The 72,089-nt window shown below is 40.8% G+C and overlaps 1 protein-coding gene and 3 long non-coding RNA genes across 5 annotated transcripts; 2 read left to right on the forward strand and 2 right to left on the reverse strand.

The window, feature by feature from the left end:
• The first annotated feature begins 14,835 nt into the window (after positions 1-14,835).
• Positions 14,836-21,108, forward strand: LOC149079107 (uncharacterized). The gene is made up of 3 exons (XR_016193634.1): positions 14,836-15,053; positions 20,444-20,552; positions 20,726-21,108. It is a non-coding gene; the product is annotated as an uncharacterized LOC149079107 (long non-coding RNA).
• Positions 21,109-34,074: 12,966 nt separating this feature from the next.
• LOC149079108 (uncharacterized) lies at positions 34,075-37,662 on the reverse strand. Its single transcript, XM_089240403.1, has one exon. The coding sequence runs from the start codon at positions 37,660-37,662 to the stop codon at positions 34,075-34,077; it is 3,588 nt and encodes a 1,195-aa protein (XP_089096529.1).
• Positions 37,663-48,663: 11,001 nt separating this feature from the next.
• LOC149079109 (uncharacterized) lies at positions 48,664-62,513 on the reverse strand. 2 transcript variants are annotated; one of them, XR_016193655.1, is made up of 4 exons: positions 62,151-62,267; positions 59,265-59,324; positions 49,240-49,350; positions 48,664-49,046 (listed from the first exon to the last, which is right to left on the reverse strand). It is a non-coding gene; the product is annotated as an uncharacterized LOC149079109 (long non-coding RNA). The 2 variants fall into 2 exon arrangements; XR_016193654.1 differs by lacking the exon at positions 59,265-59,324 and having other exon boundaries at positions 62,151-62,513.
• Positions 62,514-68,597: 6,084 nt separating this feature from the next.
• On the forward strand, positions 68,598-70,408 carry LOC149079110 (uncharacterized). The gene is made up of 2 exons (XR_016193635.1): positions 68,598-68,685; positions 68,799-70,408. It is a non-coding gene; the product is annotated as an uncharacterized LOC149079110 (long non-coding RNA).
• Positions 70,409-72,089: the final 1,681 nt, after the last annotated feature.

A 72,089-nucleotide genomic window follows, 5' to 3' on the forward strand; every position in this document is an offset into this window, starting at 1 on the left:
TTAATCGAATCGTATTATTTGCTTGATTTATTTTTTAATCTGGATTTTATGGAACATGCATTTATGGGTGTTCATAAAAGTGCACGTTCCACATTTTTGAGATGAAAAATTCAAAGTTGAAAAATTCAAAGTTGAATTTTCGAAATGAAATGGATCTCAAATTGTAGCCAATGACAATGTTTTTCACTTTTATTTCCGTAATAATATTTTATTTTTTGGGTTTTACGACCGAAAAATGATGGATTTCGTCCACTCTGTTTGCGAAAACAAATATCGCTGTAAAAAAATAAATATTATTTCTGCTGTTTTTACCCCTTAAAATAATCGGATTATTTCTTACACGTAGGCTTGGGGAAAAAAGTAGTTTAAACAAAAATTTCGACCTATTTTTCCGTGGTTTTGATCGTTTTTCATGATTTCTTCGAAACAGCACATAGAAAAGATTATTTTTTACATTTTTACACTACTTGAAATTAATTTTTTTTTATTTCTGGCAGACAATGGTTTGATAACTTATAATTCAACACCTTAGTTTGAAGTGCTTTTTAATTTTTTTGCCCGCGAACTGCAAAAATTCTTCCCGTAACAGAGTGGACAGCAATGTTTAACTTAGAGTAAGCAATCACAATTATTCTAAATATACTTATTTTTTTCAACAGTTATATAGACAATATGAACGGTATCCCAGAGACTCCTCTATGACATCTGAAAAACATCCACGCTACGGGAAATTCGAAACCCCTCCCCCCCCCCCCCCCCCGGTTTGAATTTTAAAATCTGGTCAAAGTGGATGTAAGAGATATCTTTGCCATCAGCTCTGAACAGCTTCCTAGATTCATTCGTAGTTCGCATAACTTTGCCCCTCCCCCATCATCTTCAATGTCATTTGGGCTACAACAACGTATCTGTATGCAGATTTATATACACCACCAGATTCAAATTTCACGAGCATATGAACACCTACCTGCTTTAATTAGACCAGTTTACATTTCTTCATTGCTGTTTCCTTTGGAGTCGATAGCATAGTTTTCACTATTTTCTCGAATGTCATTTTCCAGCGATTCAAACTCTGAAATCGGTTGTGTAACTTGGAGTTTTATACTTCTTTGGCAAGAGTAAGTTTTCTTTTCGTAGCATTCGCAGATATTAGCATTTCTTTCGCATAAGCAAGAGACATCTCTGTATTGCAGCAATCCATTGCCAGTTGCTACCATTTGGTGGACTGCCATAGTGCCTTTCAGCACAGGTATATCATTCGGGATAATTTTTTTATACCTTTTATTTCTTCATTTTTGATTTCGTACAATTTTACATTGGTGGCGTCTTTGAGAATTGTGAAAAACTGAGTGGCATCTGATATGTCATTCCCACACGCAACCAATCTAGCGGCTGTCCTTTTCAACGCAGCACCATCAACTGCTCCTTTGGCACGGTTTGCATAATAAGTAAAAATTTTTCTCTTGTTTGAACCGGGTACAAGATCGATCAGAAAAAAAAAAAGTGAACCACATTTATTTCATATTCGTCTTTCATCACTTTCGAAATCGGTTCCAAACGAGCCCAAATAGAAGGGCCACGCTCCAAATTCGGTGACACTGAGCAGAACGAAATTGGCTTCTCACATTCCGCAACACACAGCACGTAGGTATGAAGACGTACTCGATTTCTTGACCCACCGTAATGATGACCTTGCATTTCAAATAATTTGTCATTATAATTATACTGAAATCCACACGAAGAACAGCTTTTATGTTTTTGTATGTTTCTAACGCACATTTGGTAAGCTCTATATTGGTGTCGGATGTTAAAAATGTGTTTCTTAAAGATTTTCATTTTTTTTTAAAAAAACATTGATCGAGTCTGTTAGGTTCCACAGTCTCTGCTCTTTTGTTATTTTTGTAACTTGTATCATTTTGCCATTCTTTTCCACTTTTTCTTGTTTGCTCTGCCGTTCGTCACACTCTACAGATCTACTCTCATCCAGCGATTTAGAAATTTCATTGATAGATACCATACAGTATTTAGACTCTCTGCTACACGTGATATCATCAACTATGGTTTGAGGAGATGTTTGAGTTAATCTCAGTTTTTACATATAGCGCAATCAATTTATATTTCAAATTACTGTGCTGCCAACATAAGCACGTTTCCCTATTTCCAACTTTTCTCTGAATAATATGAAACGGGCGATAGATATCTAGCGAATGTCTGAAAGTTACAGGTTCCCTCCTCCTTTGGTATACTTTTTTAAGATAGAACGTCGTAGTACAGATTTAGATGTAGAATCACCAGTTGAATATTTTTTCCTTAAAGCAGATATTGATGATGCATGCTGTACAAATAACTTGCTTGCGATACTATTCTCAATGCTTTTCGATTTGCTCGCAAGACATTCTTTAAGCATTACTTTTGCCGAAGAGCTTGACGTAAGAGTTGTTTTACTAGGGGGTGGTATTGATTTTGTTTTCAAATCGATACAGTTTGTTTCTATAATTTTCATTCAACTTCTTCAAAGCATGACTTTCTCTTTTCAATCTCGGTACGATCCCGATTCCTTTTCTTCAGATTTTTTTTTTTGGGCCGACTAACAGAATGGGAAGATGTAGATCCTAGAGATATAATCTAAATTGGCTGTCATTTCTATCTTTTCCTTTCTAAGTTTAATTCTCTGCTGCTTCTTAACTTGTCATTTTTTTTTGTTTTCCTTCCTGCCCTTTTTCCTCTTCCGCTCAATATCTCTACACCCTTTTTTCTTGATGCGATACCCGCGAAAAGAAATTAGAGAGAAATGTTTACTTATATAACGCCACTGCCATTTTGTATTCCACACAACAGAAAGAGAAAAAAATAATTTCAAACTAAATAAATTGTCCAGTTCTTTAGTTAACAATACAGTCAAGAAGATTTGAAAAACTCAATTTTCATTAGAGATGAATTGAGCCGGGCGTTTACGAAATCGGGTAGGAATTTTTCTTTTAAACTGGAAAAAATAATTTTTAAAAAGATGCAGCTCGTTTCTTTATTTGAAATAATTTTTTTTACCTTTCAAGAACCTTTCTCTTGTTTTTCTGTTCTCTTGGAAGATCTTGTTTACGCTTCTCGCGTCGGTAGCGACACACATTGCCGTGTGTCGCTAGAAAACATACAATCGAGTGCTCTGAATTAAAAAAAATATAGTCTCGTACATGTTTTATACACTTTCTTCCGTGTAATGGAGTGGACAAATCAGCCTAAATTATTTTCTCATTATAAATTTGAACGATCGATGAAAACTTTTATTGTATTTTGAAGCATATCTCCATGATATGCTATCACTTGATGTTGAACTAGATGAAAAAAAAGTTCTTAATTATTTATGAAAATGACATAACAGAGTGGGCATCCGACAGACAAAAATCTCGTGCTTAAGACATAACGTGACCCTCTATAACCTTTGAAAAACGTCTATCCCATTACCAAATTGTAAAAACAACACACATTGAATTTCGGTCTGGTAAAATGTTTAAAATCTGGTCAGACGGTGTGGACAATGGTCTCGCTCAGTTGTAATCGGGACGATTTTTTGTTTTACTTCAGAATTTCCCGTTGAAATAGAATGGCAATTTGATGTTGGTATAAATCTCGCGTTTATGTCTCTGAAATTAGCGATCGAGAGTACATCCAGCGAGATTTGGGGAGGGGGGGGGGGAATAGAGCCAGAAAACAAAAATAACGCGGGGAAATAATTGTTCCTCCCCGTAAAATACGAATATAACGACCTTTATTTATACTAAAATGATCTCCCTGGCAATGATTTTGACGATGCGTACTTTTTAAGTTTCGTATTTCGCCGAAAAAAATAACACGAGGGGAGGAGAATGTGGTAAAGCAGCGGTTCTCAACCGGTGCTCCTTGTGCGCTTTTCAGGGGCCGCTCGAGGAAAATAAAATAAAAAAACAGTCGTTTGGAAAAAATAATTATAATTACTTTAGAATAATAAAAATTAATCGGTGATTTTTTTGCAGAGTAAGTAAAAAAAAGGTCTACGGGCTCCGCGAGTCGGAAAAAGGTTTGAACGGATAATCTTTTTTTTAAAATTAAATTCAAGTTAAAACCTCTCAACTAAGAAAACTTTGACTCGTAGTTTCCATTGTGTTGCGTCGGTTGAGTTTTCGGAAGACGTAACAACAGAGTGGACAAATTAGCCTAAATCATTTTTTTATTATTATAAATTTAAATGATTTGTGAAAACTTGTTATATTTTGAAGCATATCTCCCTGTGCTATCACTAGATACTGATATAGATTTTTAAAAAAAATCGTAACTATTTATGATAATGACGTAAGAGAGTGGACATCCGACAGAGAAAAATCTGCTACTAAAGACATGAAACGAATATCAAGTCAAATCCAAAATCGTCGATCACAAGCATTAAAAGTAAACCTTTCAACGAGTTCAAAAGTGTTATCAGATTTAATCTGGTATAAAAATATATTTCCCAAATGACCGTAACAGAGCGGACATTTTAAAATGGGGAAAATTCCGGGACACGAACAAAGAAATAATTTTTCGAGAGGGTGGGGGGAATGTTTTTTCTCTCAATTTCATTGTCAGTTTCATTCATCTGTGGCACATACAGAGACCTGCCAACTCTCCGGATTTGTTAAAATTTTTCCGCGAGCTTGCACGTTGTCGTGCCGTCAATGACTACCGTCACCGTTAGGGAAAACACCCATAGAGGGCAGCCATAAAAAAAAAAAGGTTATCGGCGGTCGCATTTAAGCAACTGGCAAAAACGCGACTCTGTTTACGTAGCGTTTATCGGCAATCATTTATCAGGGGCATGACCTCGGTTGCCGAAATTCCTGTATAATCATTATTGCATTCCATTAACAGGCATGCCGTAAAAAAAGGCAATGTTTTTTCGTCAGTAGCTTTGTATTTCGAGGTTTTTTAATTGTTTCCTCTGATTATAAATATGTCGTCGGAAAGAAAATATAAAACTGCTTTTAAGAGTTCGTATACCCAAGATTATCAATCACTGATAGCATCCACAAAAGGAAACATTTACGTAACGTATGTAGATGTGATTTTCCCTATTCTGCACGGAAAGATTGACATCGAGTTTATATTCTGCTCGGGGACAGTGCAGAACCTGCCTCGGGAGGGAGGGGGTTGAAAATTTTTCTTGGTAGATGAAAAACATTTTTTTGTGAAAAATTTTGATCGGGTCTATGAGCGGCGGGGGTACCCTCCCCCCGGGAGAATCTCAAAAGTTGGCACGTCTCCACATGTACAAAATGCGATTCCAAGTTTTCTGAAAAAAATTCCAGGTTTGCACCGAGTTTAACACTTTTCTGAAGCTGGGACGGACAGCCAGCCACATCTTGACGTTTCGCTACAAGCTACGATTTAAAAAGAAAAGAAGGATTAGATACCGTCCGAAACAAATTAGGAAATGCGCGATAGAGAATTACACGAAGAACTAGAAAAAATTAAAATTACCAAGTGTTGAAATTTTGTAAAAAAAATTGCATAGTCTCGGGAACAGTTTGTACACTTTTTTGGGGAATGACCTTCATTGTACGTGTCTCACACGAACTATTGCGTTTGCAATATTATATCTCTATTTACGTTTACATGTATGTTGTCTGGAATGCAGAACCCATTTCGGGCCCCATCAGTGTGGAGGGAGTTTTAGTTTTGGTTACACGGAGAGAAAAGAAGCTCTCTCTTTCTTCAGTAGTCGTAGTAGTAGTAGCGGCCTCGGAGGAGGAATTCTCGGCTGTTGTAAGTAGCAGTTTGTTGTCGCATATTGGGTGGGAGCTGTCTTTTTCTTTTGACTGAATTGCAGCAAAACTTTCGATGTTTTTCCGCCGTTACCCTGCCCCCCCCCCCACTTCTTGTCACTGTCCAACCCGGGTGTCTCAACGCCAGAGGAGGTATCGCGATGTCCCTGAAAAGACCGTTTTTCGTGAGCCATGCCGTGCTCCTTAAAAATTCGGCTGGCGGCTAAATATTTTGTCGATTTGCCCAGCCCCGCGGTATATATAGGCATATCTGTGTTTTGGTAGCGTACGCTCACGCTCTTCAGGCTAGAGTCGGGATAAGTTTCCTGATGCAGCATTTTCAACGATGTAAATAATACGGGAAACCTCTACCCAGATTTTTCACAGGCGCTGTCCGTAGGTAATTAGTTTATATCGTGGAAAAACAAAAACCGATAAGAATAGTCCCCCCACACTTTTGGGTACCGTGACAGTATAGGCTTCTCGTAATTTTGTAAACGAAAATTTACTCTGTCGCCCGTGGCCAGTTTACATTTTGGCGCCCCCCCCCCTTCCCCGTAATTTTTAACGGGAAAAGGAGAAAACCCCTCGGCGCAACTGGCGCCCGTGCATGTGGAATGGGTCTAGGATTTCGTTTTTTAGCCTGCCGGGGCTAAAAACGGGAAAGAAAAATTTTGTCTTCGTGGATCAACGGGCTTCGAACAGTTTCATTCGACGAGATGATGATGATGATAAAAAGACGATAATCGAGGCCGGACGAAGCAAAAAAAAATTAGGTGCCAGCCAAATTTCGTAGGGGGCCAAGCATGTTTTTCCCCCCTTTCCCATGTTGGAAGACACATCATTACGAAATCGAGAAATTTGCCCATTGTTGCACTTCAGTTAAGCAGCAATGCTTGTAAAAGTTTAGGCGCCAGTACCGATTTTCTAGTCGCCACGGTGGCCTGGCGCCTTTTTACTTGGAACGCGACGCGTACATCGACCGGACCGTCAAATTTGCTCAACATCTACAAACACTTTCAACGAAACACGGATCGTCTCGGAGGATTTTCTTGCAACGCCACAGGGCGAAAAACTCGTTTCGGCGTTGAATCGATTTGCATTTTCGGACTGCGAATCGCGTAAAACCTTTGATTCTGTCTCTCGTGCATTCAAACTGTAATTTTGAGAAAGGTATATAAGAAGCTGATAATTTTCCTCGCGTAACTTTAACTCTATGTACAAGAGCGAGACATCTCGGCTCAGAGCGGACGTTGGGGAAAAACGCATTCGGTAAAGAAAACGGATTGGTGATTGGGGAGGGCACGAAAAACCCGCTCTCGTCTTTTTCTTCTCGATTTGTTAAATGTCGGATAAAGGTACCGGTTTCGGAGATTCGTCGCCGCTACTCCAACTGCGAGTCGTTACGAAAAAGCCCTTACAGAAAGGGGCGGACGTATTCACAGATGAATAGCGACACGAGATATCCCCCTGATAGAAATTAGCCCATAACCCAGTTGGTTCTCTCCCACCGCGATCACGGCAAAACATTTCCATTTTGCGAACACGACAGCGCGTCGATTCGGCTCCTCGAAGACCGACCGAGAATCGTTACGACACGGTTCGCTAATTATTATTTACAAGACCCCGGAATCGGGACCGCCGTATTTTCGATGCGACGCCGATTTCCTCCCATTCTAGCCGAATTTTCCGGAGCGATCATTGCCCAAATTCGCCACCCCGAGCTATATAAAGATGGGTGCGTAAGCTAACAGCTGGCACCGCAATTTATTGGCGAATCGTCCAATCCTAGAAGCCCGCTTCCAATTGGGGGCCGTTCAAGTATTACGTCAGCAAATTTTTAGCCATTTTTGACGCCCCTACCTCCTAACGCATACTGGTGGGATCACAAACGTACGCGGGAAGGGGGGGGGCATAGGGGCTCGTGCGCCTTCCCCCACAGAGTGAAAAAAACATTAATTTCGAAAGAAAATACTTTTATGTTGTTGTAATCGATTTCTGGTCATTTCAACGCTATTTGAAGGGTAAGAACTCAAAATTTCTGTTTAAGAAATGCATTGCGACCCACCCACCCTTTAAGCCATATATGGTAAGTCCTCGACCCGCGGACCAAATGTGGCCCTGAATGTTATCTGATGTGGCTTGCCCCCCAAACCTAATTTTGTAAAAACGAACTAAGCGGCACATTTACAGATCTCTTAAATGACCCGTGGCGCAATTCCAGAACACTTGAACGATCCGTGGCGCATCCTTGAGTGACAGGTGGCACAGATTTAGAGCACCCAAGTGCCCCACTCCAATGCTGTTCTACATCGTGACCCTCGACACAGTTTACTTGAGCGATCCGTGGCATAATTACGGATCACATCATCCAAACGGTCCCCGCCCATCAAAAGTCAGCAAATCGGAAACGCCCTCCCCATCGATGCTGACGTAATACCTGAATGATCCCCTTAGAAGTATCCAAATAACGCGGAGACCTCGTACATATAGCTCAATTATTCAGGGGAACTTTTTATACGGACAACCGCGCGTCCAACCAAAAGCCCAGTTAGAAAGTTGTTGCCCGGACTCTCCCGAGTCCAACAAAAGAGGAGGTTCCACAAAACAACAACCACTTTAATGATAGAAGGGGGATTAATTCGCACAGTTTCCCAAACTTTTTGTTAAACCGCCCACTTGATCGGAATTTTTCTCTCTCGCCGCCCCCAACTCAATCGAACCCTTAGGATCCCGTGTTGTGCTCGTACCTTCTACCGCCCACTTTGGGAAACACTGTGTTCGTTCCCCAAACTTTGTCCATTTTTTGAATTTAAATGTCTCGGAGAATATTTCACTTGGAAATATTTTTTTTTTCTTGTCGGGGGGTGCTCGCCTGAAGTACCAGAGGATGACCGCAGTGCGACAAAAATGATCAAATTTTTCTTTTGCTGGCGTCGGGAGAGACAGGGCAACAACTTTCTTCCGGGCCGCTTGCGCGCCCGTATAAAAAATTAATTTTTTATTTCAGCCCTCGCTCGTCATTGACACGCTTGCGAACTCTCCAGGTCGCTCACACGCTTGCAAATTCTTTAGGTCATTCACCGCTGTTTATCACTCGCATGCTTGCAAACTCTCCAGGTCGGTTTCTGAACCGCCAGGCCCCCGACCACATTCATACCGGGCCGCGAGTGATTAGCATTTCATTTTCCCCTTTTCACATGTATTTGACCGGGCCTTCGACTTTAATGAAAGCTAGGGCCGCTGGCTCGAGAAGAGCACTCACCGACGTCGTTCCTTGTGCTATGCGCTGAGGATTTATGATCCGTGAGCTACACGAATTTTGCCGACCTGGGCTCGCTAAGGACCTCCCCACCCGCCAATACGATTCTTGCGCGGTGGTCCCTCTCACACATGGGATACCCAGCAGTGCGAGATGATGGAAAATTCACCGCAAAACGCTCGAAATGATCCGCAGCGACTCGAGGCACGAAACTTGGCTTTCAGGCTAGTCTGGGGGAGAACCGAAAAAATTGAAAACAAATTTCGGTCTCTCCAGTCGAGCTTGACGGCGCTTTGCGTTGCCCGAGTCACCTAACCTACGCATATGCGTGCCGCTCCGAGAGATACTTTGAGCAGCCCTACCGTTGCCGACAGCGCATGCGACACAGGGATTCAACTGCAATATAGAGGGCGCTGCACACCGTCGAGGTGCTTTTTGTGTAAATCGAGCGATGAGGTAATTAATGTCGACGACGTGTTCGCGTTATTGATTCGATGCTTTTGCGGCAGAGGGCGCCACCAGACGGCGCGGTCTACGCAGGTCGATCGATTATTCAGATAATTAATCGATGATTCGCTGGGCCATATCGATAGTGTGGCGAACCCATCGATACGTCACTCGAGTCATATCGATTCCCCATCGCGTCCATCGATTGCAGTTATTGCCGGCCGTGACGCTCTCGCGGGCTCGAAAAACACTAAAAACATCCACGCGGCGCACTTGAATTAAAAAAAAGAATTAAAAAAAAGAATTAAAAAAAAGAATTAAAAAAAAGAATTAAAAAAAAGAATTAAAAAAAAGAATTAAAAAAAAGAATTAAAAAAAAGAATTAAAAAAAAGAATTAAAAAAAAGAATTAAAAAAAAGAATTAAAAAAAAGAATTAAAAAAAAGAATTAAAAAAAAGAATTAAAAAAAAGAATTAAAAAAAAGAATTAAAAAAAAGAATTAAAAAAAAGAATTAAAAAAAAAAGTCCCGGCCCGAAAAAAAAACAAAAAAAAAATTCACGAATTTCCAACAGAAGGTGACGCAACTGACGTGACGTTGTTTCAAGTCACGTCAGTGTAATCTCCTTCAGACACGCGAGGATACTCCGTGCCAAAATGACGCGTCCCCGCTGCAATAGTAAAGTTCACGACCACCACCACCAAAGCGTCTTTATTCCTCCGCTGAAAAAAAAGAAAAAGGGGACGCGTCTCCTTGGCACGGAGTAAAATATCAAATCCCCCAAAAACAATCTCGGTAGGTGCAGTGAAACCTCGCGATGATAGCGAAACACGTCGCCGACAGAATCCAAAAAATTGTTGTCGGAGGTTCCACTGCACCGACGCAAAATACAAAACAAACGAGCCTGCACGAGGATAACCCCTTCAAACAACAAAATAAGCAAGTATCGTACGCATCATATAACACTTACCTCGCGTCATCCCTTCACAACAGCGCTTGCTCACACTTCGTCCAGAAAAAAACCGACCCGTCCTCAGACATTTCCTTCTCCCGTGACCAGCGACGCTGTATTTCGGATGAAAAACAAAAAACGTCCTCGGCACGGAATTCGGAATATAAACATAATTATTTACCTTCCGCAAGTAAATAAACGACAAATGTGAAACCTCGTTGCCCGTTGTGGGAGGTTGCATCGAGAAATTCAATAACAAATAATACTCTTTCCGAACAAAACATACGCAACTTTGACGATCTATCTGCTGACGTATCTCTGACGCGACTTGAAATCGCGTCACGTCAGTGTTATGCCCTTCAGACACGCGAGGATACTCCGTGCCAAAATGTCCCCGCTGTAATAAAGTAAAGTTCACGACCAAACATTAAACACGCCACAACCGTCAAATAACGCCTTTATTCCTCCGCTGAAAAGAAAGAAAGGGGACGCGTCCTTGGCACGGAGTTCGGTGTGTGTGTGTGTCCCCACCACCACAATTTACCGTCAAAAAGTTCCATCACAAATAACTAGTCATTCCGAATAAACATAAAACTTCATCTCTGCGAAACAAATGAAATGGTACTTACGTTTCTTCCGAACTGCTGCGATCCGACCACATTCTCGAGAAAATCCATCGTCCCACTGATTCCGTCAACATATTGCATTGCTCTTGGTTCCGCTGAAAAAAAATAAACACAAAAATGCCCCGAGGCCGGGCACAAATAAACTCTCGTCGCTCGCTGTAATTCCACGATGCCCGCGTCGAAAAGGAAAAAACACTTTGTCCTCACGGAAATATCAGTTGCGAAACAAATATCTAATTAACGACACTATGTATTCGTAAAACCAATGAAATCTGCGCACGCACGTGGCAAACGCGAAAAAATAAATTCTCTAAATACAAACAACCAATTTATTCGTCCGCTGAAAAAGTCCTCGCACGGAGTAAACATAAAATTTGTAATAACAACATACAATAACCGAGCAAAAAACAAACTTTGCGCAGTGAAACCTCGCGACCGAAAATTTATTCGAAAGTAAAACGCAATTTTCAAAATTTCGATAACGAAACCCACCGCGTAAAATATACGAACGACACTTTTTGGAGAATCAAACACTCAAAAATGATTCTCTTTCCCGGTAGCGAATAAACGTAATACGTATGACGCGATCATTTCATCTCCGCCAACAAAATAAGCGAGTATATCGTACGCATGATATAACGCTTATCTACGCTACTTACGTAAGTCCCTTTCTTTTCGGCGGAGAAAGTCGCAAATTCTTTGGCAACAGCGATCGATCCCTTTGCACAGACGAAACAGAACAATAACTAAACAACCCGAGACTGTACCGAGCCATCTTTCTTTCTCCCGCGACGCTGTAAAAAACGTCTTTGTCCCGGCTGAAAAAGAAGCGTCTTATTGGCACGTAATTTACAAGTAAATATCAAATCGAGCAACAACGGCATTTGCTGCAGTGAGACACACCTCCACCGAAAATCTTGTTCGCTAACGGGAAGCGCCCGTCGTGGGAGGTGCCACTGCAATCGATAACAAAACCCGACACGTGATTAAAAAAACAAACAATACTCTTTCCGAATAAACATAAAACACAATAATGTCCATCCGTATAATAACGTAACAGACAGAAAAATAACCCGACGCTGCTTCGACCAGTGATTCCGTCACAGCATTTCTCCCGTGCCCAGCCGCCGAAAAAAAAATAACGTAAAAGACGGGCACGGAAAATGCCTTACGAAATACAACAAAGAGAGCGTTTTAAATAAATAAGCGACTGCATCGACGCCGGTTTGCGTCGAACTATTCGATGACACACGCCTACGGCAAAAAATGTTCTCAAACACGGAATGTAAACAAAACACTTCAGGATCGTGAAACCTACGGACACGAAATGCGATTCTCTCTCGCGTAACCGATCGAAAAACAACGGCCGCGTACGTACACGCGAATAATCATCATCGTCGATACGGATGATGCCAAACATTTCATCCGATCGATCGAAAGTCGCTGCAATCAAAATCTCAACCGTTTTTCGAACGCAAACGCCGAAAAAGAGCCGCTTTCGTTGCGAAAATGAAACAACGATAAACATCACCGGATCAAAAAGAAAATCGCGTCAACACCCCGTTATAAAGACAAACCAAAACTATCGCTATAGCAAATCCTCGACGACAACGAACCAATAAATGTGATAGAGCTGTTGCCGAGAAAGAAAATCGCGCTGGGAGGACGTCCGTACCTCGGGGCTACGTAGTGCATGTAATAAATATATGTGTTTGTATCTTATATCACATATACGTGTTTATGTATCTCGTAATTTCCCGTTTGTTTCGTTTAAAAGAAAAAACAACGGATGAAAGAAACTAACCTCGCGCGCGGATCGGAGTAATAATTACCACTATTATAATAATTACCGACGTCTCGTTCTTCTCGAAAATCGAGCAGTCGTTTCGCGCGACTCGACGATTAACAAACCGCCATTTTACCGACAACGACGCGTTTCATTTCAGTTACTCGTTCTCTATTTTGAACTTCCGTCATCTTTTTTTCCCGCAATAAACATCTGATGATACACCCGAATCCCGTTATAACGAACGCCGAGAGATCGGGGGAATGAATCACTTCGTTAAAACGAAATTTCGTTATAAAGAAATACAACACGTTGTTCCTACGTTAACTTATTTGGGGGGGAATTGGAAAAATGTTCGTTAAAACGAGTTTTTCGCTATAACGGTATTCGTTAAAACGGGATTCGCGCACTGGGTATTTCACGAACAAAAACAATAGTCGCTCGGCAATATGCAAATTTGACGAATATTCAACCGAAAATCAAAGACTCACCCCCGTGAAATGATCCCGCGACGAAGTCCAAAAACACACAAAGAGACGACGAACCACAACGGTTATTCGGAGAGACACTCGCGCACGTCCTACTGCGACGGGAACCTGGAGCGAAAAGACCGCCAAATTCGAACCGGACAAAGAAGCCTGTTCTTCGGTGGTGGTGATGATGATGATCGTGTCCATCGCGCGTCTAGCGGATGACCGTGGGACTACGCGGTGTCGGTGTTGTCGAAATACTACGGAGTACCAGTTCTACTTTCGTTACTGCCAAAGCGTATCTCAGATGGCAGCAGAATCTGATGTCCCGTTTTTTGGTTGTCCCGTTCATTCACGCCCGTTTCTGGATTCTCGTGCTTGAACGGCCATCGCGCGACCTCTAGCGAATGACCACGTGCCTCTTCGTATTGCCAATACTCCGGTTCCATTTCGGTTTTCCTAAAGAGTTTTGTAGATGGCAGCATCAACTCTCTCGCTATCTCCCGGTATGACGTGACCTATGCATATGGATGGGGGGATTTTTCTCTTGGAATTGCACTTTTTTCTTCCCTGCTGGGATCATCATAATGTGTGATCGCGCGATATTAAAACGGCCAAAGACCGCAAGCAGTAATGCAAAAGGGGTTGTGCAATTCATCTCCTAGTTGCGGAGACGCGACACGTACGGCGAAAAGCGACATCTTTACGAACAACTGTTCGTATTCGTGAATTTGATAATCCGTGAGCCACACACACACACACACCCTCGTTTTCTCTGATCACGAACGCACCCCAAACAAACGGTTGACGGATGCTGCCATCTCTTGTGCTCGAAAGAAACACGCGTTTTCCTTCCGTTCGTTTCTCGTCTAACAGATGGCAGCATCACCGTTGGGAGACAATCTTTCGTATTGTCCAACCTCGGTTTTTTTTTATACGCGTTATGAGTCGCTTTCGCGTCGCTAGTAGGTGACCGGTTTTAAGGGCCGCCCCGCATGTGGTGACGCTGCCCGTTTTCCGGACAAACCCATGTTACTTCCCGTAGGAAATCCGGTTTTTTGCACGCATCATAGTTCTTGTTCCCGTCGCTATGGGGCTCTGAGAATGCATCAGGTACGACCATCCCCACGCGTCGAGGTCGACCCCGACGCCAGTTACTTGATTCAATTGCTTCCGTGCAAGTGGTGGCGCCGTCCGTTTTCTGGACAAACCAATGTTAATTCCCATAGGAAAATCGGAATTTTAAAAGCGTTAAAATTCTTGTTCGATTCGCTAGGAGGCGCTGCGGGTGCATCAGGTACGACCATCCCCACGCGTCGAGGTCGACCCCGACGCCAGTTACTTGATTCAATTGCAGTGTAACAGTCTGAGTGCATATGTATTGTGCTGCTTGATTTGTCAGTGCTGCCATCTATATTGCAGAAGTGCAGTGATTGACATGTTATAATTGACTTTGTGCTGTTTGTAGGCCTGTTGTTCTCTGCGGCGAGACTTTTTAACGCCATCCGTCTCAGGTGTGTTTTTCGTATTACGTAAAAGATGGATCGAGCTTGTATTACGATCGATAGTAAGATACAATTTTCGCTAAATAAACTTGACTCGTTTCAGCCAAATGAAATATTATCCCGCCAAATAAATGCCAATCCATAACCAAACACGAAGAAACGTCAGTCCGCGAACTGAAACCTTCCTGTAATACAGTATTAAGTTCAAATTATATTCATCTATATTCCGACCATCAAAGTAGGTATATTTTTGATATTTCACGGAAAATTTATATTGTCAATAATTTTTCATTATTTATCAGCCATTGCTTTTGACATTTCAATTACAAAAAACTTACTGTTTTCAGATAATGTAAAATAATATAAAACACTTTTTCTCACGCGCGAAAACAAGACACGTACATCGCCATTATCGGAACAAAAATGCAATTTTTTCATTTTAAAATTATTATTATTATACTTGGTACCGTCTATCTTAATTTTTTATAATTATTACGGCTCGGATTTACATGACCTAAAAATTTTGAAGATATGCAAGCATTTACTGTGTGACCTAAAAAGCACGAAAATATTTCAGTTATTGCTTTTTATCCTATTAAGCTGAAAATATATATAAAAAATTCATCAATTTACCATTTTATACTTAAAATTCTCTCAACTGATTCAAATGAAAATCACACCTTTCTCGTGCACATTAGCTGTTACTTAGGTCGTTCTATATATATGTGTTTCGACGAAAATTAAATTTTCATAATGTACATTTTTCTATATTATAGATATATAATATATATATTTTATTATATATATTTATAGAAATTTATATTTTATAGCCGTTTTAAATGTTTAAAAGAAACTGCTTTTAGTTTCTTTCTTCTAAGAAATATTTGAGGAAACTACTTTGCAAACGTTTATTGAAAACTAGCAAAAATACCTGGAGCTTCTCTGGTTTTTCTTCAATTATTGGGAGAATTGAAAAAGTGACAAACCATTATAAAGGAATAAACTGTTATACTGGGAGCAAAAAGAAGTGCCAAACCATTGTGAAGGCATATACATGTCTGAAACGTATTGTTTGAGAACCACGGTAACCTAAGTAAACATTCCGGAAGTGATTGTTGAGGCCCACGAACCATTGCTGCCCGGAAGTTTTTTGCCATTTCGATGCCCGAAATGGGCAAAATGTTTTTTGCAATGTTTTTTGCCCAGCTCTGACGAACTTTTAAAGTAGCCTATCATTCAATCCCGGTCATGTTTGGTATATGTATATGCAAAATTTGTGGCGACGATCGGTCTAAAATTGTATATTTGTATAAAGGATTAACATACATAGGCCTACATACTTTCACATTAATGTAAGATTTCGGGAAAAATTACCAGATGGAGCAATATTTTTTTATTGATCCATGAAAAAAGCCTATGAAAAATGCTTGTCATAGAGCAAAAGTTTAGATACTGCAATCTCGTCGATTGTTCCTGAAGCTGAATTAAAATTTTGCTTTAACATCGATTTAGTGCTGGAACTTCTAACACATTTAACAGAATAAAATATAGTGGTGCAATCGGTCCTTCTTTTAAACACGGCACAACACCAATCTATCATGATTGGACAATTTACTACCAGTTTATCTGCTTTCAGATATGCAGCTATGCCGAAAGTGTATGTTTTGTACGTAACTGATACCTGGTAAACCTAACCGCCTGCGTTGTCTTTATGGCATTATAAAAATTCAGATTTTTTTATTTTGTTACGCACTGCATTTTTACTCTCAAAACTGGTATAGGGTAATTTTTGAACGCCTGTTGAGCATTGTTTAAATTGGAATCCCACCTCTACGACTGACGGTTGATGATATAAAGGCCTTGCTAGCACTTATAGGACACCCTGTATAATCCCTCAAAACTTTTTCTTCTATGGATATTTCAATACTTGCCAATTAAAGGGTTAAGAAGAATTGCAACCAAAGTCAACCAAAAATTTAATTTTTTTTAAATATATTTTCGTAAAAACATTGCAATACCGGAATATCTTTCATGTGTGTGCCATTGTAATCAATTTCTTTTATGACATAATATCTTGCATTAACAAGTGGAGGGTGCGACATCATGTTATATATATATATAGCCATCTGGTGGCTTGTCTATGACCTATTAGCTGATCCTCACCGTCCATTGCACGGTCCCGTTCGTAATATATACGCTCCAATGAAAGAAAATCTGTGTCCTTTGTAGCTTAGTGGTGAGAGCACGCATCTGGCACACGAGGGGCCAGTGTTCGACGCCCGGTAGAGGCAGAAATGAGATTTTTCCTTGCTTAAATCAACATCTCAGAAAATAAACATCTTTACAACATCCAGCTTTCTGTATATCTTTTAATTTGAATGTTTCTTGAAGATTCTCAAAATTTCTCTGGAAGAAACTTTTGTAAACCCCCCGAACTCTTCGATCCTGCGTACGCCCCTGCCACGGCAGGTGGTTAAAAAAATCTCTTCATTTACATACCAATCATAAACAGGTACAGAGGTGGCGCTAGGGGCTATCACCTCCCGTTCAATGAAAGAAAATTGTATCATTGCCATAGGTGAGAGGGCGGGGGTGAGCATTCGGCCTCCCCCCCCCCCAGTTCAAGGAGCTTGTATTTGCTTATTATTTCAACCAGTTGAGGCATACGGGGGTAGGGGGCTCTTAACCTAAGGGCTGAGCCGCAACGAAGATTTGCCACTCTATTGCCCTGGGCCAGCATCAATTTTGCTCCCCCCCCTCACGTAGTTTCCAAGGGAAGAGTGTAAATTCATCACCCTTCTTGTTTCAGCGCCCGGGGCACTAAAACACCTTGCTGTCCCGCGGTTGCGGCTCTGCTAAAGGGGATCTGAAGTTACTGTAAAGTAATCCACTTACCAGTACAGGTAGTTTCTAAGGGCTCTAAAGCAGCAATTCCCGATTGGGGGGGGGGGTACAATGATATGTACATACATTGATACAATACAAAACAAATAACCAGTCAATAATTGTAATACACACGCATGATCGTGCCTAACACTCGCTGGAGTCGGAAGGTATGAAACAGCGGTTGCAGAATAAACAAAAAAATGGGTTAATAGATGGGTTAATAGGGGGGTATGGTCCCCTCTTATACAGGTATACAGATATACAGGTCTCGCAGCGTGATTTCATACTTGAAATAAGGCAGTTTATCATTTCCTGTGGCAATTGGTCCCACTCATTCAGCAACGCTGTTTTCATTCCCTGGATGGTTCCCGGAGGGGGTTGCGAGTTGTAATTGCCCTCCCCAGAGCGTCCCAGACATGATCTATAGCGTTAAGGTCTGGAGATCTGGCTGGCCAATCCATCCGGCGAATATTCTCACTCACTAGAAAATCGTCGAGCAGAAGAGCTCTATGTGGCCTCGCGTTATCGTCCATTAAAATGAACTCAGGGCCAACTGCACCCCTGAAAAGGCGAACATAGGGCTCCAAGAACTCATCCCTATACCTCACACCAGTCACAGTGCCTCTTTCAAAGACATGGAGAGTTGTGCGGCCATCCAACATGATGCCTGCCCAGACCATTAAACCTCCTCCGCCATAATGGTCGATTTCGCGGACATTGGAGGGTAGGTAGCGGGTCCCTGGTTCTCTCCATATGAACGTACGGCGAGAATCGGTGCTTAGGCTGAACCGGGACTCATCAGTGAAGAGAACGGTCGCCTATTGATCCATACTCCAATCTCTATGCTCTCTGCACCATGATAAACGGATTCTCCTGTCCGTAGAAGTGAGCGGGAGGCAAACAGCAGGTCTTGCAAACAACTCTCTCTCATGAAGTCTTTTGGAAACAGTCACTCCTGTTACGCCTCGCTATAATCGACAAATGGCGATCTTCTCTGGCCGTCGTGGCTCTTGGACGACCTTGCCCAGGCTTTCTCTCGATGGAACTGTTTCCATAAGTTACACACGACACTGGGCGTTAAGGAGAGCTCTTTACAAATCTGGACTTGAGATTGGCCTGCTTCTAGCCTCCCCACTTCATTCCATCATCTAAACGTTGGTGGTTACTCATTTTTACTGTTACAATTTGAAATTAATCGATTGCTGCAAAATAACACCAAGAAATTCGCCGAGGTGTGCTAGCGAACGAAATGCGTCTTAACTTACGCGCGCTTATAAAGCCTGTTTCTCTACTGGCTCCGCCTACACACACGTGTACGCTTACGTATTTGACGTACAAGATTTGCATTTTCGTCTAGAAGCAGTGTTTTTACAGTCAGTTCAGTTCTTTTCATGAAATTCGATAAAATATGCAAATTCTCTTAATTTATTTCACCAGTGTATAATCAGCAAATAAAAAAAAATATATACGATGCCAAATAAATTGCTAGCGAACGGTTTTTGACAACTGGCTCTTGCAAAGATGAATTTTTTGGAAAGAGAGAAAATTCACCTGCCTTTTTGCGGGGAATCGAACCCACGCCCTAGATCACTAGACTACAAAGGCAACGAATGTCTCACTCTTTCCTTGGAGCTCGTGTACCCTCAAAGGGGCCGAACATGGACGCCCGGACCTAACTCAGGCCAAGCTCACAACTGCCGACGCTGCCAACGGTCCCTTTCAGTATATACGAGCTCCAACGAAAGATTGAAAGATTCGTTTCCTTTGCATATTGTACATGATATCATTTCTAATTTGATAACGCACACACTCTAGTCAGTTTTAAATCCTCTCACTGCGAAATTTTTCTTATGTGCGATCCCTCAAGCAAAGACAAGAATAGGAAAAAAAAGAAGATTTCGAGTGAAAAACGTATTTTTATCTACTCTTATCTCAAATTGGCGTAAATACTTGGCAAGCAAAAAAAACCCCAAAAAACACACACACACAAACAAACAAATGGTGTTTGTATTTCTTCCGTAGTATTTCCGACGTAATATTCCGTCAGTAACCTACGTTACCGTACACCAACTCCGTTCATATATCGCCATACGGCAATTTCCAACCAGTGGAGTTGGGTGGGATATCAAGGTTAAATCCATCGATGGTCGCCCCAGGCTCGGTAGGCAATCAGGGCCGCAACTAGGGTGGTGCAGCCGGGTCTGGTGCCCCGTGTGCCGGACTAGAGGGGGCGCAAATTTCACTCTTCAACTTCTCCTTCAACATGATGAGGGGGCGCCAAAAAGCGTGCTTGCCCCGGCTGACCAAGCATCTAGTTGCGGCCCTGTAGGTAATGAACTGACGTTCTATGCCCGGATTCGAACTCATGGACCTTAATGGTAACGTCCACAGTGGAAGACGAGCATCTTATCACTATATACGCCACTCGGGCAACGTCAGTAACACTGGACGGGTTAAATCATTCTATGTGAAAGAGTGTACTAAATGAAAAATACAATCCCAGAGCAGCGAGTTCCAAATGGTGTATGGCATCTTAAGGCGCATTGAGATTGGTCTTTGGTCTTGTGGCAACAACAACATCAATGAGCCTTTTGGAGATGAAATTAAATTGCAAATGTCAATAGATTTGTACGTACAATTCCTAACTAGGGCACTTAAAAACCCTGATATTGAACAGAGATATCAAGACCATATAACGCCAATCTCATTCCATTTTTAACTATATTTTATTTTAATTTGCAGGAATATTTACTGCAATCCCTCGAGTGGTGTTGGCCTACAGTTTATATTTGAAGAATATCCGCTCATAACCTTTCTTCGCTGATTAAAATGGGTCCGTTAAAGAAAAAAAGTATGTATTTTTTGATCGAAATTTCCACCGCAGAAATCGTGGAATAATTATCATCGAAACCCCTACATGATACGGGATATTCTTTTCGTATCGTTTTTCTAATCAAATCAATGATCAATCGAATTATCAATGCATAAAAAGATTTATTACGATTGTTACAATTTTATTTTCAGTTTTGAAAGCGGTGGCGTATACAGCCGGAAGCACTGCACTTATTATCGGAGGGACTACCTTGGGAGTTGCAGCGCTAGGATTCGGTGCAGCTGGAGTAACTGCAGGTTCGATCGCTGCGGGAATACAAAGTGCCGTCTATGGTGGCGCCGTCGCTTCTGGTAGCGTTTTCGCCGTCTTGCAGAGCGTTGGGGCTACCGGATTAGCAACAGCCACATGTGCTAAGATCGGTATGGTCTGTGGAGCTGGGTCAGCTGTATTGGCCCGACGACGATAATGGAACAACTATTTGTGAAATAATCGCAACATTATAATTAACTAACGCTTTGGCTTTTGGCCGAATTTCGATTTTTGACACTAAACGGATTTTTGATTGTGATATTGTTTGTGAGTTTTTTCCCTTCCGTGTCAACGGCCCTTATCGTCTGCATACGTTAAAAAGTATTTGGCAACTTGGAAAATTTAGTTACTACTTAATTACTTAACGCGTGTAAACCGACCCCCAAACTCCTAAAAGCCGTCGCGGCGGCTGGATGCTCCCTTCAGTAATATAAGCTCGATGGTTTTATTTCACAAAAATGTCTATTTTGTGCAGGGGATTCTCTTTACCCGTGGGTCACGGCCCGAAATTGGGTTGCAGGGAATTCGGAGATAAATCGTTTAAGTCCATTTACACACAGGGGCTGTGACCAAAGCCTCCTAGATGTACTACTATCTACGTCTAGCTGGAAGGCTTTGCTGTGGACCAACTCAGACGTGATTCGTTGGACTGGGTCGGATTCTTCATGTCAATTTTCAAGTCATTCTGACAATCGTTCTTTTTTTACAGTGTTTTGAAATCAGAACCTTAGTTATAATCACCCTGTATATCGTAAATCATCGCTAATTAATCTGAATTATTTATGCTTCATTAAATACATTATATTCACCTAATTTTTATTACTTTTTGCAAAATAGCTTCCTAATTAAGCATACTGAAAGTAACTGGAGAAAAACCTTTATATACTATATGATTAATAATAACATTGAAAGAATTTTCAAACACACAGTAATCCATTGAGTTAAGCAAAAAATAATTAAATTGCAAAAGTTGGTTTTTGTTAAAATGTAAGAAATATTTATTCATTAATTAGCATGGGAATAGTGTTAATTGCATTAATAAACATTTTATTTTAGTTAATTATTGGAAGTTTGAATGATTTTTCAGAAATTTTATTGTTTTTAATGTTAATACTATTTAAAACAAAAAAACCGTTTTAAACCAAAAAAACCCGGTTTTTTGGTTTTTTTCAAAAAAACCGGGTTTTTTACCAACCCTGCCAAGACGTAAGAACATAGGAAAAGTAAACAAAACTTTCCAAGAAAAGAAATCCAAAGGACAAAAAGGAACTTTATTGAAAAATTATCTTCAATCCCAATTGTGACAGAAGAGCGAAACGTCCATGTGCCAAGTGATTGGGAAGGAAAATCCAGCCTTTAGTAGGGGGTATGATCACCCCTGAATGGCTATGCAGGATTTAAATCGTCTGCCCATGCTGAATACAAGGTTGTCAATGAGCTGTTGAGGCATTGCTGCCCATTCCTGTTGCAGCTGACTTCTACCGGGTCGTCTTATGTCGAAATTGCCGGTTAAAGTCCGAATCATTTCCGCAATTCGGACTTTGATCAAAACTCTTGGCCAATTCCTGAAGTGGCCGGCCCCGTCGTGAATTGGCCGCACTTCGTTCTTTCGCACTAACACATATATAAGGTGCATAGCTCTCCTTAACTCTGCTTGGCGCAAATTATTGACGAACCGTTGATCCGAGAGGCACTGGCGTAGGAAGGCGGATGCGGCCCGCACCGGGTAGCAGCTCTGAGGAGGGGGGGGGATGACAAAAAATTAAGTCCCCCGGTTTTGTATTCATGCGCCTTTTTGTTACATAAAATAACATGTCAAATAATTTACATCGGCCTTTAAAATCGCTAATTGCAACAAATTACGGGTGAAACATGTGATGCTGTAATGATTTAGTATTATTGTGTGATGCGTGGGTTGGAGGGGATGTCCTGTCGCGTTTTTTTTGACCAGTCCAGTAGTGATTCATCGTCTCATTCCTGCCACAAATATCATTCCCCCAAGTCGTTCTGTGCAACAAGATGATATTTTTAATCCGAACATAATAATAGTCTGTGCGGAAACGTTTTAGACAGTGGGGTGGGTAGGTAGGTATTGTCCGGTCTAGAACCGACAATAAAGTAAACAAGTATGTCTATTTCAATATAGCACGTTAGTGGTCATTCAAGTATTATGCCAGCATCGATGGGGGAATGGGGTTTCCGATTTGCTGACGAGGGGGGGGGGTGGTTGATTATGCTTACGTCATCAACCATCTTTCATAAAAATATGAAAATAGGCTTAATGGCATCTTAATCGGTGTGGCAAAAACGAGGAAAACCTTTCGCTAGTTTTTGTGGGCACCTGAACTAATATTCTCCCTATTGAGAAATCCCCTACACAGAGCCACTTTAGTGTGGTGACTATATTACTGTTAGCCACTAAATGTTTCTCGAATCCAAGCGATCTGGAAATGAGTCTGGGCCGCTCAAGTGCTCTGGAACTGTGACACGCAGAACTGAAGTGTTGCGTAATTATGCCGCGGATCACTCAAGTTATCTGGGAATGGGCCGCGGGTAACTTGAGTGATGTTGAACCGCACTGGGTTACCGCTTAAGTGCTCTAAATCTGCGCCACATATCACTCAAGGGATCTCTAAATGTGCCACGAATCGTTTAAGTGTTTTGTAACTGTGTCGCGGGTGACTTAGGTGATCTTTGAATATGAAAGTGATCTTTGAGGCCTACTTCAGTGATCTGAAAATGTGCCGCGGGCCTATTTAAAAGCTCTGGAATTGTGTGCCACGGGTCATTTAAGTGGTTTTTAAATGTGCCGGTTCGTTCATTTTTACAGAAATAGGTTTGGGGGGGGGGGGGCAAGCCACATCACATAACTTTCAGGGCCACATTTGGTCTGCGGATTTACCATATATGGCTTAAACATGGTATCTAACTATAGTAAATATTTTCATGAACTGTAGCAAATAGTTGAGTAATTAGAGATTCCCCCTTTTGCCCTTAATGTTCGCCATTACTCCGCTCTTCCCTAAGTGTTCTGGAACTGTATCACGGATCAATTAAGTGATCGGTGACTGTACCACGCGCCTGCTTGAGTGATTTGCAATTGTGCCACGGGTCACTCAAGCGATCTGTAAATGTGTCGCTTAGCTCGTTTTTGCAAAATTAGGTTTCAGGGGCGCAGGCCGCATCAGATAACTCCCAGGGCCATATTTGGTCCCCGGATCAAGGGTTTATCATATATGGCTTAGAATAGGGGGGGGGGGGGCTTCTCAAACCTTTTACGCCCACGGCGCCCCCTTTGCTTATCTGACAATGCAATGCCTAATCAATGCTTATCTGCGAGCTCCGCCGGCTCCCCGGAGCTGTTTAACAAAGAATCTCTTCGAAAAACCTTTGTCAGTGGCACCTCTCCGCGGCTCACAGTTTTAGAACCCCGGGTTTAGAGGGTGGGTCGCAATGAATTTCGTAACAAGAAATTTTGAGTTCTTCAAATAATATTTAAATAAATAAAAATTGATTATAATGACCATATAAAGGTATTTTCTTCCGAAATTAAATTTTTTTTTTAAATATTTCTTGCATCAAAAAAATGAATTTTGATCGTCGGGGGTGGGGGGGGGGGAAGCCACGAGCACCCCCTCCTCCGCGTACGTCTCTTCCAGAATGGCTAAAACTTTGCTGACGCAATACTTGAACGGCCCCTTACTCATGTTTTTCATCCATAAAAAAATTGTTTAGAAAATAGTTAAGTTAACATTATGCTCTCTTTACTTAACCGATTGAGTGACAAAAATTGCTTCCTCAGTAAATTTCATTTTATATTTCGGTGGACATGGGGGTAACAAGTTAAAACTCCGCACCGGGTGCCAGCAGATCTTGCTACGCCACTGCCGAGAGGTATGTTTCCAATGAAGAAAATTTTTCTAAATAACACGTGGACCTCAGATACGTCATTCATAGTTGCACAGTTATTTAAAAAAAAATTAAATCTTTTACGGACACCCTGACCTAAATATTCCTATTGAAAAGTAGTTGCCTGTCTCTCCTGAGTCCAACAAAAACAGCTCATGGTCCCACATCACGTCAGTGACACGTGAATTCTCACGAATCAGATATCATAACACCTCTGTAGGATCACGTAACTTCAGAGTGGTGTGTAGCGGCCTAAAGTCACTCTTATGCTCGCTCACGTGTCGTGTTTGCTTACTCTCAAGGACATTCTTTTGGTCATTCATTGACCAAGTTAGTCCCTCTCTGTCTGGACAGAGGCGGATTTACACTCATGTCCATAAATTAAGGATAATGCCAGCTCCGGCAAATAAAGGTTCAGAAACAAAACAAACGTTACTTATTCATAAAGCCCATTTATTAAACAAAAGATAAAGAACAAAAGCGATGGTGTATGTATGATACCATTCATAAAAACTACGATTTTTGCTCCCTGGAGCAATTGTAAAAAATATCTCCTTTACAAAAACTTACAATTACATGGTTGGTATGATGGTTAATACATTGTATGTCTCCGATATGATGAAATACAGTCCGTACAACGCCTAGACATGCTGAGTATCAAATTATCGATCTGATCTTGGGGAAGATCACTCCACTCAGCAAGCAATGCTCTCCGAAGTTCCGGTACACATGTAGGAGGTGGTTGACGGGCTGCAACTCGTCGGCCAACCATGTCCCACACATGCTCTATCGGATTCAAGTCAGGTGAGAATGCTGGCCATTCCATACGGGTTATATCCTCAGATTCAAGGCATTCGTTTACGATGTTTGCTCGGTGAGGACGGGCGTTGTCATCCATAAACATAAATTCTGCGCCCATGGCACCCCTAAACAAACGTGCATGTTGTTCCAGAATGATGTCCCGATAAATTTGTGCTTTCATGGTTCCGGTTTGAACATGCAGATCTGTTCTGGAACCCAGTATAATTCCACCCCAAACGAGCAATGCTGCACCACCGTAACGGTGTCGTTCAATGATGTTGTCTTGGTGGTAACGGGTACCTGGTGTTACCCACATGAAAGTCCGACGTGAATCAGACTGCAAGCTAAACCTAGACTCGTCGGAAAACATCACACAAGCCCACTGTCACGATGCCCACATTGCATGTTCTCTACTCCAGGCTAATCGCTGCCGACAGTGAGTTGCCGTGAGCGGAACACATCTGAAAGGCCTGCGAGCATATAGACCAATATCTCCCAAACGTCTGTACACGGTTTGCCTTGAAACTGTGGTACCCGTGGCTGCAGATAGCTGACGAGACAGGTCGGATGCTGTGCTCCGTCTGCTTCTTTTGGCAGTTACTGCCAAATACCGGTCTTCATTCGGCGTTGTAACTCGGGGGCGACCTGTACTGTAACGTCTACTGACATTTCCGTTACCTTGGAATCGTTGCCAAAGCCTAGAGATGACACTTTGAGCAGGGGCATCGGAAATGTTTCGAACCTGTGGGTGCTCGTCTTGAGCTTTATATTGGAAATTACGATTTCTCAATCAATTCTGGGGGTGCCCAGACCCGAGCCACAAATTACCGTGGGTGCTCGAGCACCCACAGCACCCCCGGCTCCGACGCCACTGACTTTGAGAAATTCCAAGTTCCTCGGATACTTCCATCTGAGTACGCCCACATTCCAGGCGGCCGATAATTCTACCACGTAAAAAATCATCCACATGCGTCCTCTGCGTCATAACTATTCGCTTATGGCACTGAGCGCCTTACAGAACTCTTGTGAACAATTTAACTTCTTTGCCACCATTCCTTATATACCCCCCTCTTACACTCTCGTCATTGCGACGTACTATCGGCATCATCTGGTGGCTTCCTGAAATTTGCATATCATTCTTGCAGATGTGTGTGATAATTCTACAGGTGAAATTTTTACTTTAGATTTCGATTTCCGTGTGATTCTGAATTATCCTTAATTTATGGACATGAGTGTATTTAGGGCTACACAAATTTTGCTATTCTATTGTGATTTTGCCCCCCCCCCATTCCTCACATTTGCCGCCCTGGGCTATAGCCCGCTAGGCCTATAACTTAGTGCCCCAAAGTTGGAAAAGTACAATCAAAGTGTATTTTTCATTCAAAAAAAAAAAAAATTAAATTATCTCGGAAGAAAAACTACATTTATATATACTTTAAATTAAGCATTAATTCAAAGATTGGTATAAATTGCCGTCGCCAGTTGATGCGAGTTACAGAGCAATGAAGCTCGTCTTCTCCGCCACGGTTTATCTAAATTCCTGAAATGTTGATCAGTCAATGGCAATATGGCTGCGCAAAATCAACCATCTGAGTAATTTGGATTACAGTAATATTTCATTCTATTTAGCTAACGAGTGGATTATTGCGGAGGTGGCTAGTCTTGGGTAGTCAATGATTACGATTTCCTCCCCCCCCCCCCCAGTGCAATATGGGCCCGCACCACGCGTGATCAAGTATATTTCAGGGAAATAGTAAATAAATACCCCCCCCCCCACCCAAAAAAACGTTTGTTTCCTTTTTAACATCCTACCTACGTAAAAACTAGTTGTGGTCACAGATTTGGGATCATTCAAGTATTACGTAAGCATCGAGGGGGAGGGGGGGGGGGGTTTCGGATTTGCTGACTTTTGATGACAAGGGGCTAGGGGGGTTTGAAGGTTGCTTACGTCATCAACCAACCCTTTTTGACGATATGAAATATTCAAAGCTGCTGACGGGGGGGGGGGGGGTCAAAAATGGCTGAAAATCGACTTACGTAGTACTTGAATGGCCCCTTTCCATCGTACAAGGAAATTGCATCGTAGCTTGTTTTCTCGTCCACATCATACAGGAGCATAGACGGTACGGAGGGGGGGGGGGGCAGGCTAAGTGGGGATCTGCCATTCACAAAAAACTATATCATTAGCATGGGCGGAAGGGCAAAAGTAGACAATTCTCCCGATCACCATGCACACCCTCGGTGAACCACATCCCCCTCGTTCGAAGAGCATGTATAATAGTATATCCGCTTGTGTACGGGAATCCAACTAATCACTACTACGACTACTACTAAAAAACCGCATACACCTCGTTCATATTCCTCTGTGGAACTTCTGACGAATTGGTACATGTTGAAATGTGCGTGTAGTGAACCTGGAGTGAAGTTTGTTTTTGTGTAATGCTTGTTATGTGTAGTGTTGCCATCTGCCATCAGTTTTTCTAATTATGAGTGAAGTGTAATGATTTAATAGCTCTCGTTGTATAGGCCTGTTGCTCTCTGTTGCGACACTTTCTAACGGGGAGATCGGCCCGCATTTGCGCCTCGAAGTTGCGAACCCGCAGAAAACCAACTTCAGCCGACCACCACTGCAGCGAAGGTGGGGTTTGAACCCGGATGTGAGTCCGTCATTATGACCACTCGATCACCACATCGGCCCAGCAAATCACTCAACGACGATGCATGTGACGCTCCGAGTGGACTCAAAACAGTTTAGCCGACCCTTTCTGACCCGACCTAGTGAGGCAGGACGGGGGAGGGCGGTCTGAGAAGTCGGCCAGAGAAGGAGGTCTATAAGCCCCGTTCACATGTGCAATAAAATATCCCGGTGCAATAAGTTACCCGTAACAGGGATTTTTGCTACAGCAAGTTCACATGGAGTTTAGTTTATGCCGGTATTCCCCCTCTTCTTTCCGGAAGTCGTCGCCGGTTACGTGGGGTTGAACGGAAGTGCTTGGTTCAAGATGGCTGACGAAGGAACTTACAGTAGTTTTCGCGGCGCAAAGGAGTCACCCACCGTTATTCCGCAACAAAGATGGGACTCTTTTGACGGATCTTCGTCCCCCCTTTTTCTTCCCCATGAGGAAAAAAAAGTTGCCATGCAGGTAATAATCACCAAAGCGACCCGACCCCCAAATCTTGCACATGTAAACGGGGCTTAGTTATCGGGGGAAAGGAGTATCTCTAGGGGGAGGGGGCAAGGGAAAGGTAAAGTTTTACTTGTTTTTGGCATTCCCAGTAAAGAGATGTCGTTAAGAATATTTCATATTTTTATAAAGAACAGTTGATGACGCAAGCATCATTCAACCCCACCCCCCTCCTTCCTTGTCATCAAAAGTCCGCAAATCCGAACCCCCCCCCCCCCCCATCGATGCTGACCTAATAAGTGGATGGTCCGTTAATCGTAGAAACAAGACTGTCGCAATTATTTAATTCTATCCTAATGTCTTCACGGACAAATCAAAGGGAAATTTCCCGTTTTCATCCACTGCAGATAATATAACGGGAATTTCCCTATCTCTTCAAACAATGGCGGAGACAGTAGGAAGAGTGCAGGTTTTCTCTAATCCGTTTGGTGCATTTCTACGGCATAAAAAAGGCAAATTCCTGCCGAAATTGCATTGATACTTCAAGCCAAAAGTAAGATAACATTTGATGATATTCGGCATAATAGATAAATATTGTCTGTGAAACTGAAACGTTATTAACTGAAGAGATTAGATCACAGGTAAGAATCATATCATCTGCATACGTTCATCAAAGCGGTACGTACGCTCATTTTTCAATAGATATTTGATTGTTATTATAACTACTTCAAAATTTATCAGCAATTCAAGTTCATTTCTTCGTTTTTAACCAATACTTAAAATAGTACAGTCGAATCCCGTTTTAATGAATACCGTTATAGCGAAAATCTCGTTTTAACGAACACTTTCCCAATCCCCCAAATAAGTATACATAGGAACAATGCTAGGTAACCTGGAATTCCTTTATTTAACGAAGTGATTCCTTCGGTCTCTTGGTGTTCGTTATAACGCGATTCGACTGTATATACCGTATATTATATACAGGGAGCATAGCAAACAGAGGGTATGGCATTTTACTGGCGAACCGTTGATCTCCTAGAGGCATACTTCCAATCGGGAAAAGTATCCAAATAACGTGTAGTACTCAAATATACCATTCATATTTCAAGAGGGTTGTAAGGGTTATTATAATAAAAAATTATTTTTTATACATTTCCCGGCTTTTATTTTCATAGAATTAAAAAAAAAAAACCCGTTAAATCGACGTCTGTTGAATCACCGTTCGTTAAATCTGGGTCCGACTGCACGTAAATGCACCATTTACGTACAGTCGGACCCAGATTTCACCAATTTAAAAAGGTACAAATATTTTGAGGACCGGCATTAATTCGCGGATCAGCAAAAAATAGGTAAAGGTGGGGGGAGCAACAATTCGAGGAAAGCCAAAAAGTAAATAAATGGAAAAATATATATGAGGATAAAAATAAATACATTACTGCTAAACATTGTTTGCCTGCTCTTAATTAGGGAAGAAAGGACGGTCTTTCGTGACGTCACCGACCGAAGCGACTCCCACTTAATGTTAATTAAGTATACAAAGTAGAACATATAAAATGATAACAACGACTTATATTTAATTTTCTTCTTCAATATTATGTGCTCGGATTTTATGCGCTATACAACTGGCGAAATATTTTCTAAAACCATGCAAATATGCCCTAAAAAAATTGCAAATGCAATAAAAAAATCCCCAAAGAGTCATTAAGAATAAATTGTGTGTTTGTATTTCAGAGCAAGTAAAATGCCCCCTTATATTTCGAATTTTCATCATCTTAGAGGAGCAAAGCCCCCCCCCCCCCCCCCCAATGCCTCTGTCTAGCAGAGACGCGTAGTTACTTAAGCATTTATAGACTCTTAATTTCACCTATGTCGGGAGTAGGTGGTGACCAACCAAAGTGTAGAAGAGCTGCATATCGCAAAAAATGCATAACAAGTGTGCGTCGTGTACGCCTAAAATGTATGAGTCTTGCGTGCCACTAAAAATGATGTGTGTGATAGGTATGCGATACTCATGCGGGAATATAGTCGTATTCCGTTTTTTTCACATTATGCTGCAACTAATATTTTATTTTTGCTGTTTTATCGGCTATTACCGATGATTTTTCTTGAGCCCTTGAATGACTTATTAAGTGCGCGTACCACAGGTTGGGAACTACTGCTCTGTGTCTAAATATTCGCGATTCATAAGAAGAAGAAAAACACAAATAATTTCACATCCATCAAACATTTTTATTTCTAAAGATCTGTTAGTGTCAAAAACGAAAATCTGATCAAAACCGAAGCTTTACTTATGATGTTGCGATCATCCCATGCATGATCGTTTATCATAGTCGGGCTATTAAAATCACACAGACCACGCTGATCTTAAAACAGGTGGCTGTTGCCAAACCTGCGGCTCCGATGCTCTGCAAGATGGCGAAAGGGCTACCAGAAGGAGCCATGCCACCATATACGCTACTTTGTATTGCAGCAGCAGGTGAATTGGCAGCAACTCCCTCTGCACCGAACCCCAGCGCTTGAACTCCCTTGGTGGTTCCCTTAATGACCGTCACGGTGCTGGTCGCTGTACCCGTCACTGCTTTCAAAACGGAAACAAAAATCGTGAGAATTATAATAAATCGAAATTGACATCTCGATAATTTTGTTAATCATGTTGAGATTGGCAAAAAAAGACATGGAAAACAATATCTCGCATCATGTTGAGTTTTCGATCATTATCATCACATTCGAAATTTATTTTATGATTTTTTTTTCAAGATATGATGACAATTGACTTGGGTTTTCGTTCTCGGGAGTTTCTTACGATTTTCCGTTCCCGAAATCCCGAGAAAAATTCCAGGAAAATCGGGATAATCACTGCTGCGATATAGTAATACAATGGAATACAAAAAAAACCTAAAAAAAAATCAATGGGAAATATTTATTTAAAATTCAATTAATCTTCTTTAGCATTGCCTGATAGAGTACGTGTCGAGTGACTGACCATATGAGTCCGTGAGTGACAATATGCGTAACCAATTGACTGAGACCGTGTGAGTGCTTGAGTCACCGTATGAGTCAATGACTAAACGTATGAGTCGGTGAGTGACCGCATGAGTCCGTGAGTAAATGTATGAGTTGGCGAGGAACCATATCAATCCGTGAGTGACTGTGCACCTAACCAAATGAGTGAGTAATTGTACGCGTAACCAAAGGAGTGACCATTCAATCCATGAGTGACTACGCGTAACCAAATAAGTGACCATATATGAGTCCGTGAGAGTACGTATGAGTCAGTGAGTGATAATACCAATATGTGAGTATTACGTAAGTGTATTACGTGAGTGTATTCGTAATCAAGTGAGTGACTGCATGAGTTCAAGAGTGATCATATGATTGACCGTACGAGTCTGTCAGTGAACATGAGTCCGTGAGTGGCCATGCACGTGACTAATTGAGTGACCATATGAGTAATCGCGTGAGTCTGTGGGTGATCATATAGATCGTGTGAATCTGTGAGTGACCATGTGAGTAACCAAATTAGTGACCGTATGAGTTTGTAAACATCCAGAGAAATTGGATGGCTAACCTAGAGGGTGTAAAAGCATGTGAGTGACCAAAAAAAGAATGACCTGGTGGGCGAAAGATAATAATAGTGACGTATAGGATGTGAACGATCGAAAGAGTGACAGAGTCACTTTTAAACACAGAGGCATAGTTACGGTGCTGGGAGTTAGAGACTAAGCAGGATATACAGGGTGATTCAGAAAAGATGATAGTACACACTAATATAAATAATTGTCATCAAAGAATGCAGAGTCTAACATGAAACGGCTGCTCCGCAAACGTTGAAACGGCATTCCTGTTGAAATTTATCGAGAGAAAAGAACACCATGCATGCAAATGTAACCTGAGGAAGAAGAAGAAGATATTGGATGCAAATCTAGACGCGTGTACGTGTAGTGAAACCTGACGTGAAGTTTTTTTTGTTTCTCTGTAATGCTTGTTATGTGTAGTGCTACCATCTGCCACCAGTTTTTCTAACTATGAGTGAAGTGTTATGATTGAATGATTTATCGTTGTAGGACTGTTGCTGTCTGTGGCGAGACTTTTTAACGGGGAGATCGGCTCGCATTTGCGCCTTGAAGTTGGGAACCACAGAAAACCAACTTCAGCCGATCACCAATCCACTGTCTTTTACTGATAAATGCACCGTGTTGAAATCTATGACAATAATAAAATATAATTTCAAATGGAATCTATCAAACTATTGTGGAGCTTCTCCAGCAACAACATTCAGAATTTTTAAGTGAAAAATTTTCATTTTATCTCGAATGCAATTTAAACTCAGCAGAGAACTGGTTACGCAATTTCTCGGCTAATAGAGATGGATTCAAACAATGAGGAATAATGTTTGCACATAATCAAGACTTAAAATAGATTCTTTTACATGTAAATTTGCGGATGCGTCCATGAAAGCCTACCCGAATTTTTTGTAATTTTTTACTTTTCCTCACGAAGTTGGGGAATCAAACTACGCTAAATTATTAACGTAGCTCAAGGAATTCAAACATTTCCGGGCTTCCCCCCCCCCCCCCACATCTCCAGCCATGTTGGCATTGCAGTCAGAGTCGACATAATTGAAGTTATTTGTCGTAAAAATTTGTGTACAAATGAAAAATTTTAACATTAAAATCTACAGGGAGGAATAGTGATCAGTGTTATCAGAAAAAATAATTTTCAAGAGTAATTTCACTCCTCTCCAAAATTTTAAGGGATAATTTTGTGTAGAGAGAAATATTTATTTTCTATTAAAATATAAAATAAATTAGATATGACTACACAAAATTCATTGAAAGACTGGTTATTTGTGGGGATGAAGATTACAAGGAAGAAAATACATCACTGCCCCCAAAGTAGGGGAAAAATGGGGTTTTCAGGACAATAGGCAATCCCCACTTACTCCCCACCAGGACAATAGGCAATCCCCACCTTACGAGGGGATGTCTTATTCCGCAGCCCTCCGCTAGATGGCGCTCACACGTTTTTTCCTCCCCTTAATTAAATAGGGGATGTATATAAATTATCGTGTGTAATTTTTTTTCACATGACGTCACTCATTAGAAAATTAAATAGGGATCGTACAAAAATTATCGTTTGTAATTTTTTTTTTTAACACACTTTTACTCAAAGATGACTTTTCTAGAAAGTTTTCAACATATCCCCCCCCCCCATTTTTTTTTCCAAGTTAGCTGTAAAGAAAAATAAACACAACGATAATAAATTACAGAGTCATTTTATATGAATCAAGTTTTCATTTATTTACATGATTAAAGATATATACATTGAATAGTTGAGTAATTAAAAAAAAATTTACAAGAAAGATAATATTTACAAGAAAAAATATTTACAGAACACTACGTCGTGGGGATCGCGTAGTGTCCATATGCATATGTATTTATACCATCACCGAGAATATATCGTTTGTCATCACGGGGGCATAGCGTCGTCTTCCTCATGACCACCGTCTGCAGCTGGTGATGTTTTGATGCAATTTTAATCATGTTATTTTTTATGGTGGCCTTGCTACTTAGACAAGCCAAGTAGTCCTCGTGCTTTAGATGTTTTTTAACCACTGCGCGAACTACCTCCTTTGCGGTCTTTTTCTCCGCGACTGCTGTGGTCATCGAGTACATTTTAGCGCGGAGACCAACGAATTCCACAACGGGTTCGCCGCCGTTCTCATCCTTCATCAAACCCACCACTTTCTTGTTCTTCAGGCTGAACAGAGGATGGTCACTGGGGTAATTCGAAGTGTCGAATAGATGAAGCTCCTCCCGCATAACTCTATATACATCACCGGTTTTAATCTCGTATAAGAACGAGTCCGTATCTGTGAATAAAACTTCAACATTGGATCCATACTTTCTTTTCATAAAATTATAATGAAAATCTGCCATGATGTATTTGGATAGGTCTAGAATAGTCACACCGGTATAGATTGGTCTATCCAAATGAATTTTGATTTTGTTCATCCTTACCACAGCTAGATCACCGGTGATTATACGGAAATCTTCGAACGCTGGGGATGATGTGAGCTTCCTCAAGCTCTTCTGGTTGTTGGCCAAACGGATGTCAACGTGCTTTCGCAGGTTTTCTAGGGACTTCCCATACACAGCGTTGTTGAGAAGTTTGTAAAAGTCCTTCTCAAACTCACACCGAGCTTGCTTTTGCTTCTCGGTGTTTAACGCTATGTATGGTCGAATCCACGGCTCCTGAGTAAACTCGATAGCACGTTGAACACCCGTCAGCTTCATCCCCAGCGAGGTGTATAATTTTAAACAACGGTAGTGGATGACGTATGAAGTTTTATTCATCAGATTCGGAGCGAGCTTTTTAGATGGTTTGCCACCGAGTCTCTGCACATACGGTGACAACATTTCTGGGGTTATCTCTATGTTCTCAGCTGCTAGGGGATAACAATTGTGACTATCGTGCAGATTCACCGGGTATTCCATGCTGACCTCGAGTATGTAACCCTTGGCGGCGTTGTCGTCCACAGCTAAAAAGTCGATCTCGCTGATCTCACTCGGTGACAACCATCTAAAATCGCTCACCGGGAGAGACTCCATCATACATTTACCATATAAATTATTTACATCGAAATACATAATATAAGAAGTTGGTTCACTGGGATTATAACCGGATACGAGAGGATTATTTGCCCGCGCATATCGTTTGGAGATAACTGACACACCACCCCTCACAGCTTTCTCCAAAAAGAGGTGCATGTCCGGGTCAGTGATCAGCTCAAGCTTGGCACCGGTCATCCTCAGGCATGCATTGAAAGCCAATCCAGGGGATGTATACGTGTGCACAGGGTCTATCTTGAAGTTGCCTTCACACAGCCTCCTGAAACGCTCGAACACATCCCCGAGGAGAAGCACATCTGTCTTCACATACAGATCGTGGTAATCACCGAGATTAGCAAGCTCGAACTCTCTCCAAACGTCATGTGCGTACTCATAATCCTCATCGAAAATATGTTGATCCCCAAGAGAGGTGTAAAAGGCCTCTTTTGGGGGCAGCACTGGGTCATTAAATTTACTAAACGAGTTCAAATACTCATATGGATATATACCTTTTCTTCGAAGGTAATGACTTTTACCCCCGAAGCATTTGGACAAGTTTAGAAAATCACCGGGCTCCATAGTCTTCACAAGGGATTCTAATGACGCATTGAGGAACTGGTTTGAGTCCAAGAATCGCAAGCGACCGAGAGAAAAGGAGATAAACTTCTCCATGTTCCTCCCGATCACTTCGATCCTTCGGTTTGGATATTCGCTCAAACCTTTCACCAGAAAGTGAGCATCATAGTTTTGCAGATTGTGAAAAATCACCGGTATGAATCTCCTAAGCCGCAGTTGGAGATTGCACTTCTGGTGGAGTGCGGTCCTGTACGCCCCAGTAATGTGACAGTGGTCACGAACCCTATCATCGCCCAGGGGTTGCTCACAAACCATGCAAGTGTAGGCTTCGCTGAAACTTTTTTGATCATGAGCAGTCATCCGCATAGGCACCGGGTTATCTAACTGGCTCATGACAAACCGCTCTTCATTGATGATGCACCGGAAAAATTCACTGATGCAATCCTCACCCCTATAAACTTTGGGCTCTTTCACATACAACCCATCGGGTCCCACAAGTGTATATGCAAAACCGCAGGGGCGGTGATGATGTTTCTGCGTGGTGTTGGAAAACGAGGGGTTCGGATCGCATCCTTCTACAAGTTCCAAGATTGCCTCGAAATCTGCATATATGATGTAGGGGACATGAAGTTGGAAATGGTGATTTTTGTAAAACATGATGTTATCCCCCTCACTAGGATAAGTGACGCGCTGCGGACCATGCTCGCGACAATGCGATATGTGTGCATTGTGTTTTTCACGGGTGGAGAATTTTTGAAGGCAGTAATTACAGAAATAAGAAGCACCTTTATGCTTCGTGGTGTATGATAGCAAACGAGACATATTTTTGATTAAACAATAATGGGCCGTTGTCTCGTTGCTGATGAGTAGCAGATTAATGATGGTCTGCGATGACGCCTCGCTTATCCTAAGAGGGAAAACTTCCATCCCCTCGCACCCAAAAACATTTATACGCAGAGAGTTCGACACTTCGAATTTACCAATCTGGTTTAGGGTCACCGGGTATTTGAGAGCTGTGGTATCAAGCTCGTTCTCAAACTGCGTGTATTGGTTCACCCTTTCGGGATGTGCTTGCATTGGGTGTAGGGCAGCCAACACCGACCAGAGGAAGCATTTCTCGTCGTGATTCTTGATGTTGATGATGGCTCCCCTGTTGGCTACCCCATTTGGCAATGTGATGTAACTAGCTGCACCCAGTGGTTGATACCTACTTGTGTTCAGCTCAAGCAAGAGCACCCGCTCGAGCACCCACCCACTCCCACAGCCCTCGAAATCCTCTGTCGCCTGCTTTACCTTATCGAAGGCTTCCTGCAGCTGTTCATCGATTTGCTCGATATCTAAAGTGGTGAGCATCTTGCTGCGGAGATACCCGCTGCAGAATTCGTCTTCCCCGTCACTACCCCTCCTCGAAAACACAGCAGTCGCAACTAAATTCCACTTTAATGATCTATGAGTGATCATATCTTCCCCCAAGCGCTGTGTCAATTCCCCTCTCACGCTGTCGAGGAAGGTAGTCATGTCCATCTCTGTGTCTGGTGTGGGGGTCAGTTCGTGAGTGGATAACATGCCTAAAGCACGCCTGACTTGCCTTCCTGCCCCTTGCTGCGGTGGTGCTCGGTGATGGTTCGATGCCCCAGGCTGGGCCGCTCCTCCAAGATGAGGTGATGCTCCCTGCTGCGGTGCTCCTCCAAGATGAGGTGATGCTCCCTGCTGCGGTGCCCCTCCTAGCTGCGGTGGTGTTCGGTGATGGCTCGGTGCCCCTCCAAGCTGGGGTGCTCTTTGGGGGGCGTGGCCCATGTTGCGTTGGTGGCGCATGAGGTGACTATTGCGGTGAAAAGCTGCACCGCACTCCATGCACTTGTGCTGGCGTTCACCATGCGTCAACCTATGACGGTTTAGATTCCGACGTAGGGAAAACTCCTTGCCGCACGTCTCGCATAGGTGTCGCTCCTGAAAAACAAATAAAAAGGGAATGTAGGACACGTAAGTCTAACACAAGCAATGGATGAGAGATACAGAAACCCACGTCTTCCCGCTAGTTTCGGTGGCGTATCCGCCCTCAAGCGCGTGCTCAAGTCATCAAAGAAAAAAGAAATCAGAGATTGGTTGGCTGGCGAGAGAGCGTACACGTTACACAGGTCCATTAAAAAAGTGTTTCCCCGCAACAAAACAATAGTGGCCGGTCTGAGCAGTCAATTTCAAATCGATTTGGTGGACATGCGTAATCTATCCATTCACAACGACGGTTACAACTATCTTTTAACATGCATCGACGTCTTCTCCAAATATGGTTTCGTCATACCCCTCAAAAGAAAGACCGGTGACAACGTTGTCAAAGCTTTAGAAAGCATCTTTCAACAACGTCAACCAGTGGCGCTACAGAGCGATAAGGGGCGAGAGTTTATAGCCGCGCCAGTACAGCGTTATCTAAAGCGCCAAGGCATCAAGTTTTTCACTACGGAGAACGAACAGATCAAAGCCAGCGTGGTGGAGAGGTGGAACAGGTCGCTCAGAAACTGGATGTACAAGTACTTCACTGCCAAGAATACTTATCGCTACATCGACATGATCGAAGATCTCGTGTGGAGTTACAATCACAGGTATCACAGATCTATAAAAATGAGACCGGTCGACGTGAACCCCGGAAACGAGTCTGAGGTGTGGAACAATCTCTATGGGAATACATCCAAGAAACAAGAATGTAAGTTTAAAGTGGGTGATCACGTGCGCATTAGCAGATCGAAGCACACTTTCGAGAGGGGTTACGAGTCCAATTTCACCGAGGAGATATTCGTGGTGAGCGAGTGCGTTAGAAGGGAAATTCCCGTTTACCGACTCAAAGATCTGATGGGGGAAGAAATCAAGGGCACCTTCTACGCCGAAGAGATGGTCGGTGTTAAGATGGGAGAGAAATTCCCGATAGAAAAAGTTTTGAAGAAGAGGAGAAGAAAAGGAATAGTCCAGTACCTCGTGAAATTTCGCGGGTATCCGAAAAAATTCAACTCGTGGGTAGTGCTATAAAAACCCGGAAACAGCGCACGCATCTGTCATTTTCGAGATGGCTTCTTTCTATCTCACTTTACCCAGCGATGCCTCCATGGACTTTTTTCCAGACAACACGCTCTCGAATTTCGTGGTTAAACTCCCAAACACCCTGGAGTTCGAATCCGAGATGGAAGTCGCACTGTCAGAGATAATTTATCCCCATTCGTTCCACAACATCACTAAAGAGACAAACACTTTCGAATTCGATGTCGGTAACAAGGTAATGAAGACCGGTCGCATAGCCCCGGGTTTCTACGAGACGACCCCTGAACTGATCAAAGCCATATCCACTATTTTCAAGACAAGATCGGTGTGACGTACAACAAAGTCACGAAAAAAGTGAAGGTGAACCTCAAGAAAGACGCCAAGCTCAGACTCAGACACGGCATAGCTGAAAACTTGGGTTTCGAGCCCGGCCTGATAGAGGGCCCGACCATCGTCGACGGCCCTTTCACAGCGGATCCTAAATTGGACTTTCATCTCTTGTACGTGTACTGCAACCTGGTTGAACCTCAGGTCGTGGGTAACACCTACGCACCGCTACTGAGAATCGTGAAAACTAGCGGTCAAGATGGGGATATAGTCAGCGTGTCTTTCGAACGCGCCCATTACATGCCGCTAGCCAGAAAGAGTTTCGACATCGTTCACATGTATTTAAGGACGCACATGGGCAAGTTTTTCACATTTCAACGTGGAAAGGTGATAGTGAAACTACACTTTAGACTGCGACATGCATTATAAGCCGTACCGGAGCTGTGCACACAGCATCAACGATTACTATCTGACACAGGCTGGAAACGGACTCGGATATTATCAGGGTAGTGCTCTGCAAAGAGGTTATGGCCTCGGGTCCATATTCAGCTCTCTCTTCAGATCGGCCGTACCGCTGTTGAAGCGAGGTGCCAAGGTCGTGGGATCTCAACTGTTACGCTCGGGCGTAGATTTCGCCAACGACATCGTTCAAGGAAAAGACGCAAAGATAGCTGCTCGCGACCGTGCCAAGGAAGCCGGAAGGTCTCTCACGGATAGGGCGGCCAGTAAAGTCAAATCCATGCTCGGAGGAAAGAATAAAAGGAAGAGACTCGTCAAGAAAACTGTCAGTAAGAAGAGAGCTAGAAAGCTGTCGACATCCGATATATTCAGCGATGGCTTTAATCCACGAAAATTCTCATGAATGTTTGAAAAGCGAAGCCGATCTGTTCACGGTGCCACCCACGGAAACCTCTATAGAATCAGCCGAGTGGGTGCAGTACCATCCCATATCTCAAGTGCGTGATTCGGGGGCCCCCCTCGAATTTCACGTGGCCGGTAGTGCCGAAGAATACATAGACCTTTCTGCCACTCAGCTGTATGTCAGAGTAAAGGTGACAAAACCAGAATCCGACGAAGCCGTATCGACGGCGAATAATTTCCTACACTCCCTCTTCTCCCAGATTGACGTCTCGCTGAACGGGAGAACGCTCACGAACTCATCACACACTTATCCGTATCGAGCTTACCTGGAAACACTGCTTAACTACGGATCGGATGCAAAGAGAGGACCCCTGACAGCCGAGGGGTACTACAAGGACACTGCAGGTCACATGTCTGACCTCACCAAGAACGAAGGGGCCAAGAAAAGAGCAAAACTCGCGGAAAATTCTTTTGAAATGATGGGCGTGCCTCACGTCGACATATTCTATCAACCGAAGCTGATGCTCTCTCTCGTGGACTTGAAGATGAGACTGGTTCGATCGAAACCCGAGTTCTTTCTGATCACTGCTGCTCCGGGCTGCGACGTGGTTATCGAGCAAGCGAGTATTTTTGTGCGCAAAGTAAGAATGAATCCTGCTGTGGCTGTAGCGCATGCCATGGCGCTCGAGAAAACAACAGCCAAATATTGCATTAACCGCGTGATATGCAAGGTCTATTCGATATCCATGGGAAGCATGAGTTTCGTGCAAGATAACGTATTTCTGGGTGTCATGCCTAAGCGATTGGTTATGGGCATGGTGGACACGGAAGCATTCAACGGAACGTTCGGTTTGAACCCCTTCGACTTCAAGCACAACAACGTCAACTTTGTTTCTGTTTCTATCGATGGAAGACCCGTCCCCCACACGTCGCTACAACCAGACTTTAGGAACAGACACGTCATCAGAGCCTACAACACCCTCTTCGTGGGCACCGGAAGACCCGGAGAAGATAAAGGATGTGACGTGAGCAGAGAAGAATATGAAGCCGGCGGTTACAGCCTCTTCGCTTTCAACCTGATACCCGACATGAGCGACTGCGGACACGTGCACCTACAAAAGCAGGGCAATCTGCGAGTGGAACTCAAGTTCTCCTCAGCCTTGACCAAGACCGTGTCGGTTATCATATTTGCCGAATTCGAATCGCTGGTGGAAATAACAAAGTCCAGAAGCGTCTTGTGTGACTTTGCGGGATGAACACTAAACAGATAGAGCACGCCCTCTCGACACACCCCCACACTCGAAAGGCTTTCCTAGGTGTTTTTGCGAGTGATAATTTACCCGAAAATGTGATCGCGTATCCCGCTGCACTGGTTGTGAACACGGACAGAGAGAACGAACCCGGAACGCACTGGTTGGCTATTTACATCGAAAACGAAGCGAGAGCTGATTTCTTCGACTCTTACGGGAACCCGCCCACCTATTTCAAGAAGGGGCACATAAACAGATTTCTACGACGCTACTCGCGCGTCGACTATAATGACGTCATGTTACAATCAGATAAGACAACCGTGTGCGGTCACTATGTGATTTTTTTTATCTATTCTCGATGTATCGGCGAAAGTATGAATAATATTGTATCGCGTTTTAATATGCAAAACGATATGCGCGTAGCAAGCTTTGTAAAGAAAAATTTTTCTGTTAAATAAAAAATGCATTCGTAATTTTTTGTCATTTACTATGGAACCTTTCAAGCTGACACATCCGAGCACCGTGCTCATTGCCGGACCTACCGGTTCGGGAAAAACATATTTTCTCAGAGAACTATTAAAACACAGAAACGAAATGTTTCGAGAGCCTCACCCGAAGCGCGTTATATGGTTTTACGGTGAATATCAGACCCTGTTCGAAGACATGGAGGACTACGTGGAGTTTCGAGAGGGGAGCAATTTCGAAAGCGTGGAAGAAGACAGCTTGGTGATTTTAGATGATCTCATGAACGAGCTATCCGGCGAGAAAAAATTAGCAAACCTTTTCACAAAGTACAGCCACCACAGAAAATTGACAGTGATTTTCATTGTGCAGAACGTGTTTCATCAGGGGCGGGAAATGAGAAACGTTTCTCTGAACGCACAGTATATGTTTCTATTCAAAAATAGAAGAGATGTCAGTCAAGTGACCCACCTGGGACGTCAGCTGTTTCCCAGCAAAATCAAATTTTTCAACGAGGTGTTCGAGGATAGCACGAAAAAACCGTATTCGTATTTAATGGTAGATTTACGACCCGAGACGGAGGAAGAAATGCGCCTGCGCACTAACGTGTTACCTGGGCAGACGCAATATATCTATAAACCCAGGAAATGAAACTTTCCATTTTTGAAAATGACGGCAGTGATAGAGGTCGAGGGTTTCCAGCTGTCGGATAGAACATTCATAATCAAGGAGTTGGCGTGGTGCTTCATGCATTCGAGAGAGAATTTTCACTCTGTATACAAACCGCCCAAAAAATTTTCGGAATTATCTCCTAGAGATAGACACCAATGTCTCTACGTCACCAGCAACATACACGAAATATCGTGGTCGGCGGGTGATGTACCCTTTGAAATGCTGGAGCAACATTTGCAGCGATTATCAAAAGTCGTATTGTATACGAAAGGCCACGACAAGTGTCGGATGCTACTGCAACAGTACGGGTTAAAGGTTTATAATCTCGATGCCATTCTCTGCCCCAACATTGTGGACTTGCCAGAAGTGAGCGCGAACTGTTGTCGCCACGAAAGCATGATAAAGCACTGCGCACTGAAGAAGGCTATAGCATATAACATATGGTTGGAATAAAAATACCGTTATTTAAAAGTATGGCATTGGAGAAGCAACAAGTGCTTCGTCTACTCTCTGCCTGTCCGAGGAATAAACGCAAGGATTTGTTGAAGAAATTACCGAAATCAGCATTAAAGACAGTCTGCGAGTGCTCACTCAATATTTTGAAGGGTGTCATACCGTTATCCTCAAAACAGAAAAATAAACTGAAAAGACACAGAAATACACTTCGCAAACTCGCCTGCAAAAAGACGCCGCTATACGAGAAAAAGCGCGTGCTGATTCAGAAAGGAGGTTTTTTGTTCCAGTTAATCCCAGCCGCCATACAAACCCTCGCCACTTTGTTCACGAGATAATGGAGCACGCACAGAAATTCGCTCTGGTTCCAGAACAATTGTTATCGCGTCATGTGACCACAAAAGAGCAGCTTTCTGAGTTGGACAACGAGATGTTGAAAATACTGCGAAGCAAGGAGCCCGAAGCTATAAAAATTAAACTCTATCAGAATATGCTGAACAAGAGAATCAACGTCGCCGAGAATAATCCACCGCGGTTACCAGAACCGAAAATTCAAGAAGTAAAAAAAGAGAAGAAAAATAAAGTTGACGAATCACCAATAGCTCTGATTTCTGTCCCGAAATCGCAAAGAGGGCACTCAGAAAAAATTATCACGCATATAAATAAGCATCCGAACGTATTAAAAATTAATTCTAACGGCTCGATCGTTTATAAGAGCAGTCTCATCAAAGGAAGCGACATTCGCGATTTGATATCAAGTGTGGTCGGTCGAAGAAAATCACCCGTGGTGGGTCAAGAGATTTTCTTGAAAGCACTAGAAGAAACCGGAGCTCCGAGAGATTATATAAAAAACCCATTTTTGAAACATATTTGGTTAGAGCTTTGAAATGCCAACAACAGTGGAAGCCGTGATCTACGATCAAAACAATAGAAAGCAGGGAATCGCATGGAAAACGGATGTACCATCATTCGATTTACCGAGCTGCTGGTCCTACGAATTGGAGAGTCATGGAGAACTGATAAGACACAAGAGAATGTTCGCCATATTCACGATACTGATTGTTATATTATTTACTCTTATAGCAACAACATATAAAAATCAAATGGACTTTGAAAGATGTAATTCCTCTCTTCCGCTGGGAGGAAATATTTTTCTCACGTATTGCAATAAAACCTACGATATACGCTATTTTAGCGGAAATGCACCCACTACGAAAGCCGTTAATCTCACCAGTTCGCAAATGTATAAATTGATTCACGAGTCTGCGGATGTACTCATATACAACTGAATAAAATATATTTTTTTCTATGTATTTGAATTCTTGTGTCGAAATAAATTTACCTCGCGACATGAAATAAAATAATGGATCGAAAAAGTTCTACCAATAAAAAAAAATTAAAAGAAAACACTGACCTTTTTCTTCTTCTCTGGTGGAGCATAACCACTCGGTCCAGCTTCATCCATTATACGCTTATTCATGCTCATACATTGTTTGACGAAATTCTCCTCGTCTTCTACCAAAAATTTAAATTCACTTCCACTAATTAAATTATCGTTGAGACATTCATCAATGAAATTTTGTTCATCAGCAAACAACCTAACTAGATCTTCTTCATTAATATCGAAATTCACGAAAGAACTCATACTTCCAATGCGAACGAAGAAAGAAAGCTGAAATGAAGTTGACTCTATTGAGATCAAAAACGAAATGGGAGATCGTGTGAAGACGACACTTTTTATCGCGAAAGGTGATGACCAGAGCGTTATCGATGATTCATGTACAGCCGACGGTCATCGCGGTGACTCACATGCATCTGGGTACTCGTGACAATCTCACTCTACTGATTATTTTTGACTCAACTTGTGCACGCCAATACTGATTATTTTTGACTTACCAAATGTAGTACTGATTATTTTTTATACAGTCGAATGTTATACTGTTGATTATATTTTGGTGCTATCAAATCACCAAATGGGGGTACTGTTTATTTTTTGCGCTTGCCAATGCAATAGTACTGATTATATTTGACTCCAACATAGTATATTCACATACTCGCATATAAAAGCTGTAGGGTAGACAGATTTACTTCACTCACTCGCTTTGGATACGCTCTCTCTCTCCGCAAATCTCACTCGGTAAGAATTTTTTTTTATAACTATGGCTTCTTGTGTACTTGATCTGGAAGGGGTAATGCTTAGAAATGGACTATATGTAGTTAAGGAAATGGCTTGCTTCAATTTAGGCACAGGGAGAGTGTATCATTCACTCTATCTGCCACCTTTTTCTAGCGATGAGCTTGCAGATGAAGATTTTAAGCAAATGGTTTGGGTTAGTAAAAATATCCATAATATTGGATGGGAAGAAGGTCTTTTCGACTATAAATTGATGAAAATTCATCTCGTAAGCGTAAATAATAAGTTTAGTCAAATTTATGTTAATTGCATGCAGAAAAAAAAATTTCTAGAGCAGCGATTTAATTTGAAAACGGTAGAAGTCTTGAACTTTCCTAAATCGCTAGCGACAAACAGCGTTTCTTGCAGCTTTCACCCTCTGCAAAAGGGTCATTGTGCTAGAGGGAAGGTCATGGCGTACGCTGAATGGTTAGATAGTTAAAATTAATTTCTAATTTTTTTTATTAATAATAGTTACAATTTTTTTTAAATTATTTGTTTATGCGTAACAGAAAAAAAAAATATATTTCATTGGTTTGGGGAATAATTTTCATCTATTTTTTCTTATCGTGAGATTTGCGGATTGAATGCGTTGTCACTCTTCTCGTTTAGGGGGAAAAAAAAAAATGACAAGTCTTTGCTTTGAATACGCACAAAACGTTCTGGAACAACCCAATGCTGTGCTACGACAACTTGAAAGGGAAATCGTATACCGTCCGGCCGAGGAATGCATCTTCAAGTTCGGTGATAGGACTTATCCAATGCCCCGCCAACACGCAGCCTACGGCGACCCCGATTTATTCTACAAATTTTCTGGAATGAAGCTCCAAGCCCAACCGTGGACGCCTCTCCTATTGGATTTGAAAGCTGTGGTCGAGAGCATCACAGGTTACGACTACAACTTCGTCGTCATCAACCGATACTCTGATGGACAGAAGAGCATCTCCCCTCACTCCGATGATGAGGCGCAGCTCGTGAAAGATCATCCCATCGCTTGCCTCTCCCTGGGCGCTGAAAGAAACATCATCTTCTCTCGTCGGGAGCACAAGTCCGTGGACCGAATCCTCGAGCACAACAGCCTCTTGACAATGCTACCTCCAACTAACCAGCTGTGGCGTCACGCGATTCCAAAGGACTCGAAAGTCAAAGACGTTCGCGTTAGTCTCACGTTCCGGAAAATAGTCCAGACAAAGAGGAAAGCCGTGGTAAAATCACCACCAGCTAAGAGATCTCGCAGCAGTGGCTTCGATAAAAGCCAACTACCAACCAACATATTCCACATCGAAGAGAACTTTTATGTTAGTGTAGTGATCTTCAACGGGGAAGTGAAAGTTCACATACGCGAATACTACGAAGAAGAGGGACTCGTGAAGCCAGGAAAGAACGGTGTGACCCTTTCTCCATGCGTGTGGCAATGCTTGCTAACTGAATTCTCCCGTCGTAGTATGCCTCAACGCGTCGGCAGAACATTCTTAGTGTCCGAGAATTTGATAGCGGATTACAGCGGTGATGCTGTGATCATTCAACCTATTCATCGCAACGGTGAAAAGTTTCAGTGTTTTGGAAACATCGTCAAGATGTCGTTTTGCGTAGCAGATAAACTTTTCTGGTGTGATGAAAAACAACAGCTTCATAGTGCTATCACCAAGTTCATCCAGAAAACACTCTGCTTGGACTATCTCAAATTGTGTGTGCGCGAAATCCAGACTAAAGGGACAAACTCTTCGGATATTACAGATGTTCTCGCTAAAGTGGTGAGTGAAAAACTTTCAGTTACCATTGGGAATGTTATTGATTGTCACGGATGCTCTATGGGCTATGCCAATCAGCTGGGCCATGAATGTCTGCAGGTAGATGACATGTATTACAAATATTCAGATCACGCTATGACTTTAATTGACTTTCGCGAAGTCGCAAAAATTCTTGTGGAAAATTACAATGTCGTAGAAAAATGTTTTGATGCGATTGATTTTGATGTTTTGAAATCAAAGATAGAAGAAAATTATTTGAAATAAATGAAAACTTGATTCGCATAAAATGGCTCTGTATTTTATTGCTCCCTTGTTTTATTATTTTTTTTACAGCTAAGCTCATCTTGGGGATTTAATTTGTGTGGGAAGAAAAATTTTTACATTAAAAAAATTAAGAACGGTAAAAAAAGCGTTGGAAACTTCTAGGGACTTTTCTTAGTCAGACTTGGGAAAACTGACATAAAAAGTAAGAACGACTTGCATCGCAAAAAAAAAAAAACGATAATTTTTTATTTTAAAGTAATTCAAACCCTCATGAAACTTCTTTGAAAAAAAAACAATGTTTTAGGATGCAATTTAAGAAAGATCCCTGATGTGACATAAAATAAATTTAGTTTGGGAAAGGTTACTTGGTATCGTATTTGCTAAACACGATAATTTTTTTTATTTTAAAAAAATAATTTAAGCCCTCATCAAACCTGTTTGAAAAAAAAAAACGATAATTTAAGAACGACCCCTAATGTGACATCATGCGATATTTTAATGATGTTGTTCGTCATTAACTTTCTAGGATGAAAAAAGTAGCACACAGTTCATCACGTGACTTTGAGTGCCCCATAGCCCCGGTATACAGAGGGTGACATAAAAAATTCTAATTTAATAATGACTCCCAGGAAAGATCCCTGACGTGGCATAAAAAATTTTAATTTAAGAACGACCCCCAATAAAACAATTTAATTTAGGGAAAAAAAACAGTAAAGCGTCATCCCTCTTATCGAGACATCGCGTGTGAGCGCCATCTAGCGGAGGGCTGCGGAATAAGACATCCCCTCGTAAGGTGGGGATTGCCTATTGTCCTGGTGGGGAGTAAGTGGGGATTGCCTATTGTCCTGGTGGGGAGTAAGTGGGGATTGCCTATTGTCCTGAAAACCCCATTTTTCCCCTACTCCCCAATTTATTATTAGCATTTTATAACAATTTACATCTATTGGATTTCTTCTTTATTGAGGAATTTCCGTCATAATTGGGGGAATTATATAATTTATGTCAAAATATATTGCCATATGTTCATATTTTATAATTTATCCCGCAAAATTATTTCTTTCAGTTTTTTAACGATAAATTAGTCGACATATCAGCTCAAAATATTGCACTGAAAATGTAAAAATAATTTTAGCCAAGTTTTCGGATAAAATACCTCACTATGCGTCGTAAATGTGAAAATCCCCTAAAGGAGATATTCAAGAAGGTCGTATAAACGGTATCTACTGTATTCCTATAGTTTCATCTATATTGGTGATATGAAGGAAGTTTCAATACGAAGGAAGAAAGGAAATCTAATCGAAAGATTACTCTATTCACCAAGATATCACAAAAGAAAGGATTTGTCCAAGCAAAGAATGGAGAAGGATTTGGTCGCTCAGGGCACGATGATATCCATCCTCCATCTTGGACGCTCAGGGCACGACACCAGAGTCCGATATGTTTTTTTTTTTCGATTAAATAGGCATAATGCGTGTTCTCATATTATCCAATCCAAACGCTACTGATCTACCTTTTCGTGGTAAGTTATATAAGGAAAAAAACTCACACTTTCACATCAATAAAAAAATTTTATTTGAAAAAAATCCGTTTAATATCAAAAATCAACCAAGAAAAAGCTTTAATTAATTATAATGTTGCGATTATTTCACAAATAGTTGTTCCATTATCGTCGTCGGGCCAATACAGCTGACCCAGCTCCACAGACCATACCGATCTTAGCACAAGTGGCTGTTGCCAACCCGGCAGCTCCAACGCTCTGCATGACAGCGAAAGCGCTACCGGAAGCGACGGCGCCACCATACACTGCACTTTGTATTCCTGCAGCGATCGAACCAGCAGCTACACCAGCTGCACCGAATCCTAGCGCTGCAACTCCCAAGGTAGTCCCTCCGATAACCAGTGCAGTGCTTCCGGCTGTATACGCCACCGCTTTCAAAACTGAAAATAAAATTGTAACAATCGTAATAAATCTTTTTATACATTGATAAATTTGATCGATCATTCATGAGATTAGTAAAACGATACAGAAAGAATGCCGCGTATATCATGCTGAGGGAGGGGGGGGTTTGATGATAATTTATTTCATGATTTCTTGAAGATGTGATGGGAGTTTTGATGAAAGAATACATACCTTGTTTCTGTAACGAACCCATTCTAATCAGCGAAAAAAAGATTATGTGAGCGGATATTCTTCAGAGATAAAGTGTACGTCAATACCAATCGAGAATTCCCGAAAATACTCCTGCAAATTAAAGTAAATTATAGTGAAAAATGAAATGAGATTGGAATTTTACATATGATCGTGATATCTCTGCTCAATATTAGGGTTTCTAGGTGCCCTAGTTAAGAATTACAAATCTATTGGCATTTTCAATTTCCAACCTCGAAAAGGCTCATTGTTGTTGTTGCTGCTGCAAAACCAAAGACCAGTCTTAATGCACCTTTAAGATGCCGTACACCATTTGGTCTCGCTGCTCTGGGATTGTATTTTTTATTTAGTACTCATTCAGAGAGACCCCCCCCCCCCTTCATTCTTCCTCATCTCGATCAGATACAGAAAGAACCGAGAGACACCCAGACTCTTTCACACATGGTTAAATCACCATGTGTGAAAGAGTCTGGGTGTCTCTCGGTGGGAAACTTGCGTGCCTCTGGAGATTTATTGAATACTAAAATTACATCACCGGCCATCACTGTCAGCAAATGCAAATTTTCAAACACAGGCAAGTGCAATCATGCTCTACAGGAAGAACCCCGGAACCCTCCCCCCGTGCTATGCCGTATAGCCAATGGTGGCTTCTGTGCAACTCTGAAATACACCCTTTAGAGTAGTGTGACCCCCCCCCCCCTTTTGGCAAGAATTTTATCGGCGACCACAATGATGGGACCATGTGTCCCGTTTTCCAGGATATTCTTGATTTTTGTTAATGACTGCTTTTTTTCGTAATCTGTGATTAATGAAATCAAATTATTTTTCGTTATTTATCAAGCAAAAGTGTTTTATTAGGAGATTTTAAACTGCCCACATGCTTTGAATCTTGCGGACAGTGTCATCAACAGAGACACAAATTAGGAGAGAATGTGTATCTTGCGCATCGTAATGGTGCGAAATGGATGACTTGGTAACCAAACTCAGGGTCACCATTACCAAACGCAGGGCCCCAGTGACAAAATATTTTTTGGTTAATTTTGTAGGAAGAATAATTTTAGTTTAATTAATTTTTTGTTATATTATTCTGAATATTCACAACATTTTTATGTTTGTGGTAACGCCACCCTCGCTTTATTGTACAGAATTATTTTTCAACTGCAGAAGTATTTTCTATTATAGCGAGTAGCCAGTACTCCCAACAATATTAAAGTGGAACTTCTTTAGCGACGTAAGGGTGAAATTTTGTGAGGGGAAAGAAAATCCATCACAGAAAGTGGAACGCTTTCTTTTTCCCCTCAAAACCGGTTCCGTAAAATGACTGATTCCGAGAAGCGGATGGGTTGTGGTAGTGATGTCAATAGAGATTCGGCCGTGTAAGAAATTAAAGAAATAAATTAAGAAATTAAAGTTAGGTGGGGGTTAGTTTGGAAGGTTTGTGTCGGACAAAAGACAGTTTATTGCATGTCCCTACCCCTGTGACACCGGTGGAATCGTAGTACGCCCCATTTAGTATGATGGGCGAAACACACAGTTTGGAAGTGAAGAAAATTGGTTTGGGGTAGGCAGGGGCGAAACTAGATATTTGGTGACCCGGGGCAAGTGAGCATTTTGGCGCCCCCTTGTAATGCTGAAGGAGAGCTTTGAGAATAAAATTTGCGTCCCCCTCTGGTCCAGCGCCCGGGGCACGAGACTTACCTGCGCCCCCCCCCTAGTTGCGGCCCTGGGGGTAGAATGGGAAGGAGTATGTGTTTCCAGACTATTCCTGTGTGTGTGTGAGAGAATGCATAGGGCTAGAAGCTTTATTTCTATCGCGCAATATTTTCACGCAAAATTTTTTTTCTTAACCACCGCTCTCCTTCCCGCTGTTTTTGAGCCCTCCCAATATTTTCAACTTCTGTTGTTCATCAAAAGGGCTAAACGGCACACCTAGTGTTATTAATTGTTTATAATCTAACGTGTAGATATTTCCCCTATACATTCACATACTACTCATCGTTTTGTGGTTTTAATTTTCAAAAATGTATAACAAATATTTTAAAATCCGTTGATTCTTTCTGAACCCTCCCTCCTGTATGAATATTAACTTGATCTATCAAATACAAATACAACGCCACAACAGGCACAATGCCCAACGAGGTGGCTGATAAAAAGATGCCCATAAAAATATGGATGTCATATATTTAAAAAAAAAACAGCAACCCTATCGATTATTGCACATACACATGTAAGTTGCTGTTCAGCTGAGTTCAGACATTTTTCAGTTCTATCAAATTATTTTTACTAACGTTGCGAAAAATTAAAACAGTAAAACCTGTCTTCAACGGAATAACAAGGGAGACCGATATTTTAATCCGTTAAAAACTGGTTTCCGCTTAATAAAGGTTCAATTGATATAATGTGTAAAATTATGTAACGATCTCGTGTGTGATTGGAATAAAATAAAAATAAACTAAGTGAAGATGAAGTAAGTAATTTAAAAATAGATAAAATAAATAAATAGTCTATAATTACTAAATAAACTGTATTTAGATTTTGACAGCATCTGTATCAAATTTCGACAATGTTTTTCTTCAGCAAAATGTTATTAGGCGAAGTTTATCTATTCTTCCAAATGTTTTTCTTCTAAAATAACGACGTTTATGTTTTTTTTAACTTCCTCCAAAAAAAAAAAAATTCCAATTAGGGGTGCCAGTGCTCAGTGTCTGTCTTCTCGTGTCAGGTTCAGTTTGTGCATTATCGTCTATGTTTATATGATCTTCAGCATCACGGAGTCACTAAGAATTTTGTGAGGGAAAGAAAGAGCAACATGATTTTGCCGTCCCTAATGGAGCTTGGTCACCAATGTAGGGATTTTTATGCTTGGATTTACTCAATAGTAACACATGGAATTACTGCCTGGGGAGGTGCTTATCAAACAGATATACAAAAGCTTGGTAATATATATATATAATAAAATAAGGTCCATAATAACAAATACCACAGCAAACAACAATGCAACAGAATGTCACAAACTAATTATAAGACAAAACTATATTTATAGACTATTGTTTAAGAATGAAAATTTTATTAAATGGCTAGAAACGAAACAAAATAGAACCTCATCTAGATTGAATAACATATATCAAGTGCCGAAAACAAATAAAACGTTATTCCAAAAGAGTTATAGATATACTGCCCCAAAAATAATGAACCTAATACCATGCAATTAATCAGACAAATAACAACATATAAGATCCAATCACAATATATTTATATTCTCATTAAACACTTGTTTCCAATCCATACTACAACAATAATAGATCATAAAACAACACAAAATAAATCATTGGGGGGAGAGAAAATTTAAAAATACAGTATAACCATTTCTGCTATCAACTGAAAAATACATGTGATTACATGACCATACGTGTAAGCCAACTGAATAATTTATTATGTTTATATTTACATATATATATATGTATGTTTTTCTTTGTTCAGCTAAAAAGGGAAAAAACTAAAAATATAAATAAGACTTTATAAACTACACTGCTGGCCACCGTAAATGCAACACCCTGAAGGAAGCATGCAAATAATATGAAATTTACAACATGCATTAGCGGAGGTGAGATATGCAAATGATTAGAATTTCATCGCAGACGCACATCACGCGCGCCTGTGGCGCCATTTCAAAGCGCTATTTAAGGCTTGGAGATGTCGACGATTTGAAGTACGGCAATTGTGTTTTTCTTGTGGTTGTTTCAAAAAAACGATCATCTTTTGATCAAGTATCCGAGTTCGACAGAGGAAGGATAGTGGCCTACCGAGATTGTGGATTATCTTTCAGGGAAATCGGTAGTCGTGTTGGACAAAACCAAACAACTGTAATGCGGATATGTGATCGTTGGATGCAGGAGGGTACGACGGACCGACGTGTTCGATCGCATCCACCTCAGTGCACCACTTCACGTGATGACGTGCGTATGGCAGTGACGGATCGCTCAGCCACATCACGAACCATAGCACAGCACATTCAGTCTGTACCGCATCATCCAGTGTCTGCGCGTACCATTACAGCAGAGTGGTCTGTCCGCAAGACGTCCATTGCTTCGTCTACCCTTGACGCAGAACCACAGACGTCTCCGCCGCCAATGGTGCGATGAAAGAAGGATGTGGACGGCACAATGGAATGAAATTGTCTTTACTGACGAGTCACGCTTCTGTCTTCAACACCACGATGGTCGGATTCGAGTCTGGACACCGTGGAGAGAGGATGCTGAACAGCTGCGTTATGCACCGCCACACTGGTCCTGCACCGGGTATTATGGTATGGGGTGTTATTGGATATCACTCTCGCACTCCTCTAGTACGCATTGCCGGTACTTTAAAAAGCCAGCGCTACATCTCCGAGGTGTTGGAGCCAGTTGTCCTTCCTTACCTTCAGGGCTTGCCCACAGCCATATTTCAACAGGATAATGCGCGACCACACGTGGCACGCATTGTCCAAAGGTTCTTCGTCAATCGCCAGATTGAATTGCTTCCCTGGCCAGCTCGCTCTCCGGATCTTTCGCCGATAGAAAACATGTGGTCCATGGTTGCTCAACGATTGACCCAGATTACATCCCCAGCTGCCACACCAGATCAACTTTGGCAGCGCGTGGAAGCTGCTTGGTCAGCTGTACCCCAAGAACACATCCAAAGTCTCTTTGAATCAATGCCGAGGCGTGTGGCAGCGGTGATCTCCAACAATGGCGGCTACTCTGGCTACTGATTTTGGCAGGAACTACACTTCACAGAAGTCTATAAATTTAATCATTTGATGCTTGGTCAACATGTTATCTACAAAATAAATATTGTTGCGATATCTCGTCTTTCTTGGTGTTGCAATTTGGGTGGCCAGCAGTGTATTTAACCAAGAAGTACATTAACAAGGCTGTTGCATAATCCAATTAACTCTTGAATCTAATTTATATTGACCCACTGGAAGGCATTGTAGTCCCTTGGGGTCACAGAGTGTCTGCGTCATTGTAATGTCATTTTTTTTCTTTTATTTTGCAGTTGTTTTGATTGTATGTTTTCTGTGTAGTGTTCAGTCCAATAAAAAAAATTGTGGTTTGAATACCACCATCATTATTACTTCTTGAAGAAAAATTTCGAGAAATAATTACTGATTCATGCTACTGCGGAAACTTGAACAGGTCGGACTCGTGATGCGAGGATCCGGGTTCGAACCCCACAGTGGTGGTCGGCTGAAGTTGGTTTTCTGTGGTTCCCAACTTCAAGGCGCAAATGCGAGCCGATCTCCCCGTTAAAAAGTCTCGCCACAGAGAGCAACAGTCCTACAACGATAAATCATTCAATCATAACACTTCACTCATAGTTAGTAAAACTGGGGGCAGATGACAGCACTACACATAACAAGCATTACACAGAAACAAAAAACTTTACGTCAGGTTGCACTACACGTACACGCACATTCCCGCATGTACCGATTCGTTGGGGGGTTCCGGGGGGAGGGGTGCATGTGTGGTGTAGCAGTAGTAGGTAGGGGTTCGGGGATCCATGATGTTCTTAAGTCAGCCACCTCGTTGGGCAATTTGCCTGTTGTGGCGTTGTATTTGTATTTGTATTTAACGTAAAACTTCAAAATAAAACAAACTAAAAAGCATGCTATTGCAGCAACAAAAAAGGAAGAGGCAATCAACTAAACAATACATCCGATATTTATAGGTTTAAGTGGGCTACGTCACAGGTACGTTTTTGGACATACTACACAAGTGCCACTTTCACATTCCCACACCTCTATGACCAACGGTTCGCCAGCGAAACGCCATAACCCCTTTTTGCTATGCACCCTGTACCTATAATGCCATGTCCTGACTGATTCACTGATTCATCATCGCCGAGCCAAAACTGCCGGAGCTACAAATATGAAATTTTGGTATCAGTTTTATTTCATGACGTAAAGACTCACTAAGAAGGGATTTTTCAAAATTCAAACCCCCGAGGGGTGTTCGAAGGTTACATGGAGCAATCATCGCTGAACTGAAATCGCTGAAGCTATGTTCTTCAACCTTTTTACAACTGTGAACCGGTCAAAACAGTTTAAAAATTTCGTGGGCCCCTGCGGAAATCAGAGAAATAGTTTGTGGACTGGAAAAAGTAGATAAAGAGGAAAAATAATTTGCGGACGGTAAAGAAAATTCAGGACCGTCAAAAATACACATAAATAGGAGAAATGATTTGTGGACCAGGGAGGAAAAAGAAATAATTTGCAGATCAGCAAAAATATTCTAAGAGACAGTGCCGCAACTGGGGGAGGGGGCAGGCGGATCTGATGTCCCGGTAGCTGGACAAGAAGGGCCGCCGAATCCACCCTTTAACTGCTTATTGTACATGCAAGGAGGCGTCAAAATTCCGGCTTGCCCCATTTGTTAAAGCATCTAGTTGCGGCCTTGCTGAGAGGAGAAATAATTTGCAGACCGTGAAAAAAAAAAACCTTAACAGAAGAAATAATTTACGGACCGGAAAAAATACCTTAACCCTTTGAGGGGCACTATATAAAAAAATTTTTTTTTGGCCGAACTAACTTCATATACTTGATACATAGGACTCATATAAATATGTTTTGCAACTATTATTTTATTTTCATCAAAATCCAGCGAATAACAGGTGGTCGCACAGTGGGGACACCGCACACCTAGAACACTGAAAGCTTCCCTAGGGTGTAATGCAGGAAAAGCAACATTTTGTTTGAAAAATTCCCTTTCTACCGATTTTGTAGGCCAAAATGATCAACATAAGCATATTGATAGCTGGTAAATCTTTTTCAATGAGATGGCAGTGTAAATTTTCCTTCTTGAGTGGCATATCAATTTATTCGAAATGCCAAATTTTCCATCAGTGGCACTGAAAAAAACAATAAGAACATCAAGATTGGCGATGTATCCGGCATTGGTAGAATTTACTGAGATGGTCCCACTTCTTCCTTGAAATCGGGATTTTGGTTTTTTTCTCCTGAACCATATGAAATTGTCGGGACGATCCAGGCATTGGGCAGTGTATACATCAACATCATTTTCGTGATAATCCATGCAGTAAGCTTTGTTTTATTTTCTTTATCTGGTGTATCATCAGATGCATTAGACTACAGATCAGAAAGAAGCTCTGAAATTAGTATAATATTGCTTCAACTTTACTTAGGAATTTTATAGGCATTTCACCACCAATAAAAGTAATAAATGCCCAATAATCAGTTGTGGAGGGGGGGGGGGGACTCAAGGCGAAATAAATTCCAGAAAATAAAATTAAAGCAGTAGAGAGAGCATAGAAAGTAGTCGTCAAAAGAAAAAGCTGCTCTAAAACCACTAGAATGAAAGAATTGTTATGTATGGGACAAAAAAATAACACATGTTGTGTCTTCCATTCTAACCCCCGAAATTTCCACCACAAATACACATCTGAGATATTTCAACACCATTGCTGCTGTCACCCATTTTCTAGTAAACAAGAAAGAGGGGAGAAAATGAAGAAAAACAAGGTCGCTTCGTCTCTAGAGAGGTGGTTTCACACTGACGTCACTTGGTGTATCTCATTGCTCTAGGTGTGCGGTGTCCTCAGTATGGAACCACCTTTTTAAAACGTTCATAATTTGATTTTAAACTATTCTTAAATTTATTGAATGGCTTGATTTCAACAAATAGGGCAAAATCTATAAAAAACCATCATCAATTTTTGAAAAAAAAAATTTTTTTATTAGGAAATAAATTTTAAAACAAGTACCATAAAAATAGAGAAAATGGCGGATTTTTTTACCACTTGCAAAACAAAACCAGTATGATGCTGCCATCTCTGACAGAAAATCTAAATCTTAAGCTATTTAATAAGATTTAAATGATTACTATGCGAAAATTAGTTATTTTTTGATGGAATTTTGAAAAGGTGGTTTCGCTATGGGGACACCGCGCCGGAAAGGGTTAACAGGAGAAATGTTTTGGGGATAGGCAAAAAAAAATGCATAAGCAGGAGAAATAAGTTGCGGACCGACAAAAACACATTAACAAAATAAATAATTTGCGGACCGACAAAATACATTAACAGGAGAAATAATTTGTACACTGTTAGTAATAATTTTAAAAATTACAAAATCGCATTTTTTTTTTGTTTTTTTTGTTTATTTATCGAGATGAAATATTCCATAATGATGACAAAAACAAATTCATCAAGAGCTCACGTGGATCTGTACTGATGAACACGAAGTATAATTGATTAATTACAATACAATTTCAAGGACAGAACAAAACAAAAAGAGATGAATATATATACATCGAAATTGATTCTGCATCTATGGAATGTGAATGAGTATTCAATCAGGATACACAATACAGCATTTCAGATATTTCCTTAATGAATATAAAATGTCAAAATGATGCGAGAATGGTTTAGTGATTTCAACAGTTGGAGGCAAACAGTAGGAACTAAATGAATTTTAGGACTATGACTGATAAAGAGCTCTCTGTTCCTTCGTTTTTTCTTTTCAAAAATGGTCGTTGATGTATCAACTATTGAGAAAAGATAATTTTTCAATCGTTTTTTCAGTATCGGTATGGAAGGGGAGCAAATAATGCCATCATATGGTAGTTTGTTATGAAAGTTTGGAATGAAATATGCAAAATGGCTTTTCTTCATTGTTTTATGTGTTATGGAAATATCCAGAATATATTGTACCTATTTGATGTCCTTGATGAATTAATGAGAAAAGACAGTTGTTTATTAGTATAAGTAGGAGAATCGATTTATAAAAGTATAAATACCGCAATGGGAGAGTACGTTTAGTTGTCGGTAGAGATCAATGGAGATGAGTAATCCCCAGTTAGTGATCGAATTATTCTTTTCTGGGTGTGAATGATAGGTTGCAATGTACTGATGTAATCACTGCCCCAAACAATGAGCCCATATAATAGGTGAGAATGAAAAGGGGAATAGTAATATGACAACAAAGAATGGTATTTAGATAATGTTTAAGGTAATAAAATTTATAAACTATGAAACAAAGTTTCGATTGGATATGTTTTACATAGAACTTCCATTTATAAAATTTCTATTTATGACAATACCTAAGTATTTAACGGAGCTCACTTGTTCTATTGGAGTGCAGGTACATGACAGATCACGAAGACAATATTTTTTTATGAAAAATGATATTATAAGTAGTTTTTATACTAGTGAGGCTTGAGAAACCACCATTGAATAATTGTATCGTTGTAGGCCTGCTGCTCTCTGTGGCGAGACTTTCCAATGGGAAGATCGGCTCGCATTTGCGCCTCGAAGTTGGGAACCACAGGAAACCAACTTCAGCCGACCACCATTGCGGCGACGGTGGGGTTCGAACCTGGATCCTCGCGATGCGAGTCCGTCACTATGACCATTCGTCTACTGATTAAATAACAAATTCAAGAAACTTCGACCAAAAACTGCGATAACAGGGGCATTTTTTTTTTTTGAAAAGTTGGGACGGGAAAAAAGACACAAAAATCGGGACTGTTCCAGAAAATACGGGATATGTGGTGGTCACACTAGGGATACGTAAATTTCGTATTTACGAAATAACCGCGATAAATGCGAAATTCACGAAATAAATGCGATAAATGCGAAATTTGCCAATTTTAACGAATAAATGCAAAAATTTGAATTTTTACTACTTTTCTGCGAAATCTCGACAATTTAAATTTTGTAGTCAATTCTTCCGTGGGTTTCCAGGCTATAATTGACACCTTAAAAGAATACGAAACTAAATACGAAAATAAAGGATCTAGTATCAGACTCCGCGCGTTACATGACTGCGTGCTTCAAATTATTAAAAACACTTCTCGGTGACAACAAGTGAATTTTGTGGGTGACGCATTCATTCAATAATTCAAGGAATTTAATTCTGTTGTGGCCATGACGAAGATAACCTTTTTTGCACTCAAGAAAAATGAACAGTGCGTATTTAAGCTACCAAAAAAGGAAAAAAAAGTATCACTCACATAAGTCGTGGTTCAAAGGTGTCATTCATCAGAGCGAATATCATATATATTGCTGTTTTTCTGAATAAATATGAAGACGATTAGTGGACCAGCATAAGTTTCTTAAAAATAAGTTTTGACAATGAAATTCTATCTACTAAAATACGGATTCAGTTCCGAGTTCTGTAGGAAAATTATGCTAATGACAATTTGAAAGGATCCCACTTTCCATTCGTACATGTTTTGTGGAGTAAGTTAGTAGATTTGAAATTTCAAGGGCATTTTTACGGGGGGGGGGGGGGGGAAGAATTGACAAATGAGTACAGCACAGAGTCCCACTTATCCGACGTAAACGGGCCGGCAGAACGACGGATAATACGGAGGTGTTAAGGAAAAGCCTATATCAAACGTCAAACTGTGCTATAATTTTGCACATTACGAACCTAATAATCAAGTTTACAGCAAAACAACAGAAAAAATTAAGTGAGAAAATGAACTTACAGAACATTTTGAAGTTAAATACAGTCCTTAAAAAAGTTCTATCCTGTGATGATTTGAAAAAAAAATTTCGATCGTAGTCTGCTTTCGTGACGAGTGCCGTTTCTTCGCTGCCAAATCTCGCCATCTTTGCAGCAGCATCATGTCGATTCCTGTAGCTTCTTGTTGCTCAATGTATTTAATTCCAGTTTCTAGAGCAGCGTTTCCCAACCTTTTGAAGTTCGCGGCACCCTTGGGAATAACATTAAAACTTGAGGCACCCTTCTTTGAATACAGAACACAATTTACTACAGCAAAAATCACTGAGTAAAAATTGTCGCCACAAGCAGAACTGAAGGTGGTCTCTGAGAAATAAATCCCAACTGCCATACTTAGGGAGTGCCATGAAACGGCTATGAAGGAGAGATTTGGTGCGTAAAGAACAGTGTGTGTGAAATTTGTGTGTGTAAGAAGAAAGGATAGAAGGATAAATATTTTGTCAAATCCATGAATTTAAAGTCCAATAAAAGAATTCTGATCAAAACTCAAATATCCGCCACAACCACAAGAAGATAACAAGTCCAACCATATACAGAAGACTCCCCAATATCCAGTACAACAGTTATATCCAGCTTATTCTATTTCTTGCAGTACCCAATACAAGAGAAGTTTAAGAAATCAATAGCGGAAAGATATGGGAAGAAAAAATTAACCTTTAGACGTTATACAAGGTTACAAAAAACCCATTTTTTCATAGATGTTCGGAAGAAAAACCGCTCATCTCTTAGAGCGCTAAAAGCCCATAAATCAAGTCAGTCTATAACAGCATAATATCAATTAAGATATAATGAATTCCAGAATTTGAAACAACAAGCAGAGAAATCTTACTCGCATATACTTTATATATATATGATGTTGAAAAGGGCAAAAATGCATTAATTGCTTTACTATGGCCGTACGTGGACATCTAGACCTTACTCAGATCAAACCTCACATTGCTGACACTGTCACCAGATGGCGACTTATCGATACGTCTGTCACGCATGAGAGTAATTATTCGATTTAATTAATTTTAAGACCTTAAGTAAAACGTAATTTTTTTTAACTTATCTCCATAATATATTGCGGCACCCTAGGGTGCCTTGGCACACCGGTTGGGAAACACTGTTCTAGAGCCTTAACTCCGTCGTTATGTGAAATTCTGAAAGCTCAACAGTTTTGGAGCTTGATCATTTTTTTTTTCTGCGGTGGGACGTCGGATATACGAGACTACTGTATGTTGGAATTGATGAACGGTCATGGCCCCCCACAAGGGGTGGGCTGACAATGCTTCAGCCCTGGGGCCCGGGACGATTTTCACCATTTTTTTTCTTTTTCACGCTATAAATTCATCATAAAGGGGCCCGTGAAAGTGGTCGGGGGGGGGGGGCCCGCAAAAGATCCCAGCCTAGGGGCCCTGCTCTAGGATGTGGGGGGCCATGTGAACGGCATAGTATTCTGCTGAAGACACAGCAGCAGAAAAGAGTTAAAATAAATTGACTTTACACATGGCATCCAACCAGTGCCGTCTTAATGCATGGGTCCGATCGAGCACGGCCCAGAAACCTCAAGTGCAGAGGGGCCTCGTGAAAATGAGATCCGGTTCAAATTATCGATAGTAAGCATTCCTAGCAAGGTAGGGGGAGGGGGTCTCAGAAAAATCATTTTACCCGAGGGCCTATGATATGCTATTTTTTTTTAAACATATTTTATTTATTTTTTCAATTTTTATTTTTTGTGAAAAAAATACGAAATTTCTGACCCGATTTTTTTTTTTTTTTTACGAATAAATGCGAAATTTGCGTATCCCTAGGTGACACCATCTACAGCAATTTGAAAAATCGCCCTTCCCAACAGCGAGCTCTAGATCCGTCCCTGCACAGGGCCGTCTCAAGAGCATCATGGGCCCCCGGGCATGGCCAACACCCACTATAAAACTGAAAATTCTCTAGTAGGTGTTGGCATGGCCCCTAGGATGGGACTTTTGGCGGGCCCCAGACCAGACTTTTCATGGGCCCCTTTATAGTGAATTTATGGCGTGAAAAAACAAAAAAAATTATGAAAATCGTCCCGGGCCCCAGGGTTGGAGCCCTGTCAGCCTCCCCCTTGTGGGGGCCAAGTGATTTGGACACTGTCCCTGCATCTTCATCACTAATTCTAAACACCCACGCGGAGAGGTCATCTCTCTGTGTGTGTGTGTGTTTTACGTATATGTATCTTACCACCACAGATAACTACGTGTCTTGTTTCCGGGCGTGATCTCGAATTCACTAAGTAATACTATCTAAAAAAAGTACTTTCTTTCCAATTATAACGTAAAAAGCAATGGCGGATAAATGATAAAGAATAATTGATGATATATTTTCCGTGAAATATAAAAAATATACGTACTTTGATGGCCGGATATAGGTCGATCAATAATATGTTTTGATCTTTATAAACAAGGAAAGTTTTTGTTCGCCTCGCCTACTCACTGACGTTTCTTTGTGTTTGTTTTCTATGTTGGCGTGAAAATGTTTCATTTGGCGTAACGAGTTCTGTTTATTTGGCGGAAATTTACTTTAGTTTTTCTTAATGTACAGTAGAACCTCGATTTTTTCCTGGCTAATGGTGGGGAAGGTGAACACGCGTAGCCCCAAAAACACTGTCAAACTGCCGGGGGTAAAAAAATAGATATTGAATGATAGCCACACTACCAATATTACTGGGCCTTGAAGAGAGAATTTCCAACCAAAATCATCTTCAAAAAGTAGCCCAAAATATTTGAACTTGTGCTGCCATCTAGGCAGCAACAAGCTAGATACAGTTTGAAGTTATTGTTCCAGATAATTTTTCACAAGACTTGGAGACGGCGGACAAACACAGATTTATATACAGGACAGCAATTTACACGTATTTTACAAGCTAATCAAAGAGCTAACAACCAGTGCCGTCTTAAGGCATGGGCCCACCCGGGGGCCTCAAGAGAAAAGGGGCCTCGCAAAAATGAGGTTAGGTTGAAATTTTCAAGAATTTGCCTGGTAGGGCCTTAGAAATATCACTTGGCCCGGGGGCCCATGATGCTCTTAAGACGGCCCTGCTAACAACTTCCTCGCAAAGTTCACAATCACAACTGATTTTTCATCGAATCTCTCCTCAAAGCTCTCAACCGCAGAGATAGTTCACCCCAGGGTTCAACTGTAAAACCTCGATTATTCAAGCTAATGTTGAGGAAGGCGATCACTAGGCTGGCAAGATTAATCGGGTCGGTTAATCGGCTAACTGTTGATCGCAGCTGAAAATTTTAGTTGGGTTCATCGACTGGATCAAAATTTTCATTAAAAGTTCGTTAAATAACTTGATTTGTATGGAAAACCCGATTAAAATGTCTTACAAAAAAAATTATGTTTCCATACATAACATTTTGAATAAGTGACCATATTTTAATATTCTTGAATCAATGTTGTGATCAAATTTTTCGACAAATTCATTCAACGAAAACTGATGATTCCAATTTTTATGTTGAGTTTGATGGAAGTTTCAGAAGACCCCAAAATGTATTGCCTCCACTCAGGGGCGGTCTTAGGGCAGTGCGACCGGTGCAATTGCACCGGGCACCAAATAAGAAAGGGCGCCGAAACACGTTAGATATATGTATTTAAAAAAATAACTAAAATGTACACAAAAAATGACAGATGAGGAAAAAAATTGGATGTTTGAGTGTATATAATATTACGGTTATTTTGCGAAAAGGAAAGGATCAATGGGCAGTGCGTCTATATAGGCCCTATTTACAGAACATAGCGATTTTAATCACATAAAAATACACACACACACTCTCTCTCTCTCTCTCGAGCTATTTTCGTTCACTACAATGCGGGAGATTTTGGAGGGAAGAAGCAATTTCTTTCTCTTTTGTTGTGCTATAAAAAATAAAAATATTGCAGTAATCGCCCATGGTCACCCACTTTTTCTACTAACGAGAGCTGAAGTGTCTTCTTGTGTTGTGGGTAGTATTAATTAAAACCTATGATTTGCTGACCATTTTAAATAGGTATCGCGTCAAATCATCGCCAACAAAAACATCGCCCGTCAAAACATCACCGTGACAAAAACATCGCAAGTCAAAACATCGCAGTCACAAAAACATCGCACGTCAAAACATCGCCGTCAAAACATCGCCATGACAAAAACATCGTTTGAAAAAGACATCGGATATTTTTAATTGCGCTTCATTATTTTATTATTGCTTTATTTCTTAAGATTATACGCTATCACATATTTTTCTGAGATTTTATTACAGAAATAATAAAGGTACAGGTGAACTTGGCTAGTTCGAACTTGGTTAATTCGAATATCAGGAATTCCCTTTGAGTTTCTTGCAAAAACTTGAATTCAATGTTGAAATTACTTGTTTAATTCGATCCCCCTCCCCCCCCCCCCAACGTTTTGGATAATTCGATGTTTGATGCAGATAATATGCCATTTGCAAAATGTCTCTTATATATGTGTGTGTTACTGCCAAAGCCCGAAGTTGTCTAGTTCTTGAACTGGCCGGCACAGTTGAAACGGCCATTGTGCGAATTTCGGACTTTCGTTAAGCTTTGGCCAGTCCCTATATGTCGATCATTATATATCCCTCCATATATGCATCACCATAATATTGATATTCTGATTTCTTTGATAGTTAAGGTTGCCATTATTATACGGTTAGCTTTGGATAATCATAAGTGGTCATAATTATCACAAAAAATACGTGAGGATAACCCCGAATCATAGGAATCGATATATAGGGACAGTTCAAAGCCCGACGAAAGCCCGAACTTTGGACATTGGCCGGGTCAACTGGAGAACTTCGGCAATAACATGTATATGCATATACAGAGTGAATCCTGAAAGGTGGGAGGGGGTGATAGAAAAATCCAAGTGGAACATGAAACACCCTTACAACCTTGTCCTATCTTGAACCGTTTCGAGTTATGGTGGATAATCGATTATGGAGAAAAAATACCTGAACAAAAAAAAGACCTACACGCAAACTAAGCGCATGTTTGGGAAGAACACAAAAATCCTATGAAGTGACACTAATTTCATCGAAATGTCTTGATTAAGTTGCGAGCGCGAGCGTGTTGAAAGATTGGCGAAGTTCAGAATCGAATTGTCGCCAAAATTTTTAATCACCAATTCCGCAAACACTCTTGTTACCTACTACAATTGGTTAAATTTATCAAAAACTTGTCCACTATACCAGCTTTCGAAAGAGCCTACAATAAACAATATTGGTGTTCTGGTTCAGGAGAAATTTAGCCTTTTGTTTGCAGTTTGATGAAAAAAACTATAGTGAATGGTTTATTAATTTAACGGTTTACCAGAGAATTCGTACCCCCTTTTTTTGGAATCTGCAAACCATATTTCCATGATGGGGTGGTGGGAAATGTCTCCCCGGCTGAAAAAGCGCCTAATAACGGCTCTGGGTACAGATAATACAAAATTCGAGGATGATGTCACTCTCCGCTTATCCATACAAAGGTTATTAACATCTAGCTGATGCGAAGATATATTGTGGAAAGAGAGAAGCTTCAACTGTCCTTGCGGGGAATCGAACCCACGACCTTTCACTCTCCGGGTAAAAGGACGTGTTCAGTGCACACGAGCTCCAAGGGAAGACTGAGATATTCGTTGCCTCTGTATAGTCTAGGGTGGTGGTTCTCAACTGGGGGCCCCAGGATATTCCAGGGCGCCATGGAGGAAAATATCGCAAAGGGTGAGTCATTACTGCTGATAAGGGGGGCCATGAGGAAATTTATTAAAAAGAGTGGCCAAAAAAATTTAATTTCAAACAAATGCATAGAATATTTTTTTTTCTCGCAATTTTTTCCCTATATAAGTAATCGTAACATAAAGATTTGATTGGTGGACAGAATATTTCAATGCCGAGCCTGAGGATTCGAGTAGTTGAAAGATGAAATTTAGCACTTGAAATATCAAAAATTTTAAAACTCTCACAAAAGCAAGCACAATGATTTTTTTGCGTGTGTGTAACCAATTTCTCATAAGTAGGGCTCTGATTTTTACCTAAAGATGAAACGTCGTTGCTGATAAATTATTAGCTGCTACGTTTCTTCTTTAGGTCATAAAAATCAAAGCCCTTGTCATAAGCTTGTGTTATCAATAATTATAAGGTTTCGAGGTGAATGTACTGTATATATGCATACAGTGTCACTTTATTGACAGTGATTGACAGTAACATTTATTTGAAGACAACCAACCAAAAAACAACGTTAAATGCGGATAAAACGGTTTTTTTTTGGCGTCAAAAGAGACGAGGCAAGACATACTATATATATATATATATTTGTGTATATATATATACCATTTTTAGTGTATTTTCAAAAGCCAGCTGGCAACGGCCCCCGGACCCCCCAAATGACGAGCCTAGGCTGACCATATGTCTTTGAAAAAATACAGGATGTTGGGCTTCATTGAAAAGTACATGGGAAAATTTTTTACGAAAAAAAAAAGTTGGGATGATTAAAATTACATGAAAATATGTGACACATGATCACTACTACTAACAAGACTAGTCTATCAGTGATCATTTCTGTTCTTATTGGTGGGAAACTAATGTATTTATGTTGTCAGTTGATCTTGTGACTATCTCTGCTGGTGCTGCATATAGTAATACGCTGTAACACATCACTAAACTCCATCAGAAAGAAATATAGATGGCAGCACTGAAAAATCAAACACAACGCTACATATGCACTCAGACTGTTAAGTACACACATAGTTACACCTCCGGCACAACTCACTAGGTAGTAAATCGTCCGTAAATGGTGATAGACCTGAGTTGTGCTCGGTTTGAAAGAAAGTGGCCGGAGATTCCTGGCCAAAGCTCGATGTGCTGATGTAAGACGGACGGCCCGGTAGGAGCCAAATCCATTTTTTTTAAATCGCCAACGTATGGTACATGTCCATATACGTACAGCAGCTGTATATAATTTATATAATATTAATATATATATGATATACATTTTATATATATATATAAAATTAATTAATAAATATATAGGTAAAACTATCGAAACAAGCTACAGTAGACATGGTTATGCCGATATTGTTTTAATACAGCGCCATCTGTGATTCATTATATTTAAAAAAAGTGTGAATATATATATATACATATAATATAAATATATATAAATAAACTTTAACGTTGAGACACTGCAACTGCAACAAGTTGCAGTGTGACAGCTCCGGCCCTATTTGTGGTATTGACTTGACTTGGCTTTATTAGTCAGGGTTTTCAGCATCTAAAGCTATTCCCTGTAGTAAAGATGACTCTTTTTTAGGCTGACCATATCTCCTCAAAAGAAATACGGGAAATAGGGGAAGGAAAAAAAAAATTGCACACCCTAAATTTTGAGTACGCCTATATGTTATTGAATAATAATTTGTCACATTTTAAATTTTTACACAGTGTGTCTCATAACTATCGTCATGTTTTATATACATTTTGTAAGAGTTGGTTTTCAACTCGGCATGTTATAAGTAAAAAATCATACGAATGAAATTGGAATTTTCATGGAAAATACTCATTTTTCTAGTGAATATACGTGCTATTCTCACAAAAATGCACACAAGTATTACACAAAAGTATTATTATTATTTATTTTTTTTAAGTTTCAAGGCATTTGCAGCTTTTTTTTGATACACTGTTGATCAAACACTGTTTTTCCTTATCAAATTTTTTGCCAGTTCCCTGAATGCACTCGTGACTAAATTTGCACTGGAAATGGTGAGCATTAATATAAGGTATATGAGACTGAAATTTTCTCCCCGTATTTCTTTATGAATTCGATAAAAACTCCAAAAAAAGACAGACTTTTGGCAACATAGTGTATCAAAATGCTTGTCTTGTGACGATCTCTATTAGAATCTGTAAAAACGTACAGGTTTTGTAGAAAATGAATTACCTTTTGGGTTAGACAAGACAATTGAACAGCCAACGTTATTTCAACCCAAAATTGCAAAAATAGCCGTGGTTCTTTTGCGATTTTTTGAAATAACGTTGGCTGTTCCATTGTACAGGTTTTGTATTCATTTGGAGACTTTGTATTAAAATCAGAGAGTTTAAACCAGGGATTACTAACTCTCATGTCTTTAGTGGTGTAAATGATATCAGGCTTGGCCGATTCGCAAGAGGGCTTGGGTTCGAGTCTTGGTGGAGACCAGGTGACTTTTCAAGTTCACCTCGGCGTAATACCTGCAAAATATCTGTTCCTTGATCCCTGAAATAACTCCTATAATTTAATCCTATTTGACGAATTCCGAAATCAGACCTCAATATAACAAACTCCTATTCAACGAATTCCACATCAGGAACCCGATAAAATTAACTCTTATTTGACGAATTCTATAATTCGACCTCGATATAACGGATTCCTGTTTGGCAAGTTTGAGGGGGAAACTTGAAAAAAAATTAATCGTTATATCGGGGTCAGACTACATTTACCAAACATATTCGACTAATTTGGGAATTTTTTTCATTTACAAATTCACCCAGCAATTAGGGTACTCATAATTACCGATAAAAGCGATAAATTTCAATTATTTACCAAATTAACCAGATGCGCTTGAGTACCATGCATAATCACCGGTAAAAGTAACTTTTTTAGCATTTATCGAATTTACCAACGGCACTTGGGTATCATCCACAATCACTGGTAAAAAAGTGATAAATTTATCAAACTTACCTGGACGACTGGTAATTATGCATAATAACAAGTTAATACCGCATATACTGGTTATTATTACCGATTTATCACATTTACCGTTTTAATTTTTACCTTAAATGTATTTTACAGGAATCGCCTTGGAATTTACCTGAACAAATTTTCATAATTGCATTAAATAAAATTGTTTTGGACAAAGTCAATAATGGCAGGTTTGTATTTCTTGGACATTGTTGCAATTTTGTTGGTAGGCAAATATCTATTTGCAATTAGTTTCTAATTTGCATGACATAACAACTCAAATACATTCTTATTTCAATTTCAGCAACGACAGCGTGTACAACAGCTTGCGCTGCAGCAGTACTCAGAGGCACCACTGCAGGAGTCGCAGCGCTAGGCTTTGGCGCGATGGGAGTAGCAGCCGATTCCATAGCGGCTTGAGCCCAGGGTGCTATCTACGGCGGAGCAGTCGCTCCGAATAGCGTGTTCGCTTTCCTTCAGAGCATCGGTGCATCTGGACTTGCCACTAGTACATACGGATCGGTTACTGCTTTTTGTGCGGCAGCATGTGCACTAATGACAGGGGAGATATGAAACAACATGCCGTTGATGGCCATATTTTAACCCACAGCGCCAGCCTTACTTCGTGAATGCTTTGATGTTGGACATTTCAGTATCGAAAGACTGTAATAATAGTCTTTATACACGTACAGGGTGTCCTGTAAATTCGTGAACAGTCTAAAAATTGGTTAAAAAAAACCGGAAGGAATTGGTATTTGAATGCGGTTTGAAAAAAACTTAATTTCACGAAAAATTAGTTTTTCGTTAAACTTTTGCCGCCCTAGGATTCGATGATGGTAGATGGATAGATAGATAGATAGATAGAACCGCTCACAGCCCCGGACTGATGCAAAGCACCTTACTTCCGTTGATGGTAGATGGAGGGCGCTGCACGAAAGCAAAACAGAATTTTGAATCTGAAAACTTTCTTCAATCTCTTCTGTGTCAGAAACGTTCGTGAAGCTTCAACCGGCGATTCGTGGAAGAGGAAAAATAATCTCAACAATAGTGGACACTTTATCCACCAATGTCAACATCACAATGAAATTTGGTGAATATTTTATCCACCATTCGTGTAGCGCACTCTATCGACAAAAAATTGAACTGAATTTTTTTCCCCGTACAAAAAAAAAAATTCTCTCCGCGTGAATGACTTTTTCACAAAGCACATTCAAATATGCCAATTTCGTAAATTTTTATGAGCTTTTAAACTGATTATGAATTTATATTTATTTACAATAACCCCAGAAGGCATGAAATGCACTTATACTGGAAGAAAAGAAAAAAAAAAAATAATAATAATAGTCAGTACGGGAAGCACTTCGCATACGGAGCCAGGTCGAAATCCCCAATATTGGAAGCAAATTTTGCGTAGGAGGCACATACAAGTTCTGATGGAAGACTGTTCCATATTCTTGCCACACGGCATCTATATCCGTGGAAAAAACAATCCCTTCTAGCCATTGGTACTCTTATTTGGAAGCGATGCCTACGTAGGTTAACTCGCCTGTCTATGATCTCAAAGAAAGGCTCTCTCGATGGTAGATAAACAATTTGGTGGACTAGTTTGTAGCACATCTTCAGATCTGCAGCGATTCTACGCCATTCCAGTGAGTGTAAACCCAGAAATTGAAGTCTCTGGCAATAGGATAGACCGCTCATGCCAGGTATTCGTTTAGTAAACGACCTCTGTGGCACCTTATGGGACACCCTGTACAAAACTGCACTGCTATTCACCCATGACGTGTGTGTGAACTCGTAAACACTTTTTTTTTTGAAGGTTTCTAATCATGAGTAATAAATTTTGTGGTGTTGATGTAAGCATTTAATATTTTTAGTCTGAAAATGGTAAATAAATGATTTTTTCACGGCTTATTTCACTCTTTTGGCCATTCATGCTTGCACATTTTCTGTCATTCTCATGGTTGCAAACTCTTTCAATCACTCTTTTTGTCATTCACATGTTTGCAAACTCTAGGTCACTCACTCTTGTGATCATTCACATGCTTGCAAACGCTCTTGGTCACTCTTTTGGTTTCCCACATTCCTGGTCCTTCGATCATATTCGTATACATATTTTGGTCTTTAACATGCTTACATACTGATTTGGCCATTCACATGCTTATACACTGATTTGGCCATTCACATGCTTGCACATTGATTTGGTCATTAACATACTTGTATACGCCTAGGTCACTCAGAGACCTGATCCCCGCTCTGTAGGCCAATCTTTTGCGCTCACTCGCCGACCGACCTGTCCTCACAGTCTATAGCAGTGTTTCCCAAACTTATTCAGCCCATCGCCCCCTTTTCAAAAACAAAATTTCTCACCCCCCCCCCCCCCTCCCGGAATGATTTTAAAAATCCACACAAAAAAATTGAAAGATGCAGCGACAAATTTTCGATTTTTTTGCATCGATATGCTTTCTTGCAACAGGGTAGTATAAAAAGGGTTAACAATTCGAAAATAATTACAGTAAAGTATCAAAAGATTACAGTAAAACTTCAACAGCTAAACAAAAACAAAATTAAATTTGTTTAACAAATTAAATTAAATTAACAAAATTAAATTTTATAAAATTATATAATTCGCAAAACAGACGCGCACATTTACATTGATTGTAAATGTGTGTCGCTTAGTTTCACTAAGCAGCTTCCTCAAATCCTCACAATTGAATATCTGTAGGTGATTTAGATTTTTGTTGAAAGATTTGTGACTGCGTTGAAACGTCTCGCACCTGAAATTTTTTAGCTACATTAGAACCTCTCAATAACGGACACTCAAGGGATCGAAAATTTTCTCCTCTAACGAGGAGTGTCCGTTAATGGGTAGTAAAATAATCGGTCGCATATCCGGAATCCCGTTGACGTAATTCAAAAGTGTTCGGTAACCGGAGGTGTACACTAACAGGGATTGTCCGTTATGGGAGGTTCCACTGCATATCCCATTAATTCCAGGTACAGTATTTGCTTTTGCAACCAGAACAATTAATAGGCATCTTCAAATTTGGTAACCGATGAAATAAACCAAGAATATAACCAATAATCTTATCGGTGACATTTTTCAAGTTTTATAAAAGTACTTTTATCAAACTTTTATAGTGTAAGGCCGGTATTACACTATAAAAGTTTGGTAAAAGTTCTTTTATAAAACTTGAAAAATGCAGCTAATAACGCCATCGGTTGCATTTTCTAGAATGTAACCAATAATCTTATTGGTTAGATTTTTCCAGTTTTATGAAAGAGATTTTGTCAAACTTTTATAGTGTAATACCGGCCTTAAACACAGTGTCAGTCGCTCTCATTACGCACTACACTGGGGAATACCCCTGCATAAAGAAGCTAACCAGACAGAAATAATCCATTCAATGCGCATGAGCGGAAGTAGCCGTCTGTGAGTCTAGACACTTCTGTTGATTCTCTTGAGATAAGATTTGAAATTGTCTTGTCCAGTCAAAAATTGGGTTAGGCCGGTATTACACAATAAAAGTTTGATAAAATCCCTTTTATAAAACTTGAAAAATCTAACCAATAAGGTTATTGGTTACATTCTAGA

The sequence above is a fragment of the Pholcus phalangioides genome, unplaced genomic scaffold (genome assembly GCF_987345545.1).
Source record: "Pholcus phalangioides strain wild (caught in Gottingen) unplaced genomic scaffold, Ppha-v1.0 ptg000012l_1, whole genome shotgun sequence".
Classification (NCBI taxonomy): Eukaryota; Metazoa; Arthropoda; class Arachnida; order Araneae; family Pholcidae; genus Pholcus; species Pholcus phalangioides.

Coding starts and splice junctions, on each gene's coding strand:
- LOC149079108 (XM_089240403.1), bottom strand. CDS start 37,662: ATGGGCCACGCCCCCCAAAGAGCACCCCAGCTTGGAGGGGCACCGAGC.